This window comes from Mixophyes fleayi, chromosome 6, assembly GCF_038048845.1.
Source record: "Mixophyes fleayi isolate aMixFle1 chromosome 6, aMixFle1.hap1, whole genome shotgun sequence".
In the NCBI taxonomy this organism is placed as follows: domain Eukaryota; kingdom Metazoa; phylum Chordata; class Amphibia; order Anura; family Limnodynastidae; genus Mixophyes; species Mixophyes fleayi.
In genome coordinates, this window is record NC_134407.1 from 196,282,155 (window position 1) to 196,354,243 (window position 72,089).

At 41.1% G+C, this 72,089-nt stretch overlaps 1 protein-coding gene across 2 annotated transcripts; it reads left to right on the top strand.

Annotated features, from left to right (window-relative positions):
- The first annotated feature begins 10,776 nt into the window (after positions 1–10,776).
- On the top strand, positions 10,777–45,289 carry USH1G (USH1 protein network component sans). Of its 2 annotated transcripts, XM_075215404.1 has the most exons (4): positions 10,777–10,987; positions 38,932–39,315; positions 40,236–41,075; positions 44,179–45,289. In XM_075215404.1, the coding sequence occupies exons 1-4, from the start codon at positions 10,824–10,826 to the stop codon at positions 44,180–44,182; spliced, it is 1,392 nt and encodes a 463-aa protein (XP_075071505.1). In that variant the 5' UTR covers positions 10,777–10,823; the 3' UTR covers positions 44,183–45,289. The 2 variants fall into 2 exon arrangements, with proteins under 2 accessions (XP_075071505.1, XP_075071506.1); XM_075215405.1 differs by lacking the exon at positions 44,179–45,289 and having other exon boundaries at positions 40,236–41,079.
- The last annotated feature ends 26,800 nt before the right edge of the window (positions 45,290–72,089 follow it).

The following is a 72,089-nucleotide window of genomic DNA, read 5'->3' on the forward strand; positions in this document are numbered from 1 at the left end:
GGAGGCAGCCAGTTCCAGAACAGATGGTGAATCTGGAGAATCTAAAATAATGTAAAAAGAACAGAGCGCCACATAGTGTATTACCAAACACAATATTCAGTTAAGGAGTAAGGAGTACCAAAGTAGATTCCCTATAGTGATAATGGTGAATTCCAAAGTGCAAATAGTATAGGGAAGCCACAATATTGAGTGCACCAAGTTAATTCCCAAGTGAGATCACCCTTAATAAGCTATTCTGCGTACCAGATAGAGAATTTAGCAAGCTCAAACTTGAAGCAGATGATGTTCCAGGATCAGCTATGACATAGAAGGACTACTCCTCAGTGGGACAATCATCAATTACAGATGGATCCTTTCATGGAATCTGTTTTCACAGCAAAGTCATCTGGAGTGAGAATGAAGTTTAGCCTCCAAGTAAATCCACGTTCTTGCTTTGCCATTCAGCGCTCATCATAAAACATGCTTTTAGCAGCAAATGGCATGGAGTGCAGAGGAATGACTGTTTTGAATGATTTTATGAAGGTCAGCTTTAACTGTGGAACAGCAACAACTCTCTTGAAAGACTTGGCAGTAGATTGCGCTGGTGATGGTCCAGTCTTATCTGTCACCTGTAGTTCCACGTCTGACACGGGTTATCTTTACTCTGCTGTTACCTATATATATATATATATATATATATATATATATATATATATATATATATATATATATAATTTAGAAAATGTACAGCCTTTTAAAAAGTTCCTTTTAGTTTTTTTTGGCATAGGCTGTAGAAAAACAAGTAAAAATGAAAAAAATAAAAATAAAAAATAAAATCATAATTCTGTCCTTTACACAAACTGAACAAGTTCATCTGCTCAACTAATGTGTGTGATAATCGCAGATTGGAACGCCCATCCCTTGCACAAGTGAAGCCGTTAACACAAACCACGGCATACCAGTAAATTTGGCCTGCCTTATTAACTTAAGCTTTCCTGTTCTGTCTCTTGACCCAGGGGCGCACGCAGAGGGGGTTTCTGGATCTCCAGAAACCCCTCCCCTCCGCGAACGAAGGGGCGCTAAACATTGCCCCTACATAGCAGCACTGTACTGTACAGCAGCTGCGGCGCTGTCAAAGAAGCGGTGCTGTATTGTACTGCAATACAGCCACGGACGCTTCTTTGACAGCACCGAGGCTGCTGTACAATTCAGCATCGCCGAAATGGAGCAGCTCTATATATATTTTAATTTCCTTTTCGTAAACACCTTTCTTCATGTGGTCATATTTATAACCTATTTACCGATTCTTTGCAAGTAAGCTGGAACGTTAAATATGTCTTGAAACATTCACATTAAGGTCCTGTAGGAAATCTAATAAACCTATGGTGCACTGTAATGAGCCTTAAAAACCATACCACCTATATGTGTGTACAAAAACAGAGTGAGCAATAATGACCACACAATGTATTAGAACATCAATAAAAAAACATAGGTAAAAAAAACAATCTTATTGAAATCACAGCTTGTAAATCAATATTAACTAGACCAGTATGCAAAAAAACTAAATGGAATGTGTCAATAATAGGCAAATGGATCTGATGTCAATAATAACATTCGTAAAACTCTAGAACCATACCAAAGTTCTGATACAATCCTGTTTGGAAATATTGTGTAGAACTTGATTGAATGTCAAATTTAATTGCACTGAATGAAAGTAATTTCAATTTGAAATTTTCTCATAACTATCCCACTTCCACTATGGATTTTTTGGATCTCACTCTAAGTATATAAGAATCATCAATTACCACCAAAACCTATAAAAAGACAGTAAATGTTACAAATTATCTACATTATAAGAGTTCACACTTTAACCATGGAAAAATAATATACCTAAGGGTCAATCATTACGGTTAAAACGTAATTGTTCAAACGACTTTCTATTCCAAACACAGTCCAAAGATCTCATACAGACCTGTTTGAGTAGAAGCTGTACAAAAGAATTGTTAAAAAAAAAGCCTTGGATGATGTGAATCTGGGGCCTGAATCATCAAGGTACGCAAACTCATACGCATCTGCTAAACGGGACTTGAGCTACGTAAAACACCACATACGCAGCGCAAACAGAGCAGATACGGCACTCAAAGTCAACTCAATCTCAAACTCCAACGCAAATATAAGGGTTTGCGTCACTCAAAGTATGAAACATGAGTTTGCGTACCGTAATGAATCAGGCCCCTGGTGTCTAGAGATGTATCGCTCAAACCAAAAATGAAAACAAAAGATTATGTAACCAAGTCAGATTTGCTGACTGACGAGCTATCTAATATAGGCTACATCTGAATATATAGAGGAAGGTTTGAGTCAGCTTAATAATATCACTCATTATATAGAACTCACGTGATTCTATGTTTACTTTAAAAACAAAAAACAACTGATAAGTATATATCAAGTGCACTGAAGAAAATTTGAATTACTACCAAAACTATAGCAAACCATAGCAAACCAAGGTATCTATGTACCTACTGCCTACAGGATTTCAATCATCCCCCTGGGAGTCTTATTGACTGTGGAGTTTTTCTCCTCCAGCCTTTAGGTCAATTTATTGAATGTTTTTTACAGTCAATTGTTAAAAATATTACACAGCTGTTTTGTTTATGTCAGTTTGGTTGCTTTAGACATGTTTCTCGTTTTGGAATGTACTGCCTACTCATGCTGCATTGTTTGACTTATACGGGCATTGTAAAAACAAAAAAAATTATTATACAGCAACTTAAAGACACAATTCAATATTAAATTTACAACTGTTTAGCTAATATATATTATAATATTATTGTTAAGGAATAGAACTATAGATGGTGGTTGAACAATAAATCACATATCTGTCAAACGGATGACAAGTTTCTATACCTTGTCTTTGTCAGCTTATTACATCCATCATGAATCATCTCACCTTATGTAAAGCATAATTGTTTCAACATGTTTCTAATTTCACAAGGGTGAAGTGATGTATAATTGCCATTTTCAAATGTCATAGCATGGTGAAATGGTGAATTGGGAGTGTACCGTGAAATTTTGCAAGGGGAGGGGGCGGCATAAATATTAAATTGTGCCCAAGACCAGTGTTTCCACTTACCGTTTTTTCAGGAAACGTGATCCTAATCGTGAAATTTCAGGGAAATCATTAAGTATCGGTATTTCTAATATTTTAACAATTTTCAACTTAAACTTCCAAGGCTTTTGGCAGTAGTGGTGCATGCGAGAATGAGTGGGGGCATGATCACTATACGTGCTTCCAGCTGTGTATTCCCTGTATGAAGCTTCCTGCTTCATTCCAATGATGGTGTTGTCCATGTGCATCGCTGTTTCCCATCTGCAGGTAACAGAGATGCTGGGGTCACTGTGATGCAATATATTTTGCTTTTGGTTAATATATAATTAGTTTGATAAGATTGTTATCTAGTGGTGCCAGTTGGAATATGTAAAAAAAAAAAAAAAGTATGCTCATCGTTATGTATCAAGATAGCTAATACCCAGACTGTGTCTGTCATTTAACGCAGGGGCGCACAGAGGATTTGTCAGGGGGGGGGTTTTCTCCGCCCCTGGAAAAAATAAATAAATCTAGAGACCGTTTCGGCTGCACTGTAGTATACAGCAGCCGCGACGCTGTCAAAGAAGCGTCCGCGGCGGTGCTGTATACAATACAGCACCGCCGCGGACGCTTCTTAGACAGCGCCGCGGCTGCTGTATACTACAGTAGGGCACTTGTAGGGCACTTTTTAGTGGAGGGGGGGGTTCTGGAGACCCAGAAACCCCCCCTGCGTGCGCCACTGTAATGGGTAATAATTATACAGTAGGCACTGGTGTGTCTCTCAGGACAAAGTATGCTACCCAGTTCAGCTTGCATTATATGTACGTTAGTTACCTATCTTGCCAGTAAGTCACTTTGCAGAAAAGCTGGGACCTAAAGTCTGCCCTATGGGTCTGATTCAGAGTTGAAAATTAAGGTTTCGTCTCTGCATAGGGGCAGAGATACGCCACAGTTCCGTTCATTGTAAACGCAGCGTATGTGGGAGCAAATGCCCCACTTTTACATGTTTATTTAGATAACCAAAACGCACATAAAAATAAAAATGCTTACTATGGGAAATTCTTCTGTGCCTTTTATAATTGTCCTGAATACATTACCAGTTTTCTAACATTTAAAAAAAATCAAGGTTTGCATTGTGTTAATAAAAATTATATGTGAAAAGAACATGGCTGCAGAGCATACACAATGTTATAAGCCAAGCAAAACATAGATTCATAATAATTAGCAAATAATCATCATCATCACCATTTATTTATGTAGCGCCATTAATTCCGCAGCGCTGTACAGAGAGCTCATTCACATCAGTCCCTGCCCCATTGGGGCTTACAGCCTAAATTCCCTAACACACACACACACACAGACAGACTAAGGTCAATTTGTTAGCAGTCAATTAACCTACCAGTACAGTGTAGGACTGGGGCATGAAGGGCCCACCGGGGATTGCAACACTAGGGGCCCACCAGAGGGGGTGTGGTCAGCCATCATAGAGGCGGGACCAGACACTAGAGGGGGAATCGTCAGTCCACGAAGGACAGCTAGCACCTTAGTGTAGTATATAAAGAATGCAGTGTGTGTATAAAGAATACACAGTCTTGACCTGCCCCTTAGATTGGGCAGAACAGTCACCAAAAATCAGGCTTGGCTAACCTGTGGCACTCCAGGTGTTGTGAATCTACAAGCACCAGCATACTTTGCCAATATATAGCAGCTTATTGCTGGAAGGGTATGCTGGGACTTGTAGTTTCACAACACCTGGAGTACCACAGGTTAGCCAAGTCTGCGCTAGACACAGAATATTTGACAGACTGTCCTACCTGTTGTTGTCGTCACTTTTATCACCTGTGGCTGCTGGTTTCTTTAGTTGCGGCTGGTCTGGATACTGGAATGTTGAGGGCCCTATTTGAAAAAAATAATGTGTACATTTAGAAACGCCATCCTTCCCTGCCATTAAATCAACAGCACCCACATTTAATAATTAGGCCTCTCTCCAGCCTCAACATTAAAGTAATAGTGCTCACATTTGATAAATAGATCTATTTCCCTCCAACCGACCCCAACATCAAATTAATAGTATTCCCATTTAATAAATAAACCTATTACCCTCCCTCCAAACAGCCCCAGCAATAAATTAATAGCATTTACGTTTAATACATCCATTTCCCACAACCATTCCCAGCATTAAATAATTACTTTTCACATTTAATAGATAGCCCTCCTCCCCACACTCAGCCCCACATTCAATTATAGACCCAAACCACCTCAGCATTAAAGGTCCCATCACCCCCTCCCTATAGTGTTCTCTGTGCAGCCCCCCTCACTATAGTTTAGTATAGTTAGCCCTCCCTATAGTTTATTATAGATAGGCAGCCCCCCTATGCCACATAGTAGTGCCCCCAAAACAATATTATGCCACCCAGTAGTGCCCCAAATGTTATGCCACATAGTGCCCCCAATGTTATGCCACCCAGTAGTGCCCCAAATGTTATGCCACATAGTGCCCCCAAAGTTATGCCCCCAAGTAGTGCCCCAAATGTTATGCTACATAGTGCCCCCAATGTTATGCCACCCAGTAGTGCCCCAAATGTTATTCCACATAGTGCCCCCAAAATTTATGCCACCCAGTAGTGCCCCAAATGTTATGCCACATAGTGCCCCCAAAGTTATGCCACCCAGTAGTGCCCCCAATACACACACACACACACACACACACACACACACACACACACACTTAATATACTTACCGAGATGTTGATTGCTGCAGGCTCTCTGCTCCTTCTCCCTTCGTCAGCGGCGGCAGGAGGCGGGAACATCAGCTGAAAGGGGGAAGGGGTGGGTCACATGATCGCAGCCGCGATCGCAATTGAGCAGCGGGGACTCCGGAGAAGAGAGGACAACTCGTGAGGACGGGCCTCCAGGTAAGTTCCGCCCACGGGTTAAAGGGGGTGTGGCCGTAAGGTAGCCGACTCGGCTATCCTTGGTTCTGCTTCTGGATCTCCCTTTGGCCTGATTGCTCCCGCTGTATTTGACCTTTGGCTTGCTGACTCCAAATTGCCTTGCCCCTTGATACCACTTTTGCCAGTACGGTTTGACCTCTGCCTGCACGACCACGTTTGTTCACCATCCACTCCACTGATCGCTAACTTGGAGGGCCGCGACCTGCACGTCGCTTACAACAAACTCCAAACTCCCTTGTGAGGGTCCATGGCGAAGACCGGGGGCGCTTTTAGACCCTGCGCCTCCTAGTTTAGCAGCGCAAAAATATCAGCAAGTGGGCTTCAGTTCCTGTGACTCGTGACAGGCACCCTGCCACTTCGGCCAGCGTCTTCTTGCTTAATCACGCTGGACATCCCACAACGTCCTCTTCTTTCTGCTACGCCGGCAAACTTGTCCGAAAATGGTGGCGCTGACTCACTCTGCGCCGCCGTGAGCGCATATTAGCTCACCGCGACGCCAATAATTCAAACGGTCGGAGGTGAGCCCTGGTTGGCTCACCTATCCGGCAGCCAATTGGCCAGCAGGAGGATGTGATCACTGATTGGCTCACTCGCCCTCCGCTGCCGGGACCTGTGGAAAAAGAAGAGAAGTACTCACCGGCGCTGGAACGCAGGAATGGTGAGTTATCTTCCATCTCTTTTGTCTTCGCCCTCTTAACGGGCACTTCCTCAGGACACAGCTCCACAAATACGCCCTTCCTGTACATGGGCTATGTCTGCCCCTTCAGTCCCCCGTTCCACCTCTCAATTCGAAGGGTGTTGTATGTGTCATATGCGCTGGAATATGAATTCCGCACAATTGGGAACGATCGTTTTGTGAGCATGTGCAGTGCGATTTCATGTAAATCTAGCGTTCGTCCAACTCTGAATCAGGCACTCTGTGTGCAGTGTTTCCATCTTAAGTGCCTGTTACCGGGAATAGAGTTGTGTTCTCCAAATTTTTTAATGTATAGGAGGGAATCTTACAGTGGAGCAGCAACAACTCTCCATCCACAATATTGCAGTTATTCACATCTCTTACTGTGTATCGCTACTTCTGTGTGCCAGCACTTTTACTCAATCTCTATATACCTCTCTCGCTACAGAATTCCTTTTCAGTAAGCACACTGTGGATAATATAAATCAGTCTGAACAGTATGTTTGGAATAAGTTATGACTAAGGGTCTATTTATGATGCTGTGATGAGCCAAAAATCTCCAGGTCCCATCATTATGACCACACTTGACCATAGCCGCACAGGGGATCAGTTCCTGCTTTCACCAGCAGCGTTAGGCTGCAGATGAAGGAGTTTTTTTGCTTGTTCAGGAGGGGGGACTCACCAATGACCCTTGGCATGGTAAATAGCAGCGATAGTATATTTTGTATCATTGCAATAGGTAGCGATACAAAATAATAGTTACTGCCGCCCACTAGCCACCAAAGGTAAATAGACCCCTAAATGTGACATGAAAAGTTTCAATTGCTGACAATCATAAAGTTTAAAGTTTTAAATTATATGGACATTGTGGACGCCAATGATAATTAAATCAGCCTTCCATGCGGTTCTTGATGCTGTTGTAATTTATGACTCTAAACTTCAAGATTCTCAGTAGCTTATCAGAAGTGAAGATCATTTTAGATAAATTTTTTACCATGGAGGAAGATTTTGTTCCTATGCACAACAGGTCTATATGTCTGTAGAAGGGTCACTCTAAAATTAAAAACGCAGACAACAGACAACTTTATACTCACCTGCGTTGCAGATGTAAATATAGAACTTTTACGCCTATATTTGTGAATGTTTTTAGCTCTTGTATTTAAAACTTGCTGGATTTTGTATTTAGGGGGGGAATTCAATTCCCCCCGAAGTACCTCCGCGCTAACAGTAATAGTGCGCGTAATTACCGTTATTATGGTAATGCTAACACCGGCTTTTTCCCTCCTTCCCTACCCTAGGGGAGGTATTCAATTGTTAGTGCGTTTTTTTTTTCCCCCGCCGTGTAAAAAAAATAAAAATCTCCCGCGGGTTTTTGACGGCAATAGCGACCATTTTAAGTTAGCAACAAACTCGTGCAATTCAATTGAAAGAGAGGGAACGCTGCCCCTACGCATTAGGAATTGTGCTTGCGAGATTATAGGGGAGTGAAGGGGAGTTTTAACGCGGTCATGTATAACACCAAAAAAAAAGTTTTGCATACATTTCCATACATTAGATTGCATTCCACATTGATAATATCTACATTACAGTACTTTCTTTAGCATATTTTTTAATTAAACTATTTTTTACCATACAATCATCTATACCATGTTAAAACACATTACTACATTCATATTTGTACCAAAAACATACATAAATATAATTAATTAATGTTTTTTTTGTTTTTTTTATTTCATTATTTTTTGACAAGAAAATCAACTTACACAAGTTAGGCATTACTGTTTAACTTTTTTTCCACATTTTTATATGATTTCAAATACTTTTCAGAGGTTTTTTTATTTTTAACACACCCCAAGGAGATGCGAGATAAAACAGCATATTTTCCTGTTTTACCCGCCGCGTTAAAAAACAATTGAATAGCTTTTAACTCGGCTACCCCTCGCACACCCTATACTTTCAATAGACCTTCTACTGGAGCGCTAGAGGACCGTTTGATGACAAAAAAACGTACCGTTAAAAATGGAATTGAATTGCGGGTAAAGTTAGCTCGAAAATTATAAAAACAGCGTTAAAATGACTTAACACGGTCAAAAAAAAAACAACTGGCTGACAACTGAATACCCCTCTAGGAGTCTTTTAAAGAACATACTAGGCAAATATGGAGTTATCAGCAAACTGGGCCTATATCGACGCAAAAATGGGCCCTGAGGAATAAAGATTCCTGATAATTATCCAATTGAAATGGACTGGATTATTTTGGGGAATACCTGAAAATCCGAACAGAAGATGGCCAAGTGTGGATGTCTGTCAACTGCACCAACAGGCCTCAGTGTGATCCAGTCATTCAGCCCAAGCACCAGTGTGGTTTGAGTGATTTGATGCAAGTGTCATCTACTATGATGGATCACTATAAAGCGTTCTTTACGTTCCAACGTCAGGAGATCATACAATGTGGGGACTATTCTTACCTTTCTGCATTTGTTGTGATTTTTCATGGTAGCTGATTTGTCATTAGGCAACATAAGCTTTTGTGCAACAGTGGTGGAGAGTTGTCATCTATGTCTAAAACAACATTGTTAAGATGTCTACATTCTTGTACTAGAAAGGTTGGGATCCTCATAGGGACAAAACTTTTTTTAAAATTGGTGTTTGCTTAGGGGGCTAGAAGCCACTTTGCCTCGATATTCTCAAATTTGCTCTATTCAGACGACCTCCGTTTGTCTAAAGGAAGAGGGGGGCAGGGGCAGGTACAAAGTACTGGGGCCCAGCCCTGCCTGTCTGTGTAGTGGGGGTACCCACCCAGGGCCATCTTAACAACATTATGGGCCCCCGGGCAAAGCAGTGCACCGGGGCCCCTAGATATAGATATAGATATATAGATGTATACAGATATAGATATAGATATAAAGAGATAGAGATAGATAGATGAACTTGCTCAGTGACTCTTGAAGGTTTTTTTTGCAGGTTTTTTTCTTTTGCAGGATTATTTATTCTCATTAAGAACCATGCCTATGGGGCCCCCTTGCCCGTGGGGCCCCCGGGCAGTTGCCCATCGTGCCCAATGGAAAAGATGGCCCTGTACCCACCAACTCGGTCACGCTCCCTTTGGTGGCCATGGAAGAAGCCCCAAGAAGATGCTCTACGGGACCCCAAATTCATCTTGGCGTCCCTGATTGTTACCTCACTGTGATGCTGCGGTAATAGATGTTAAACCAGAAAATATTTTACTCCTGAGATGAATCTACTCATTTTCTATACAAACACCCTTTTGTGTTAAGGTGCAACTTACCGCACAAATCTGAAAACAACTCAGGTGCTTTTGGACACCTTTCACAGAAACATGACAGTGTGCAGTGAACAACTCCTGAATGGTGTGTAATTGCTGACTGAAAGAACAAATTAAATAATACATGAAATACATGAGTATACATATACTATGAATATGCATAATACATATACATTATGAATATACATAACACATGAGTTTTGCTAGCTTTCATGTCCAATGCATATACCATTTATGTATGTATCCCATCAATTTAAGTACATCATTTAATAGGGATTGTTACCAGGAAAATTTAGTTTTTTGACCAAAAAATTTCAGCTTAAATCCAGGAAGCTGGAATTTAAAAGTAGAAACATTGCCCAAGACACCAAATGTCCTAGTTACACCTCACACAACGTAAAATTGCCTATATCCTTAAAACAACCCTGAAATGTATGTGCAGTATCTCTGTCTAACTCCACTGCAGCAGGTGTGCAGCATCTACACAGACACCTGAGCACAATGCATTGCAAAAAATACCACTGACAAACTAATATACATAGTAACAAGGCTGACATGTCTGCATTATATGTGACACTGACTAGATATACAATGTACATCCTAGTACACTATATTGTTATATTGTTAGAGTGGTGGGGTCAGGGGGGAGTTACACGAGCTGTACTATGCTGGTACAGGCGGTAACAATAGATTGAGTGACAAGGTGAGAGGAGGAGCAGCTACTGTTACACAGAGGAGGGAGGTGGGGGAGAGCCCGGGGTAACAGAGGAGGAGGAGGGGGGGTAGTGACACCGGGAGGCCAGGACAGGACGGTGGCACCAGGTCCCCGGGACATGCAGGATGGACGGGCGCTATCACTGCGCAGCCCGGGACGGGTTCCTGGACGTTCTGAAGGAAGCCACCCGGAGAGACCTCAACTCGCCCGACGAGGATGGAATGACCCCGACTCTATGGGCGGCTTATCATGGACATCTGGGGGCGCTGAGAGTCATTGTGAGCCGAGGGTGAGCCACTCATACACTGACTATTATATATCTCTACTGACTACATAACACTTGTACTTTACTTGTGCCTCCCTCCCCATCCTCCAGGAGATGCCTGGTTGCAGGGTGCATTGGTGTAATAGACTCCCATCTTGTCATTAATGATCGCAGACTTTTAGCAGTAATGCACAGAACTATCCAACCACGTGTCAATTGCATTTCTTAGTGTAAGATACTTTCCCCAACAATATATATATATATATATATTTTTATCAAGAAAGAATGGTCCAAGCTACAGTAGTATTGCAGAGGATCACATATGTCCTGTAGATTATACATTGTACCATGTGAACTGACTCATCAGGGTGACATGACAGACTACATGCATTGGACATGATTACAGATGCTAATACATATAGCCTGTTCAACAAAGTGACAGGACACAATAAAGAACAGAGAAGGTTAATTTAATGCATATTGTAATTTTTTCATCCACAATTACTGTTACTATGGAGTCTATTTATGATTGGGGGCGGTAACTGCCATTACAGGGACTATTTATTAAGCCCTAAACCATGTGAACACTGCATTTGGTTTAGGCAATTTTAAGTAAAATTGTCATTTAAGAAAAGCCTAACGCAGGAGATATCTCCTGCATTAGGTAAATTACCGCATTAACCGCAGCAGCAACATAATAGTCAATGCGGACTGCAGTCGGGATAATTTTATCAAGTTCCGAAAAGCTTGGCTTTTCGGAACTTGTCCCGCATGGCTAACGCCATCTTCATTCAAGCTATGGGGAGAGCATTGCATTAGAGGGATCTTTGAATCCCTCACTGCAGCTTCCCTGCTCTCTCCTCCAGGTTACTATCACAAAATGTCTCAACGCATGTGCCACCTGAGGTCACGAGTCAAATCCACTTTGCGATAGTGAACGAAGAGGAGAGACAGACAACGGGAGTTTTAAGGTAAGTGAAGTCATCATCGGCACAGCCTCCTATTGGGTGCGCTGTTCCAGGATGATTTTTTTAATAAATGCATACGAAAAATCATCTGTCAACGCAACGATGACTGATGATAATTAATGGGGCAAGACCCCATTAATTATAAACCATGCCTTGACTGCTCTGGGAGCCCCGACGAAGTCCCCCCTCATCCACAAAGACTTCACCTAATGTTGCCAGTTAAAATGAAGTGCTGTTTGCGCGCAGCACTTTGACCTGTGAGGGATCCAGCGAAGCCGGAGAGGAAAAAATAAGGAAATATAACCGTGAGTTTACTGCGAAACCCAGCATTTAATTGAACAGAGCCCTTAGACTCCTGTAAGATGAATGCATTGGGTAGACTGAGCTATAGAGCTAAGATCGAGTACAACCAGGGCCGGATTAGCCGCAGGGCTTTATGGGCTATAGCCCAGGGGCCTCAGGCAGCTGGGCGGCCCCTAAGAAAGATCTGCCGGCAGCGTTATAAATAAATTTATACTGCCGGCGATCGCTGTCAGTGCAGATTGTTTTTTTGAATTTACTGCACCCCCATAATATTTGTGTATACATTTCATAATTTAGTAATAAAATATGTTGAATTGATTATATCTGAGGAGAATGCGTACCGTAGATTGGCTTAGATCATGTGGTCATAGCTTCACCTTTCAGCATCCCAGAAATGAAATGATGGAAAACATTGCTGCTGTACACGGATTCCTGAACCCATAACTGAGTACATGTAATATTCAGCATACTTGCCAACTTTTCCTCTTTGACTTCAGGGAGATCCTAGGGGATGAATCACATCAATTTGGCTTCGCCCCATAAACGATTGGCACCATTTGGCCAATTACAGCAGGGGGCGAGGCTACATGACGCAATATTTGCGTCATTATCTATTGCGGGAGAGAGAACCGGGAAGTCGCCCGGACATTCTGGGAGAGTAGGCAACTATGCGTTAAAGAAAAGCAGCTAATGAATCTCTAGAGACTGAAGTGTCTTTTACATTTCTGTCTCCATTACTGAAGTCATGTTGTCTTTCCTGTCAGTCTTTGATTAAATCTTGGTCTCCATGAAAATGGCCACCTCCATAGGCATCAATACATGAACATAGGACACAATTTCTGAACTGTGTCATCATGCCACAGATGGCGAAGCCAACCATGTCTTGTACTGGCTCAGCATCAGGGAGAATGCCAGACTCTTCAGGGAGTGAGGGAGATCACCCCTATTTCAGGGAGTCTCCCTGACATTCAGGGAGAGTTGGCAAGTATGATATTCAGGTATCTGTGTGCTTTGCATGTGTATTTTAAAGAGATGCTGTTTTTTTTGTCACACAGATTTGCAGTGTAATATTTTCTAAGATCCTGGCTCCCATCTAATGTTAATTAGTGAGTTTTTGTTTGTGTCCTGCACAATGCAGGCTCTCATAGGACTTGGCAGGTTGTGTGAGTGTGAGAGGAGGGGGACATGAGATCTGGGACATTTGTTGAAATTAGTCAAAATAGTTGTTGTAGAATAGAGGAACTTAAGGCCAAAAAAGCTTGTTCTACTGTCTGATAGGAATGAACTCTTTTTGTGGCATTTTGACGATCTGATAACTTTAATATGTGCATGGAATTTGAGTTATATAGACAATTTGACTAATATTTTCTATAACATTCAATAAATAATAATAAATAAATCCATTTAAATGTTTGAGTTAAATGAAAGTTCCAGTTCTTTTCTTTATTTTAAGGTCAGCCATATGATTAATAGCTGAGCAGTTTAACAATTACTCAATTTGGACCTCAGCCTTAAGTTATATTTTTTAATTGAAAAAACACCTTTAACATCAGATAATTTATTTAGTAATCCAGACTTATGTTTTGAAGAACAAATCATCTCTCATATATCAGACAGGAGGTAGATTTTTGGAACATGAAGATTTTCGTGGTCCCATTCTTTGTATTTTTCAAAAGCTTTCTGCAATTATTCATAAGGTGTTATTGCCTTTTTTTTATTACTGTAGTTTGTGGTAAAGAATGCTGCCTGAGTTTACAATTGAAGCTTCTCCCCCTAATCCTTACATCAGTGGTGTTCAACTTTTTTTTTTAGCTGGGACCTGACTTTCAGGGTTACATTGTTTTTGAGTGACTTGGACAAGGGCCAAATTGTGATGGCTAGACCAATGAGTCAAAGAATCTCTAAAACAACAGGTCTTGTGGGGTGTTCCTGGTATGCAGTGGTTAGTACAAAAAGTGGTTCAAGGAAGGACAACCAGTGAACCGGCGACAGTGTCATGGGCACCCAAGACTCATTGATGTGTGTGGGGAGTGAAGGCTAGCCCGTCGGGTACTTTCCCGTAGCACAAATTGATCAAAATGTTAATGCTGGCTATGATAGAAAGGTGTTAGAACACACAGAGCATCGCAGCTTTCTGCATATGGGGCTGTGTAGCCACAGACCGGTCAGAGTGCCCATGCTGACCCCTGCCCACCACCGTGTGCACCAGAACTGGACCATGGAACAATGGAAGAAGGTGGCCTGGTCTGATGGTTCACATTTTCTTTTACATCATATGGACAGCTGGGTGCATGTACATTGTTTACCTGGGGTAGAGATGGCACCAGGATACACTATGGGAAGAAGGAAGGCCGGCGGAGGCTGTGTGATGCTCTGGGCAATGTTCTGTTGGGAAACCTTGGGTCCTGGCATTCATTTGGATGTTATTTTGACACGTACCACCTACCTTAACATTGTCACAAAGTACACCCCTTCATGGCAACGGTATTCCCTGATGTCATGGGCCTCTTCCAGTAGTATAATGCGTCCTGCCACACTGCAAGAATTGTTCAGTAATGGTTTGAGGAACATGACAAAGAGTTCAAGGTGTTGACTTGGCCTCCAAATTCCCCAGATCTGAATCTGATCGAGCATCTGTGGGACGTGCTGGAAGCCATGGAGGCCCCACCTCACAACTTACAGGACTTAAAGGATCTGGTTCTAACGTCTTGGTGCCAGATACCACAGGGCACCTTCACAGGTCTTGTGGAGTCCATGTGTCTATGGGTCAGAGCTGGTTTGGTGGCACGAGGGGGACCTACACAATATTATGCAGGTGGTTTTAATATAGTGGCTGATTGGTGTATAAATAAACAATAATTATTGCTGGAAACATCATGTGAACCCCTGATTGTGTATAGTAATCCGGATAGTAGGAGCTGCAGCATCAGAACATTGGAGGAAGACTGACGGAAAAATGTTTATATGGTGTTCAGGAAGTTAATATAAAACGCCATGTTCACATTGTGTGCACCAAGCATGCCGGGGTCTCCAATGCCTACAGCAGCCCCACTCCGCTTTGTACTCCAACCGCTCGCCCATGTCACACAGGGTGTTGATATCTGCCCCGTGACCCTCTCATTCCCGTAGGTCAGGCCAAGAGCTTAGAGTACAGTGCAAAGTCGTGAAGACCATGTACGAAAATGGCAAATGCTGCACTAAGTAAGTGGGACTGATTTTATTTTAATTCTTTGAACTCCGCCCAATATTTTATTTTTAGTTTGGTTGGTGTTATTGGGTTGGTTGGTTGGTATTATTCGGGCTTACAGGGGTGATTTTGAAACATGAGTGCAAGAATGATGCGAGTCCTTTTGTCAGTCACAGGGCAGGGTGACACATGTATAAGAAGCAGTTAGTTACAATATAAAAAGACTAACCTCAAACAATGGTGACATGTTGGCGATATAACACCAACATCGCCTGAATAACCTAGACCAGGCCTGTCCAACCTGCGGCCCTCCAGGTGTTGTGAAACTACAAGCCCCAGCATGCTTTGCCAGTAGACAACCAGCTGACAGCTGGAAGGGCATGCTGGGACTTGTAGTTTCACAACATCTGGAGGGCCGCAGGTTGGACAGGCCTGACCTAGACCTTAGGTCTCACTGCTATCAGAGATAAATGGAACAATATTTAAATACATGTTTAATATATTCAAGAAATAAATGATTAGCTATTGAACAGATGGTATTATATCATACGTGGGATTTCCCTATTTGTTTGGAAAACTTTGAACAAAGTGGCTATAAAATATTTTCAACCCTTTTGGCATATTTTCACATTTTATTTTATATATCATTGTTTCAAAATGGATTTCTTTGGAGATTTTTGTCACTGATCATAGACAAAATACAACGCAAGTGAAATAAAAAGTCGACTATAAAGTTGTTTTAATTAATTCCAAGTTAAAAAAAAGGACAATAATTGATTACATAAGTATTTATCTAAGATACACCTAAATAAAACCTGGTGCCATCAGCTGCCTTCGATGTTTGTTTGCCGTGTGTGCTTCATCGTGAAGATCAAAGAGCATTCAAAGGGAATCAAAGAAAAGTCTTTGAAAAGCACCAATCATTTGAATGATTTGAGAACATTTTAAACTTATAATATCCCTCAGAGCACTGTCAAGTCATAAAGAAACATAATATGGCACAATTGTGAATTTGTCTAGGCCATTCTCCAAAACGGAGCACTGGTGTGAGCGAAGGAGGCCCCGTAGCAACTCTGATAGAGTCTTCCATGGCAGAGATTGGAGGAACTCTCCATGGGACACAATAACTCAGGCACTTCACTGATCTGCACTTTATGGAGAAGTAGAAAATGTGTCAAAATAAGGGGCAAAATGGATGGAGCAAAATATAGACAAATCTTGGAGGAAAACCTGGTGCAGTCTGCAAGTGACCTAGGACTTGGAAAAAACTCCAGCAGGGCAATGATCCAGAGCATACAGGATAAGTCACATTGGAGAGGCTCGGTCAAAGTCCAGGGGGTATAATTACTAAAACTTCTAAAAAGGAAAAGCGGAGATGTTGCCCATATCAAGTAATCTGATTGTAGCTACCATTTTCTAGAATGTACTATGTCAGTGATTGACTACAGGTGATACTTGGGCCCCATGTGGTCCTCTGAGCCTTCACCTGCGGCCTCCAACTCATTCCTGTCTTATTGTCAGGTTTGATAGTTCTAGATTATAACACTTGTTATTATTAGGACACCTCATGAGGTCTGTAACTGTTACTCAGATGCTGCTGTTATGTAACTGTCACTAAGATGCTCCTGCTCTGTAACTGTCACTCAGATGCTTCTGCTCTGTAACTGTCACTCAGATGCTTCTGCTCTGTAACTGTCACTCAGATGCTTCTGCTCTGTAACTGTCACTCAGATGCTGCTGTTATGTAACTGTCACTCAGATGCTCCTGCTCTGTAACTGTCACTCAGATGCTTCTGCTCTGTAACTGTCACTCAGATGCTGCTGTTATGTAACTGTCACTCAGATGCTCCTGCTCTGTAACTGTCACTCAGATGCTTCTGCTCTGTAACTGTCACTCAGATGCTCCTACGCTGTAACTGTCACTAAGATGCTCCTGCTCTGTAACTGTCACTAAGATGCTCCTGCTCTGTAACTATCACTCAGATGCTCCTACGCTGTAACTGTCACTCAGATGCTCCTACGCTGTAACTGTCACTCAGATGCTCCTACGCTGTAACTGTCACTCAGATGCTCCTACGCTGTAACTGTCACTAAGATGCTTCTGCTCTGTAACTGTCACTGAGATGCTCCTGCTCTGTAACTATCACTCAGATGCTTCTGCTCTGTAACTGTCACTCAGATGCTGCTGTTATGTAACTGTCACTCAGATGCTCCTGCTCTGTAACTGTCACTCAGATGCTTCTGCTCTGTAACTGTCACTCAGATGCTCCTACGCTGTAACTGTCACTAAGATGCTCCTGCTCTGTAACTGTCACAAAGATGCTCCTGCTCTGTAACTATCACTCAGATGCTCCTACGCTGTAACTGTCACTCAGATGCTCCTACGCTGTAACTGTCACTCAGATGCTCCTACGCTGTAACTGTCACTCAGATGCTCCTACGCTGTAACTGTCACTAAGATGCTTCTGCTCTGTAACTGTCACTGAGATGCTCCTGCTCTGTAACTATCACTCAGATGCTTCTGCTCTGTAACTGTCACTAAGATACTTCTGCTCTGTAACTGTCACTCAGATGCTCCTACGCTGTAACTGTCACTAAGATACTTCTGCTCTGTAACTGTCACTAAGATGCTCCTGCTCTGTAACTGTCACTCAGATGCTCCTACGCTGTAACTGTCACTAAGGTGCTCCTGCTCTGTAACTGTCACTCAGATGCTCCTGCTCTGTAACTATCACTCAGATGCTCCTGCTCTGTAACTGTCACTCAGATGCTCCTGCTCTGTAACTATATATATATATATATATATATATATATATATATATATATATATTACTGGTACTTATACCCCAGTACTTCTACATGTACTGCTAACAACTACTAACTCGGTTGCCAGTCTTATCATTAAGCACAGTAGGCCTTTCAGACAATAACTTGCCAATGCAACATCACTACTTCATGTATATTTATCATCTGTATTCCAATACATCATATACACAGTCCCACGATCATACAGCCTTGCAGGGTTTAACAAATCATGGTATGATGTCAGCCATCTTTAACAAAGCACATGACCGAATGGCGGCCATCTTGTCCATTGTCTGCGTACAAACTTTTTTATCAAGACAAACCCACAGATTATGCAATATTTAGCACAGTATTTATACCACTCAATTCCAATTGCCTGTTTTATCTCAGTATGATTCCCATCAGACCACTCAAGGTATGTAAACTCAGTACACAGTATTTTAAACACAGTACAAATGCAGTAATTATCTACAAAACAAGTACTGTTGTACAAGCATAATGCACAATAGTCAGTATTAAACTATGCAACCAGTATTAATGCAATAATAATATTAAAACTCCAACAGTAGCAGCATTGCATGGGTTAAACAACAAGCCAAATAAACGATATATTTCTATAACAGGCTTACTTAACAAGCACCATATCTAACTCCTAAAATCAGCAATATTACAGTACAGTACCCACAAGTCCACGGTATCCCATAGCATCCCTTTGTACTATGTGCTTTAATTCTTATTTATGCAACATAATCCAGACACATTATCACATTATTTCACAATAACCTTCATATCAAACACAAGTTATATAATAGAGCACAGTCAGACTCCTAATTCCAAAGCACAGTGTAACAATATCACTTAAACTATCTTCCTCAAGACACCACACAAACTATTTATAACTCTTATTACTAACTTCCATTATAATTACCTATGATTAACAATATCACTTAAACTATATTTCCCAAGTCACCATTTCCACACAAACTATTTAGAACTCCTATTACAATTACCTATGACTAACAATATCACTTAAACATATAAAACACTTTACCATTAAACACTATTCATGTTAAACATATTTAACCATTACATACCTACTTGCCAACTCCTGAAATTCGGGTTGGTGTCACGGACTCCCGGGAGAGCTGTCAAATCTCCCGTATCCCGCAATTGTGGGGCTAAAATGACATGATTCGCGGTGAATTGCATCATTTTGGCCCCGGCCCCCGCAACAAACCGGCATATCTGACGTGGGGGCGGGGCAAAAATTACGCAATTCACCGTGCCCCGACCCCTCCCGCCCTCTAGACACGCCCCTCTCCCAGATACAGCTTACCAAAGGTAGGCAAGTATGTATATCCCCCTCATGATCAAATATTACCACAGCCCAGAATGGCTTATGAAAGAGTCCTGTGTCTTGCCCATTGTGGACAGACAGAGAATGTGTGTATATATGTGAACATAGAGTTTCTCAAGGGAAAGACCAAAAAAAGGATATTCTAATTTATGTTCAGATATGTTAATTATAAAGGCCTCTGTAGGCCTATTCAAATGTACCCCAAAAAGTTTTTTAGTCTAAAACTCCTTATAGTTTAGACCAGGGGTCGGCAACCCCCGGCAAGTGAGCCAGACGTGGCACGCCAACTACTTCTGTGTGGCACGCTGGAGCTTGCCGGAACTCTGCAGCTGTCTCACTAAAGTAGCCGATGATGGTCGAAACGGAGCCTCTGCGAATGCGCATGAACGTTTATTTGTCGGTCCCATTACTATTAATATTATGATATTAGCATCATAAAGTAAGATATATATATATATATATATATATATATATATATATATTTATATATGTGGGTGTGTATATATATATATATATATATATGTGTGTGTATATATATATATATATATATATATGTATGTATAAATACACACATGCACCAATATGTGTGTATATATATATATATATATATGTATTTATATATGTGTGTGTGTGTGTATGTGTATATATATATATATACACACACACACAATCATACACACAATAAACCTCTGGTTTAGGCAAGACTGGTGTCATGTCATATAAGGTGGAGCAGGTGGTTAATGTCCAGGGACTTGTGTGCAGGGCCGGATTAACCCTAGGGCTAACTGGGCTACAGCACAATTGAAAGTGCTCAGCAGCAGTATTGATCGGTCGGGGGCGGGGGCTCCACCGGCGCGATCAGTGCTGCTGAGCAGTTTCACTGCGGTCCTTCCCCGGCGCCCTGTAGTCTCCTTACTGAGGAGATCTCATGAGTCTCACTATCACGAGATCTCCTCAGTAAAGAGCCTACAGCGCGCCGGGGAAGGACTGCAATGCCAGGAGAAGGAGGTAAGTGCCTTTGGGGCGGCTCGGCTCACCGGGGGGCGGCTCGGATCACGGGAGGGGGGGGGGCTCACGGGGGAATGGAGGCCTCCTTAGCCCAGGGGCCTCCAATCCCTTAATCCGGCCCTGCTTGTGTGAATATCTAGAATAGAATATTAAATATCATACTCTTTATCAGCCCCCCTGTTTGTCAGTGACTGGTATTACAGTTAAACTGACAAATATCCATTTATTTTCCATCTTAATGTACCAGTGTTACAGAGTGTGTGAGCGTGTGTCTGTAAACAGCTAGTAAAGCGTTCAGTTCGGAATTATTATGGCAATGTAATTTTTAGTACACAATATCAAGTAACAATAAGGAGAGGAGGTAACAGTCCTCTACTGCGTCGGCCTGGGGGATGGAAAAAAACTGTTGTCTTAAAAATATTCCTTTTGTTGTCATTACTGTTATTTTCTTTACTGACGCCAGGTTAAATTTACACATGTCCAGGCAAGCCCCTTTTAAATTATAAGTCAACAATGAAGTGTAAAATCCAAGGGGTATATTTATTAAACTGCGGGTTTGAAAAGTGGAGATGTTGCCTATAGCAACCAATCAGATTCTAGCTGTTATTTTGTAGAATGTACTAAATAAATGATAACTAGAATCTGATTGGTTGCTAAAGGCAACATCTCGGCTTTTCAAACTTAGGTATCTGATTCAAATCTCATCTATGTCCCGTCGCAGTCTTAGGATCCATTCTATCATCTGCTGCAGCTGGACGCCATCTTGAGAACCGCACCTAGTAGGAAAGCAAAAGAAATACTTTTGAATGTTTTCTTTGCTCCTACCCATCTGTTGCCTTCTCTCCTTCTGGTCCGCTTGTAAAATTCTTCCGATATTCTGCAGTTGTCCATTTCTTGATTCCTAATACGGGAAGAAAAACAAGAAACTTCTGGGATTCCGAACGTGATTAATTATCCCTTCCCCACTCTGATGGATAAGGAATTTAATCTAGAATTTTAAGAACATTATTTTAAGGACTTGGTGTCATTCTGGAACTCCAGACTGCCTTATTGTTTTATATTAAAAAAAAAATCTGCCAAAATCTACCTGTATCTGGATAATTTCAAATTAAATAATCATTTTTTAATTCTAATAATCCCCAATTCTCTATTCCAGTAATCTTGGTATCAATTGTGGAAGAGAAGTTTTTTTGTTTCACCTTTATTCTTAATGGTCATTGCCCTCCCCCTGTTCCTCATGAATAAATCACATTATCCAATATCAGGGTTACCTTAAAATTGTACCTAGCGTTTAGTAATGGAAAAAATAATTCATTGTATAGACATGATTTTAATTACTTAACTTTGATACTTCAAACAGGGATGTTATCTAAATTTTATTGAATTTAAAGTCTCAACGGTACCATTTAAATACATTTTAGGGGATTTATTATGTAGAGTTACGGCAGTACTAGTGGCATTTATCAGGTCCTGTGACACATTTACATACTTTTGGGAATGTTTCAAATGTAATTACTGCCTAATCTATAGGCTTAACCCCCCCCCCCTATTATCCTTGGGTTTTGATACTTACACAGATGGAATTGTGGATTATTATTTTTTTATGTACCTTTGACATTGTTCTGATTTAAACTGATAAATCATTTTCTTGTATAATTCATCACTATTTATTATGTTATAATGTAAACATTACATACAGTGCACATTATTTTATGAAAAGAAGAATTCTGTCTTAAACATAACATCTGCAGCTTCTACCACAGCGCCTTCTCCTGCGCCAACATTAAATACAGAGTCAATTACTGTGCTACTACAGTACCATTTTCCGTGCTAACATGACTACTACAGCACCTTCTTCCGTGCTAACATTACTACTACAGCACCTTTTTTCGTGCTAATATTACTACTACAGCACCTTTTTCCGTTCTAACATTACTACTACAGCACCTTTTTCCGTGCTAACATTACTAATACAGCACCTTTTTCCGTGCTAACATTACTACTACAGCACCTTTTTTCGTGCTAATATTACTACTACAGCACCTTTTTCCGTTCTAACATTACTACTACTACAGCACCTTTTTCCGTGCTAACAATACTACTACAGCACCTTTTTCCATTCTAACATTACTACTACAAAACCTTTTTCCGTGCTAGCATTACTTACTACAGCACCATTTCCACACAAAATATTTACAACACCTATTGCTAACTTCTATTACAATTACCTACGATTAATAATATCACTTAAACTAGCTTTCCCAAGTCACCATTTCCACACAAACTATTAACAACTCCTATTACTAACTTCCATTAAAATTACCTATGACTAACAATATCACTTAAACATATAAAACACTTTACCACTTAACACTGAACATATAATTCACTTTACCACTAATAAAACACTTTACCATTAAACAATGAGCGTATAAAACACTTTACCACTAAACACTGTTCATGTTCAAACGTTGTAGGCGTACAGGATGTAAGCCATGCCTATTCAAATGTATTTCAGAAGGTCTTTAGTTTAAAACTCGTTCCACAGCTTACAGTTTGGACAAATATAAGTATCATGCCATATAGGGGCTGGGAGGAGGGGATTAATTTCCAGGGGCTTGTGTGAATATCTGCATGGAAAATTAAATATTATACTCTTTTTCACAGATGTACAGTCGTGGCCAGAAATATTGGCACCCTTGCACTTTTTTCAAATAACTCACAATTTCCTTAAAGTATAAGGTGAAATTGACAAGATTAGTTAGTGTCCACAATTCTTTCTTTGTTAATATACAGAACCTTTATTTTAAATACTGTAAATTTAATAGTGTATATTCTTGTAAAAATCAGAAAATTAAAATAAATGGCATTAACTAAATTATTGACATCCTATGCTCAATATTTGGAAGCACAGCCTTTGGTCAAAATAACTGCAATCAACCGCTATAGCCCTGGGTGAGCTTCCTGCACCTCTCTACTGGCAGTTTGGTCCATTCTTCTTGTGCAAACTGCTCCAGATTGGAAGGTTCCTTCTCCCAATTGCTGTTTTCAGATCTATCCACAGGTGTTCTATGGGACTTAGATCAGGGGGTATATTTACTAAACTGCGGTTTTGAAAAAGTGGAGATGTTGCCTATAGCAACCAATCAGATTCTAGTTAGCATTTATTTAGTACATTCTACAAAATTAAAGCTAGAATCTGATTGGTTGCTATAAGCAACATCTCCACTTTTCAACTGCACCGCTTGATAAAAAAAAAATTAAAACCCGCAGTTTAGTAAATATAAAACATGGGCTTATTATTGTCCAGCATCTCGAGTAATCTCCAGACGTTTAAGGAACCCAGTTCCAGGTGCAGCACAGCTACCCCAAAATATCACTGAACCTCCTCCATGTCTGACTGTAGGGGAGGTGTTCTTTTCTTTGAAAAGCTTCATTTTACTTTCTATAAACATAGGGACAGTGTGGTTTACCAAAACAAGCTCTAATTTGGTCTCACCTGTCCACAGAATGTTCTTCCAGAAGGAATTTAAGTTGTTTAGATGTGTTTTTGTGATTTCTTATGCTTCTCTCTCAGCAGATTAAGTTGGAGATGTATAGTACAAGTTGAAAACTTGTGTCAACTTGAATCTGTTTGGCAGTTGATTGCGGTGCCATGGACGGTGGAAACTTCATGGTCCCTAGATTGATTTGCAGCCTTCAGATTGTCCATGCTTGGTTACAATTTTCTGACTATAAATAAATGATGATGATGACTGTCTTCTTTAGACAATTCTGTTTCACAGGTAGAGTCAGAGATGGAGTGGTAGGAGAGATAAGGGGACAGCCATGAGAATGTCGCAAGGCCAATGGAATGTAGGATTTGTAGGAGGAGAGGATGGTGTCACAGTGTCAGAAGCAGTGTACAGGTCCAGAGGAAAAAAATTGGCAGTGAATATGTCATTAGTGACATTGGTGAGGGCAGTTTCCGTGGAGTGGAGGGGACGCAAACCAGTTTACAGTGGGTCAAGGAAAAAGTGGAAGGAAAGGAAGGTGGTGAAGTTTTTGTAGACAATCTTCTCAAGGAACTTGGAGGCAAAGGGAAAGAGAGCGATAGCGCAATAGTTGAAGAGAGAGTCAGGGTCTAGGGTGGATTTTTTGAGGATGGGAGAGACAAGTGCATGCTTGAATGAAGAGGGGACGGTGCCTGATGAGAGGGACAGGTTGAAGAATTGGGCAAGCTGGGAGCACACGTTAGTAGAGATGGAGCGGAGGAGGCAGGAGGTGATATGGGCAAGGGTGGAGGTGGGGAGACAAGCGAAGGGCCCTGACTTCATCCCCAGAGACTGGGGAGAAGAGAGGCAAGGTTTCAGACTGGAGGGGGAGGGATGGAGGAGGGTGGATGTGGAGGGGTGGGGGTAAGAAGAGCCTGATGAGAACCAATGTCCTGAAGGATGTTTTTCAGTTTTGGGTGTGAAGTGGTGAGCTGAGAGAGAGGAGGGGAGGGGAAATTGTTAAAGATTGTGTGGTCATACACGATGAATACAAATATGTCATTACATAGATGTGGTTATGTTTGTCAGACTAATCAGGAAGGATATCAGGTGGTCATATACTATTGGGTAAATTGGGTGGTCATACACTATGAATAGGAATGGATCATTATAGATATGGTTATGTTGTCAGGAGGTACTTTCAGCCATTATTAGGTAAACAGTGCTAAGGAGATTGTACTTCTAATTTAAGGCCAATTGCTTTATGTTATTTCTTGGTTAGTCTGTCTGTATTGGAACAGCATCATGGGGACCTAAGGTTGAGTACTATGGTCATGTACCTATATAGATTGATGATGGATGCTATATGGAGGTATGACGGGGGATGGACCGGCACCTCTAAGTCACCCTCACCTCCTCCGTAACCACACCCACTACAGCAGGAGTGGTTCCACCACGGATTATGAGGCTTTATGGGATTATATAGTGGTGTTATTCTATATGGTGGCATTATGGGACCATATGTGGGAGTATTATGAGGCTTTTTGGTGAGGCTGTGTGTCAGCCTTATGGTGCGATATCCTGTTTATTTCCTTCGAGGACTCCATGGCAGCCGTAACTTATGGGTTAACACCTTACTCATCTGAGTAGGGACAAGCTGTCCTAAAAAAAACATAAACAGACAACAAGGGGGTTAATATCCGCCTGCCATGGAGTCTTTCAAGGAAATAAAATTAACAGTAATGATTATTTAATTTCCTTTTCCAAGACATCATGGGAGCTGTAACGTATGGGATGTACCCAAGCAATATATGACAGGTGTGGGTTACCATAATAAACCATACTTGCCAACTTTTGCTCGTTGGCTTCAGGGAGATCCCTGGGGTGGTGGGGGCGTGCGGAGGCGGGGTTTGACGAATCGCATAATTTTGGCCCCAACCCCTAAACAATTGTCACAAATCTGGCCAATTACAACAGGGGGTGGGGTTAAAATGATGTGATATTTGAGTCATTAAGCCCTGCCCCTGTCACTTATCTATTGCGGGGGCGAAAACCAGGAGGTTGCTCTGCTCTCCCGGGAGGTCTCCCAGAAACGTGGGAGTCTCCCGGACATTCCGGGAAAGTAACTATGCATTAAAGAAAAGCAGCTAATGAATCTCTAGAGACTGAAGTGTCTTTTACATTTCTGTCTCCATTACTAAAGTCATGTTGTCTTACCTGTCAGTCTTTCATTACATCTCCCTGAAAGTGGCCACCTCCATAGGCATCAATACATGGACATAGGACACAATTTCTGAACTGTGTCATCATGCCACAGATGGTGAAGCCAACCACATCTTGTACTGGCTCAGCATCAGGGAGAATGCCAGACTCTTCAGGGAGTCAGGGAGATCACCCCTATTTCAGGGAGTCTCCCTGACATTCAGGGAGAGTTGGCAAGTATGTAATAAACAGAGCCAGTATTGCAGCAACAAAAAAGTTTTTTTATTAAATCACTGTATGAACAATTTTCTTTCCAAATTGACCTTCAGTGAGAGATGTCACATCCAGAAGATAATGTCTAGTAGAGGTATGAAGAGGTAACCATCCTGTTGCCTTGCATACATCGACAAGCTGAGGCACGAGGTTCACATGCCCAGGAGGTAGCTACCGACCTTGTAGAATGGGCTCTTACTATTTATGGCTCCTCACGTCTGTTACTCTTGTGAGTCTGCACAATGAGCTCCTTGATCCGTGGGGCAAGAGTTTGTTTACATGGAGCATATCCTTGATGGTACGCGAATCACGTCATTTTAGCCCCACAATTGTGGGATGCGGGAGACTTGCCAGCTCTCCCGGGAGTCCATGAGACCGACCCAAATTTCGGGAGTCTCCTGGACATTCCGGGAGAGTTGGCAAGTATGATATATAATATATATAATATATAATATATATATATATATATATATATATATATTTATATACACACATATATATGGCTAGATTTACTAAGCAGCGGGTTTGAAAAAGTGGAGATGTTGCCTATAGCAACCAATCAGATTCTAGCTGTCATTTATTTAGTACCTACTACAAAATGAAAGCTAGAATCTGATTGGTTGCTATAGGCAATATCCCCACTTTTTCAAACCCGCAGCTTAGTAAATCTAGCCCATAGGTTCCTTACGCCATGCAGCTTGTAGTCTTTACACTTAAATGTAAAACAAAGATGGTACTACAAACAGTTTGATACAAAGGCTAATTCTTTTTACTGCTTTAAAAATAAGTTTATCAGATTGAGTCTAGTAAAACGCTAATTGCAGACACCTGAACTGTCAGAGTAGTGAGACCAGTCCGCTGGTCATATCCTTCCTGGAAAAAAATCTAGAATTTTTGGAATTGCAGCAGAAACCGGATGAAATGATTATATTTTGCACCACAGAATTGACGTCTTCTAATCCTATAGTAAATAGAGGAGGAACTTTGTTTTATGGCTTTCACAAGTATCTTAATCACTTTATCTGAGACTCCCTTGCATTTCAGCAATGCTTCCTCAATCTCATTGCCATCAAAGACAAAGGGCCTGAGTCATTAAGGAAAGTAAGGCAAATAAAAAGAGTAACTTTGCACCTTGGCAAAACCATATGGTATTGGAGGGGGGAGGTAAATTTAAATTGTGGGTACAGATTTATAGTTGGGGGTAGAGCATGTCCTAGATCAATTTTAACTTTCAGTTTAAAAATAAAGCTATCAAGTATTTGTGTATCAAGTATTTGTGTAATACATGAAAAAACAGCCAGTGTTTTCCTTCAGTGCAAAATAATAAACTAATTTGCACCCTTTGCATTGTAACTCTCTCTGGAGACTGAAGCCATAGCGACTTTGGCGGTTAGTATTGTACCTGAGGAAACATGGAGTTTCTTAAAGCAAGGTTCCAAAGAGGCCAAAACTGGGGTATTCCTATAGTTTTGCTAATGTGTTTAAGTAGAACATTCACCACCCTAGGGTTATATTACCCAAGTTGTTCCACAGTCTCTTCTGACTCATTGCTAGATGACCAATCAAACACATTTATTATTAATATTACCATTTATTTATATAGCGCCACTAATTCCGCAGCACTGTACAGAGAACTCACTCACATCAGTCTCTGCCCAATTAGGGCTTACAGTCTAAATTCCATAACATACAGACACACACACAGACAGAGACGGACACACACACACAGACAGACAGATAGAATAGGGTCAATTTGTTAGTAGCCAATTAACCTAACCGTATGTTTTTTGGAGTGTGGGAGGAAACCGGAGCACCCGTAGGAAACCCACGCAAACACGGGGAGTACATACAAACTCCACACAGATAAGGCCATGGTCGGCAATTGCACTCATGACCCCAGCGCTGTAAGGCAGAAGTGCTAACCACTGAGCCACCGTGCTCAGCCGTGAAATTAACTCTTTCATTTGTTTAGGAGGCGGATCCATGGTTTCCTTGTGTTGAGGTATATAATGCACACATAAAGTGCCATCATTATCCTCATTTAAAGGTTTTCCACACGCTGCACACATAAGATGATGGAAACAAGGAAACAGTTACTAAGTAATCTAAACTATATAAACATTTTGTAGAAATGCTCCCCTAATATGGGCTTACATGGAGCTGGTGCTTTTCAGCTTTTTAGGGGGGTGGGTTCAGGTAGTTTTTTGTTTTTTTAAGAAATGTACTTTCTAATGGATAATTATCTTCTCAGCATTTAACACGGCTTTACTGCCGATCAGCACACAGCGTGAACCGGGAATTACGTCATATATGTGCTGTGGAGATAGGGAACAGACACCAAAGAGAAGGAGAAATCACCTTTTATGTACCTTCTACGGGTGTCTCTTTTTCCTGTCTCTACTTAGCTAACTAAGGAGTTAACCCATATGCCATGAAGTCTTGAAGAAGAATGTGATTTGATCTTGTAGTCTACAATCTCTACCACAGACACACAGTAGGGTTCATATTTTGTCAGAAGCCAATTTACCTACTAGTATGTATTTTGGACTGTGGGAGAACCTACAGCACCCAGAGGAAAGCCATGCAAACAGAGGGAGACCATGCAAACTAGATACAATTAGCACCCTGGTCAAAATCAAACCAATGACCATAACGCTGTGAGGAAGCCATGCTCACCACTGTGCCACCATGCTGCCCATGATAAAGGCAGCCATGGATTGCAGTCCTCAGCGATTCCTAGTGCAGGATACGTACAATACATATTGGAATATAAAGTCTCAAAAGAAAGCACAGATAAAAATAAATATAAAAACTATTACTGTCTCCTGTTAATAGTATAGGGCCTGATTCATTAAGGATCTTAACTTAAGAAACTTCTTATTTCAGTCTCCTGGACAAAACCACGTTACAATGCAAGGGGTGCAAATTAGCATTCTGTTTGGCACATAAGTTAAATACTGACTGTTTTTTCATGTAGCACACAAATACTTGATAGCTTATTTGTACACTGAAATTTAAAGTTGATATTTGTGTGCTACATGAAAAAACAGTCAGCGCAGCTGGACAGGATTATCTGCCTGTCTGTCAGCCGCTGGGAACATCAGTATAGCGAACTGCCACTGCTGCTAGGGGGGGGTGATTGGACCGTTCGCCCGTCCCCCCCCAGCCCCTGGATCCACCACTGACCCGTACTGTACATTGACTCGTTGCTACGTTCTCTGGTGTATGGTCACGGTCTGGGTATGCGCAGAGCGAGTTTGCTCTACACAAAATATGGCACATATCGGCATTTGCGTTTATTTAATGAATCAGTCCCTCACTGACCAGGTAACACTGGGAATTCACACTTGGCATTGCAGAGCCTCAGGGGGGAGTGTATGGAAGGTCAAGACCTAGGGCTAGATTTACTAAACTGCGGGTTTGAAAAAGTGGAGATGTTTCCTATAGCAACCAATCAGATTCTAGCTGTCATTTTGTAGAATGTACTAAATAAATGATAGCTAGAATCTGATTGGTTGCTATAAGCAACATCTCCACTTTTTTTTATAGTAAATATACCCCCTAATCTCTTCTTCCCTTGATAATATTGATTGCAGTGTAAAAAGCTATTTACAAAATTTACTAAAAGTTTTTCCCGATGAAGCTAATGAAACTGACAGATTGAAAATTGATAGACTGAATCGGGTCATGAACAGACACAATCATTGTTTATATGAAGGTGTTTGCTGCTCTAATCTTGGTGGTTGGTTTTGATCCGTACTCAGGATCTTGGGACTTGCAGCATGTGAATCTTTTCCTCAGACCCAGGTCCTTAGCAGATTGGAACTTGTCTTATTATCCTTTTCATCAGCACAGTATATCACCAAAACAAATGTGGAACATACACTGGAGTATGACGTGTGAGAGCTTGTTGTGACCAGCTGAGAGATAGGGAACAAACACCAAAGAGAATGAGGAATCACCTTATGTACCTTCTACGGGTGTCTCTTTTTCCTGTCTCTACTTAGCTGACTAAGGAGTTAACCCATATTCCATGGAGTCTTGAAGAAGAATGTTATGTAATCATGTGATTTGATCTTGTAGTCTACAATCCCTACCACAGACACACAGTAGGGTCCATTTTTTGTCAAAAGCCAATTTACCTACTAGTTGGTATTTTGGACTGTGGGAGAACCTACAGCACCCAGAGGAAAGCCATGCAAACAGAGGGAGAACATGCAAACTACACACAGCACCCTGGTCGGAATCAAACCAATGACCATAATGCTGTGAGGAAGCCATACTAACCACTGTGCCACCATGCTGCCCAAAATAAAGGCAGCCATGGATTGCAGTCCTCAGCGGCTCCTAGTGCAGTCTTCACAGAGCTCAATTTTTCACATTGTGTACAGAATACACTAAACACTCACAATCAGGGCGTGATTAATTAAGGCACGCGCAAAATGACCTTATTGTGCTTTTTTTGCTTTAAAAAAAAAATGCACGTAAAACAGGCACACGCACGTCCGTATTCAAAAAGGATATGCACCAAGTTGGCCTTTACAAGCGCTCAAAATATAGGAAAAGCACTAAACCTACAGTACAAGGTGGTTTATATAAAAGATCTACAAATAACATTTACAAATATAAATGTAAAAGTGTCAGGAACTCATTAGAAGTAAAGATATTTCAGATAAAGGGGCACATATCTAAAAAGGGGGAAAAAAAATCCCTTTTTGCCCATGAAAATCGGTGTCGCCAGAGATAGACGTCTTTATTGCTTGCCCAATACGTCAAGGAGTTTTACTGCTGTGAAGCATACTTGCCAACTTTCTAAAGTTGGCTTTCGGGAGCCTGCCGGGGAAGGTGGGCGTGATGGGGGGTGGGGCTCCAAAATTTGAGTCATTTTGGACCCGCCCCCGTGACATAATGACGCAAACGCGTCATTTTACAGCAGGGGGCGGGGTAAAACGCAGCGATTCCCGGTAAATCGCGACAGTTCCGGGAGATTGCCACACTCTTCCGGGAGCCCGTGAGACTCTCACAAAACGCGGGAGTCTCCCGGACATTCCGGGAGAGCTGGCAAGTATGCTGTTAAATCCACTCTAAAGTTTGAAAATTTGCAATGAATTCCCTAAAACAACAAACCATGAGCAATGTAAGCAGGTTTGAACACCTCTGAGCTTAAATGGCTACATTGTATATCAGTTTAATGGCTTTTTTTTAAATGCAGAATAGAATTTAAGCTTCATACAGCAAAATTTTTATTTAATGTTTTTTTTGGTGTGAACTGCGAGATGCAAACTCGAACTTTGACCATGTCATTTAAATCCACATTAAACCAGCCCAAAAATAATGATTGTGCCGCAAACAAGTTTGAGGCCCTTGAACAATTCTCACCCTCACTGTTGATAAACTAAACCCCTGTACATGGGAACAAGGTGTTCAATGTCCCACAACAACATGTGCAGACAGTTTATCAGTCTTCATAAATGACCCTAAGTGTGTATCTTATCACACAGTCCCCTCAACAAATCCTTATTCAAATACATCAGTGGCTTTGATGGCGTGTACAGGTCCTAGATTTAGATATTTCTGGCATTTTTGTGAGCTAGCTAAATTACATACATTGTTCTCTCCAATCTGCACCTGTTCTAACTAGACTAAAGCCTCGTCTGATATACTATCACCAAACACAATCAATAACACACTAAAGGCTGTGTGACTGGATGTTATGTAACAAATGTTACTAATAATTCTGTGATATTGCTGTGTAATATAAGTTCTGTAGTATCATTTCTGGAAGAAAGAAGAAGATTAAAGTGTGGATTATTATAATTATGTATATAGTGCCACCATATTCCGTAGCCCTGTACAGAGATAATTTGCCATTAGAGCTTACAGTCTAAATTCCCTAACAGACAAGCACACACACAGACTTTAGGGTCCATTTTTGTCAGAAGATAATTAACCTACTAGTATGTTTTTGGACTGTGGGAGGAAACCGGAGCACCCGGAGGAAACCCACGCAAACACGAGGAGAACATACAAACTCCTCACATATAGGGCCCTGTTTGGGAATCAAACTCATGACCCCAGTGCTGTGAGGTAACAATGCTAACCACTGTGGATGCCTACCTGTCAAGACATGATGAACTCACCAAGGGTACCTACACTAACAGTTTCATTCTATAACTTGTGACTTACCTCAGTCTCTGTGGCTATTGCCTACAGACTACATATAATACCGTTAGGGACCGGCCAATATGCTGAATAAATTAAAATCATCTACGGATTGCTGGTTGGGGTGCTGGGACAAAATGGAGCCAGTCACAACCTTTTAAAAAAAATTAAAAAGACAGGGGAATTTTGTCAGCACACCCTAATGTATGTGCATAAGAACCTTGGGCCTGATTCATTAAGGATCTTAACTTAAGAAACTTCTTATTTCAGTCTCCTGGACAAAACCATGTTACAATGCAAGGGGTGCAAATTAGTATTCTGTTATGCACATAAGTTAAATACTGGCAGTTCTTTCATGTAGCACACAAATATCAACTTTAAATTTCAGTGTACAAATAAGCTATCAAGTATTTGTGTGCTACATGAAAAAACAGTCAGTATTGAACTTATGTGCAAAACAGAATACTAATTTGCACCCCTTGCATTGTAACATGGTTTTGTCCAGGAGACTGAAATAAGAAGTTTCTTAAGTTAAGATCCTTAATGAATCAGGCCCTATGTCTTTATTCCGGAAGTTATACAACAGAATTTATGTTGCATATCAATATTGTAGAGTTTACTATACATACGTTTTCCATTGTTTATTTTTTATTTTTTGTGCGCTTATAGTGTGCACCTGCACTTAGGTTTGTATGTTAGATTGTCAGTCACAGCATTGTATCACCTTTTCATACATTTGATAAATTAGGGTGTGTGGACCAAATCCCCGCTGTCTTTGTGTTTGTATAGCTGCCATCGCACAGGGGAGGCTGACTCGTGTGTGTGATTGTGAACACAAAGAGCTGCCAGTTTGAAGGGGATGATTACAATAAAAACAAATTAATGGAATGTATATGACAAAATATTCCTGAGGCTGATGGATAGATACAGCAAGCATAGGGAGTGCAGATGCGTGTGTATGTGTATGACTCACAGAGCTGTCTCTCATGAGCTCAGTTACATCGCTCCATCTCACTAACCCAGCACCATTAATTATGCAACAGTGTGAAACTGTTATACTGCAGGATACATATGCAGGTGTAGAGATACAAACACTGGAGGATTGGTTGGCAGAGCTTGCCATACACTCTACAAACATTAGGAATATGCTGCAGGGTATTCACTACAATACTAAGAAGAAAACATAAAAGCTTGTAAAATAATAATAATTTCACACCTTAAGAAGATTTACAAAGTTGAGATAAATTTTAATGAATAACAACGTATTCGCAGTTACTAGAATTTTAATGTCCAGGGACAGTTTGCTGCTGTGCATGTAAGTGTACCTTGATGACCTGTTCTCTGCAAAGGGTTATTATGTCATTTTGTTGTATCTTAAAGCAGCATTACCACCTAACTGCCAGGACATTTTGCATACTTGCCTACTCTCCCGGAATTTCCGGGAGGTTGCGGAATTTCCCTGAGGTTCCGGAATGTCGGGGACTCTTGGAAAAGTAGGCATCCTCCTGGGTGGTGGTGGAGGCGGGGCTTAACGACCTCCTCATGCACTTGTCACATGACCTCATCAGTATGACATTAAGTGCACCACTTAAAAATGACTGCGCGGGAGGTAAAAAGGAGGACACATCAGAATCCTCAATCTCAGTGATTGCAACTTTTGATTGGTCCTCCTGCTCACACCCCGTCACCATTCTAATGCAGCGCCAGTTTGGAGCAGCCCCCAAGGAATGGCATATTAGTAAAACAATACATGGCAATGCAGCTTTAAATAGTGTTCCTTAATCGCTATCAACTGATAAAGCCTGTAAAAAGGAGAATACACAGGGAAAATGGCATCTTATCCACAATATAAGATAAATTGTACTGTACAATTGGGCACTAGTTTTTAGGTTATGACCCATGAATTAAAAATGCCTACTCTAATACCCCATTCATACTGCACCAAAAACCCGGGTTTTTGCAGAGGCACGCTGAAAAACCCGGGTCTTGGTGCAGTATGAATAGTCCAACCACAAAATCCCGGGTCTAAAATCCCGGGACTTAGACCCGGGATTTTGCGAGGGGTAATTCCTGGGTTGGACCACGCTCGCCTGCAGTATGAATGGTGCAACCCGTGTAATTCCCGGGTCTCACCATTCATACTGTAAAAAAAAAATAATGGGGAAGTAAAAAAAAAAGATTTTAATTGATAAAAAAATACATAACAAATGTTAACTTATTTTCAGCCAGCGGTGTCTCCGGTGCGTTGCCGGCTGTCAGGGGGACCTCTGGGTACTAAAATGACATCATTTCTAATGGACTAGAAATTACGTCATTTTAGTACCCAGAGGTCCCCCTGACAGCCGGCAACGCACCGGAGACACCGCTGGCTGAAAATAAGTTAAGTAAACATTTGTTTTGTATTTTTTTTTAATTAAAACATTTTTTTCCACTTTTTTTTTTCTAAAACCCGGGTCGGGCAGGTGCAGTATGAACCCGCCCGACCCGGGAATCTTCTTATCTATACTGCCCTGTGCCCCGGCAATATCCCGGGTTAAGAACCCAGGATATTGCCGGGGCGGCAGTATGAAAGTGGTATAAATGTTCTCTCCTGACAATTTCACACTGAGTCAATACATATAAACACAGGGCCTGATTCATTACCAAATGAAAATGTGCGTTTTTTAAAATTTCACAAGGAGCGGATGTGAAGAGACATCTGTTGATGAATACGGGTCTAGGTCCACTCTGCTCAAATACACAGGATACTGCAGGATATGTGGAATATCAAGTCACAAAAGAACGCAAAGAAAAAAAGTAAAACTATTCAATTAATGTCACCTGTTAATAATATAGGGCCTGATTCATTAAGGAAAGTTAAGTAAAAAAATTGAGCAAATATTCTGGACAAAACCATGTTACAATGCAAAGGGTGCAAATTAGTTTATTATTTTGCACATAAGGAAAATACTGTCTGTTTTTTCATGTAGCACACAAATATCAACTTTAAATTTCAGTGTATAAATAAGCTATCAAGTATTTGTGTGCTACATGAAAAAACAGTCAGTATTTAACTTATGTGCAAAATAATAAACTAATTTGCACCCCTTGCATTGTAACATGGTTTGTCCAGGAAACTTAAGTAGGAAAACCTACTCAATTTCTTGCCTAATTTCCTTAATGTATCAGGCCCATAGTGTCACACTTTTTACCTTTGTCACTACACCGTCCAAAACCTGCCCGACACCCCCTCCTTACTTTGAACCTTTCATTAGCTTAAATGCCAATCATATCCCTCTCAGATTCAAATCATCTCATTCTAATTATATGACAATTATTTAAAAATTAAGATGAAAATGGGGATGCACATGAGGAATATGACTCTGGCCCAAAGAGCTTACAATTTATGTAAAGGATAACAAACAAAAATAAATTAGTTATGTTACAATAGTTGTAAAGATAAGTGTCACTGTTCAGAAATGGATCCTTCGGTTTTCCTAGATTAGCACTACTCTAGTAAAGCGCGGAGTCTAACGGGGAGATGGTTTCCACCAGGAACCGCTGCAAGGCGGTTTGGTCTTCACTGCGTCTATCCCGCAGTTTGCGGTCCCTACTAAGAGTACCGGTCGAAACCCAACGGGGAATATACAGAGATGGTCAACAATGGCAGATAACACAAGGAGGAGAGCAATAGAGGTCAGCAGGTTATCACTGGAAGGATGGAAAAGCACACGGGAAAATGTCTGATCTGTGAACAACAGGTTACCACTGGAATGGTTGCAAGTACATGATAAAGTGTCAGCTTTGCAGTCAGCAGGTTACCACTGTAATGGCGGTGAAATCCACAGTAGAGAGTGAGCTCTGCGGACAACAGGTTACCACTGTAATGGCGGCAAGTACACTGTGAAGTGTCAGCTCTGCAGTCAGCAGGTTACCACTGGAATGGAGGTGAAATCCATTGTAGAATGTCAGCTCTGTGGTCAACAGGGTACCACTGGAATGGTGGCGAAATGCTGTGAAGAGTGTCAGCTCTGCGGACAACAGGTTGTAATAGGATGCAATCCACCAGAAGAAAGAACTCACAGCAGGAGAAATGGAGCCACATCTAGCACCTAAGAGGTAACTAAAAGAACAGGCACCAAAGATCAGGAGGAGGTGCCTTTTGAATTTTGGAGACAGTATGTAACAGCCAATAGGAAAGGAGCAGAGGGAATGAATAGATTGGGTCTGGACATGCGCAGAACTGAAACGAAGATGATGGCGGCCGGGACGGAGTGAGCTGTCGGCGGGACCAGGTACGTGCCCCGGGGATCGGGTGTGCAACCCTATTGCTCGTCATGTGAAAATAAGTAAAATATTTTAGTGTGAAGAAGCTACAGTACAGGTGTTGTGGCTTCAGTAAGTACCTGCTGTCTGACAAGTATATTGGAAGGACGCTGTCTGGTATATATGGAGGTGTAGAGAGCCAAGAGATAATGGACAGTATACGATGAGTATTGATTGAGTAGAGCCCTTAAGACTTGGCAATGCAAAGGTCATTAGTAACTTTAGAAGGAACTTTTTCACTTCAATGAGTATTGCAGAAACCTAATTGGAAAGTGTCTATTGCTTGTCACATATGCTGATATTGCCACATGACTGAATCTGTGGCCAAACATGTGGATGGTCAAATTGCACAGATCCAGTCATCCAGTGGGCCGACCCAAAGGATTGCAAGAGACACAGTGTTATCCCGATGGTTGATAACTGCACAATTAATTTAGATCTTGATGGTACTGTCCTGTTATATTAAGCTGGGTACCGTTTGATATGTTTTTATAAAAGGACTAAATATCTCTATAAACGATGGAATAATGTCGGGCACATTCTGCAGTGTGTACGCACGCACGACCAGCAGTGTAGACAGATCTCCATAGAGTTTACAGAGTCACCATCTTTCAGCCAATGGTTATAACAATCTTGCCAACCTTTAAAAAGTTAATTCCGGGAGATCCCGGGCAGGGGACGTGGTTGGAGGGCGGGAGGGGCATTTTGGCCCCACCACCCGCGGAAAATGCTGTTTTTCCAGCGGGGGGGTGGGGCCAAAATGATGCAATTCACCGCGAATCGCGTCATTTTGACGAGAAGGTTGCCGTGTGCTGGATACTGCCTGCTCTTCCGGGAGTCCGGGAGACCTACTTGAATTTCGGGAGTCTCCCGGACATGCCGGGGGAGTTGGCAAATATGGGTTATATGTCAGATGAAGAGCACAGATCTGCAGGTAAATTGTGTAAAATGTGTATAGTTTGTACTCATGAATCAGCATGCTTTCAGTCGTTGGTAAAATCGTTAACGATATCGCATTGGGAAAATTGTTCTGTAGCGTGTACCCAGGCTAAGGGTCATTTATGATGCTGCAGTACTGTGTATATGCTGTTCTGTGACGATGTTGCCTATTTATGTAAGCACATATATCAGCATGTCAAGATGGTGTCATCGGTGGGATGCAAATTTTGCTTTGTTACTCGCTGATTGTGGTCGGGTGGCAGAAATGAGCCTTGTATTGTACCCATAGGCATTATTGAGACATCTTGCGGCAGGATAAGTTATTTACATGAGCTTCTGGGGGTGGAGACAGCACGTCGTTCTGGTGGCCATTCCTGCACAAGTACATGATTTGCTGATCATAAATGACCTTTAGCTCTCTATTAGCCATGATGTCGGATCTATTATATACAATTCCTGTTAAACCCTGTATTCCCAGCACTATCCTACAAGCTTTTTCTAACGTGACTGTAATCTCTATGCAGGTTCATTAAATTGGTTTTAACGCCTCTATAGTGCCATCGCCGTGCTCTCCTTATTACATTTATATATTGTACCCGTCACAGCCATGTTTCCAGGCCGTAAATCGCAGTTTTTATTAACCGCTGAGTTTTTTCTATCCCTTTTCTCTGCAAGTCTCTTCCTCTCTCTACACACCATACTCTCCGTTCTTACATTGGTGACCGTGGCTCACTATATAAATATTATGGAACATCTACAATAAATTGAATTTTTTTTCTGCAGTTGACAAATGTGAACATACGTATATATCAAATGGTACTAAACTTTTTTTAATTGGATTCACTTGTTCTGGATATAGGAAGCTCTCATTATGCTGACTCTAAATGATATCAACTACACTGCAAGAAGCTTATTATTGGTGTAAAGGTGATATATTCTTACTTATGTGATCTTGTCTTTCTTTGTACTTTTAATATATTCTGTAGGGGGGACCCTGATAAGTGTGACATTTGGGGGAACACACCTCTGCACCTGTCTGCTGCCAATGGTCACCTCAATTGCCTATCCTTTCTGGTGTCCTTCGGGGCCAATATCTGGTGCCTGGATAATGACTATCACACCCCGCTGGATATGGCGGCCACCAAGGGCCACATGGAGTGTGTGCGGTACCTAGACTCCATCGCAGCCAAGCAGAACAGTTTGAATCCAAAGATGGTGTCTAAGCTGAAGGATCGAGCTTTCCACGAGGCAGAGAAACGTATCCGCGACTGCGCGAAGCTGCAGCGCAAGCACCACGAGCGGATGGAGCGGCGGTACCGCAAGGAGATGTCCGACCATTCCGACACCATGAGCTTCTCCAGCTTCTCCAGGTACTGAGCACTTTCCAGCGCACTGTACAGTTACTCATGCGCAATGTATAAATTACTCTGCAAAGTACAATTAAAGTCTGCCCATCCTCAGGGGCTGTAACGAGTGCACTAATTAAGTAAGTTGTACTTGGCCACTTAAATGCACAGCAGTAGCGGTGATCCTCAGTAAGATGCCTAATAGGGTCAGTAATGCCAGTAAGTTACTTAATAGTTGTAATATCCATTGAGTAGAAGAATCCTCTATGCTTCCATCACCTCTTCATCAGAGGTCTTCTGAATCTTTGACTTGTAGTACTGCCCCGGCGTACTGTCTCATAATGTAAGGTTTTAGTCACTTTATCATCATCATCACCATTTATTTATATAGCGCCACTGATTCCACAGCGCTGTACAGAGAACTCACTCACATCAGTCCCTGCCCCATTGGAGCTTACAGTCTAAATTCCCTAGAACGCACACACACACACACACACACACACACTAGGGTCAATTTTGATAGCAGCCAATTAACCTACTAGTATGTTTTTGGAGTGTGGGGAGAAACCGGAGCACCCGGAGGAAATCCAAACACAGGGAGAACAGATATACAGGGAGAACAGATATACAAACTCCTCACAGATAAGGCCATGGTCGGGAATTGAACTCATGTCCCCAGCGCTGTGAGGCAGAAGTGCTAACCACTGAGCCACCATGCTGCCCCAAGCCATTTAAAGTAATATTTTTTTTAAAGAATTTTGAAGGCCCCCAACAAATGCCCAGTTACCCTCTACCAGACCCTACTAGAAGTGAGGTGGAAAAGTGAATTCACAGCGTGAAGTGACTGAAGCACAGGTAGACTAGCCACACTAGGAACGTTCCATACAGTCTTTAGAATGTGGAATTTTAGTAAAGTATTGTCTTTGTCTTCCTCTTTTCACCAGCTCAGTGAGCCAACGCATCCCGAGTGCCACATTACTTGCCACCATGCCATATTCTCATGCCGCAGGCACCACAAAGGGCAAAACCAAGATGCAGAAGAAGCTGGAGAAGAGGAAACAGAACGATGGGACATTTAAGATATACGAGGATGGTAGGAAAAGTGTGCGCTCACTCTCTGGGCTTCAGCTAGGTAACGATGTTATGTTCGTGAAACAGGGCACCTACGCCAGTCCCCGAGACAGAGGGCGACATCACCTTCGTGAAATGTTCCTGCATGAGGAAGAGTCACTCTCCAGGGCTGTCAGTGACCCTGGACTGCACGTCGATCCCGCCCACTCTGAGGTCAGCACAGACTCTGGTCATGATTCTCTGTTCACCAGGCCGGGCCTCGGCACAATGGTGTTCAGGAGAAACTATCTGAGTAGTGGGCTGTTTGGCGTGGGCAGACAAGAGGACAACGGACTCAACATGGAAGGCGAGGAGGTGAAGCTGCGCAGCCGACTTAAGCGATCTCCGAGTCTAGACGACAGCATCGGCAGCGCCGGCAGTCTAGAGGGTAGAAATGAGCAGACGCTGCCGTGGGAAGAGGAGGAGTTAGGATTGGATGATGAAGAGGAGCCTGACACCTCCCCCCTGGAGACATTCTTGGCCTCACTACAGATGTCTGAGCTTGTCACCCTGCTGCAGGAGGAGAAGATCGACCTGGCAGCCCTTACTCTCTGCTCCGACCATGACCTCAAAAGTATTCGCATCCCACTGGGGACGCGCAAGAAAATACTAGACGGTATCCAGAGGAGAAAGCAGGCACTGGAGAGACCGACGGCCATGGGGGATACTGAGCTGTAAGTGATTGGCCGAAGGAAATATATTGTTACTGTATATATATATATATATATATATATATATATATTAATGATATGGCAAAAGTTAAAGGACCCACAAAACAACCACATTACTCAGATAATTGAATTATTAGTAAGCCCTCATTTTCCAATATCAGTTGTAATGCATTAAGACCTCTTTAATGGGTCCCACCTATCAATAGTCCTTTGGTTGTTCTGCATTCTTCTGGGATTGTCCTTAATTTGCACTAATTTTGTTTTTTGTTTTTTTCCCCCATTACACTGCCACAGCACATGATTATAAAGGCAGTTATGAGCAGTTGATATATGGCATTTACCAGTCATCATTATCTATTTTATCATTGCCTTTATGCTATGTCTCTAATTGATTTTACAGTCCTATACTGTGATGTGAAAACTACTCTTTGATGGTATTGTGTGCCACAATTTGCAGAAGGTTACCTAGACTCCTGCCAAAGCGCATGGGCTTGTGAAGCGAAGGAGTAGAATTTTGACCAGCAGAGTACGGCGTTAGGCGTACTTGTGAGCCTAATTTTGCGGAGCAGTGAAAAAAATTAGATTTAATTTTGCTGCGCTAGATTTTTTAAATGAGATAAAGGGTGGAGAGCGTGTATTTTTAAGTCTGTCCCTTATTGTGCAAAGGGGTAAACAGCTGTTTCCACTCTGCAAAAAGGTCTTGACCTTTGCAGCCGCTCTGAACAGGCGGAGGTTGTGTCTTATTGATACTGTTATTAGAACACATATTCCAGTCGCGCTCCGGTAGGTAAGCTCATTTGTAGTCATATTTTTGCCAATGCAAAACAAATATTCAAACACTCAAAAGTGTAGCATATAGTATAGGCAGTCACGGGGGCCTCTCATTTAAGCCATAAACTAGGCTAAACTGAGCTGCATTTTAGGAGCAAAATAGAAGCGTTTTATTTAAGGGGCAGTTTTAAAGTGTTAGAAGGCAGACCATCCACCTGTGCATAACCAAGGAGTTGTCTGCTTCACATCCATGCACTAAATAAATGAGGTCCGTTATTTCTTACCTTATATAACATAGCCTTGAATAGCATATTCAAGTACTGCCTAATATGCGGAGCAATCATTATAAATGTTGTCCCTGGGAAAAACAAAATACCCCCTGTCACAAACGCCCAGCCTGTCCCAGATACAGCAATCTGAACAGCTGGTCGTGACTGGCGTCACCTTAGTCACTTAGCAATGAATACACCTTTTCACACACAAAAGGATTTATTATGGTGTCCTTACGTTCACCAAAACCACTTATTAATGTTTCACATTTAAATCACAAACACATGTAGCATGAGCCTTCCTGGGCTTTGTAAGTTCACAAAGAATAACAGAGAATACGCTAGATAAAATTTATTTATTCTGAAAAATGTTTCCAAAACTTAGTTACAAAAAATGAATAACAAGACATACAATATGTTGCACAGATAAGTTTCAGAAAATATAATAGGAAATAAATCCAGAGTCACTACTTACTTAGTTAAGACTTGGTGTGTGTGAGGGAACACAATTGAGAAAAATAAGACATTTCAGTCTTGATAGACCTCATCATGAAAATGCACACTGTAATGTCTAAAACAGAAGATTTTAAACCTTTCTCCACATAACTCTCACCGCCCACCTTTGGGGTTTAGCTGTCAATAAGGACAGATTGATCTCCCAAATGTCACAGGGCTTTTGAAGTGAGCTAGGGATATCCTGAGCTCTGGACCTGAGTTCTCACCTCTGCTCGTTTGGCTTGTCTGGTCAGGTCCACATCCTCTGCATACCACAAAATAAAGCTCCTCAGAGATCCTTATCTATCTTTGGATAATTGTAAAAAATTATTGACACTTTCATAGGTTCAAACTCATGTATATTTAGCAAAGCACATGTTGCGATTATATTATAAGGTTACATAAAATATTCACATTGTCATACATGAATTCAACAGAAAATAACAATCAGTCATTAGATATACTACATAATTGTAACACCCCCCCCCCCCCTCCAAATATGCTCTTATAAACAGAATAGGCTTTATGGCATCTTTGGAATACACAACCAGCATCCAGAATACTTTGATACCTAATTCCACTTGGAACCTGTGGTTTCAGTTCATCGGCACCCCAACTCCAGGACATATGTAACTCCTTGAGTTATCATTTATAGTAGGTGAGCCCTTTCCCTCTTCCCCGCTCTCTTCCCCACCCACCTGGTCTCTGTTTACCGCCCATTCCGGAAAACAAAATGTAAAAGCAGTATCATAAATGTGATTGTTTCTTAAGTCTGTTCCTTTTTTACCATGATTGTTACTATAAATGTCCCCGTTTCTAAAATACTATACATGCAATTGAAACCACAGATAGATTGAAAGTATTGCCTTATGTATTGCCTTATCATCTTTAAACACTAACTAAACCCAACATCTAAGGTGACCTGCAATATCGTACATTTCTTTGGATCTAAAAGCATCTCCCTTAAATTAGAGAATCATAAGTTGATCCCTGCCAGCTGCCATATGATTTACTAATTTCTACACCCCATTGACTAGGTTGCATAAATGAATAGATATTGTGTAGCTTTACAGGTTTTGTTTTTGTTTTTTATAACCCTGTGTATTACTAAACATTTGATTAAGGGTTTTTACCTCTTTATGGCCGAATTCCAAATGTTGGGATATGTAAGTTTAAGTGAACTTTATTTGTTAGTCTACCCAAGTGATTATTATTCGGTTTCTTTATGGGACAGACATGGGGCTAGATTTACTAAACTGCCGGTTTGAAGAAGTGGAGATGTTGCCTATAACAACCAATCAGATTCTAGCTGTCATTTCTTTAGTACATTCTGCAAAATAACAGCTAGAATCTGATTGGTTGCTATAGGCAACATCTCCACTTTTGCAAACTCGCCGTTTAGTAAATATACTCCTTGGTGTTATTTTGGTGCAAATTGGAATAAATATTTTTTATTTTATTTTTTTGTTTTATAAGCATTACCTAAGCAGGCAAATATAGGAAACAACAATCTTTTTCAAGATTGCTCCCATAGTGACTTTAATGTGTGTGGGGTTTTTTCTTTATTGCAGATAGTGGCATCAACTGAGTGAGCCGGACCCAACTACAGTGCCAGACATCTCAGCGGCCACTTATTAGGCTAGTGACTGCCCCTCGCCAAATACGTGCCACACAAGGAGACCCAGAACTCCCCAAAACCTCATGGGTCATTCAGGTGCCAAGAACATTTACCTCTATACCTGGACATCCAGAATCCATGGTGTGATGTATTTTAAAAGCTGCAAAAAAAAAAAATACTGCACTTTTCTATATGTTGTATTGTTTTCCTGTGGGAACAACCTGTCATGTATGTTACTGTGTACTTCTTGTTCTTCCTGTTAACCTCATTAAGCATAGACTGCGTAGTCATGGACGATAACAAGGGGACAGGAGAGCTAAGAGTACAACGATCTTGGTAAACTGCGTACACCTCTCATCTGTGATCGGTGATTAGTATTCATGGATAACAGTGATAAGCCTGGAAAATGTCCTTTCTCTAGAAAATCAACATACACCACCAAAATTACCCTTCCTGGTTGGATATTAAAGGGGGGATCCAATTGGGAGCTGCCCACGATGTGTCTCCGGAACAGTCTGCACAGACACATCGTAGCAGAGATTTTACTAAGATATCTGCTAAATTTCCCCCATGTCCCATAGACATGCAAGGGTTAATGAGTGGAGATTTTAGTGCTGTATTCGCCGCCAGCAAGGCGTGCAACCAGACATCAGGTTGGGTCGGGTGGTACCTCACGGCTAAGTAAATCTGCCTTTAAGACATACCTCCCAACTGTCCTGATTTCAGTGGGACAGTCCCAGATTTAGGACTCTGTTCTGCCCCGGGGACATGTTTGTCCCGTGGGTGATAATGTTGGGGGGAAGTCAGGTAACTAATGGACAGCTTAGCGCTCTACAGCGATAGGAGCCCTCTGGCCACGCCCCCTGTCCCGTTGTCGTGGACTTGTATGTTTTAGAGGTATGCCCTAAGATTGTATTGTAGAGCAAAGCCATTTTGTGGACTGAACCACTATTCATGAGGATGGAGTGTACCAATCCACTAAGAATATTTCCCAATATTCACGAGGCAATGCTTCCTAGGGAATTGATAGGCTGCATTCTCATTGTTGCATTTACATACGTAACGTAGCCCATAACATGTCTGACTAAGAGGTGTATTTAATACCCTGGTGCAAATACCACTAATGTGCTGTCACCTATAGCTGCAGATAAAATATTTATTTTGATCAGTATAGTGTGTTATACAGATGCTTTATACAACCCCGTATCCGGTGCTGGGTGGTACATTCCACCACATTGTGACAGCAACTACACAATATCTGAATATAGAGATTATTAGCCCCTCAGAGACCACAGAGAACATTCACAGTGACTCTATAGAGATGTCCAGATATAGCATGCATGCAAATAGAATAGTGCAAGGAAATGTCTGGTTGGTTGCTGTAAGTCACGGCTTATTTATGCTATGTGCAGTTAGTGCTGCAGTTTCCCAAATCCTTTCCACAATCCCTCCTAACAGTCCAGGTTTTAAGTATATCTGTACTTGAGTACAGGTGAATGAATTAGCCTTCTGTCATTTTGATCCAACCAACTGTGATCAAGCATGGATATCCTTAAAACCTGTACTGCTGGGGAAACTCTAGGACTGGAGTTGGGAACCACTGATGTAAAGAATTGCATGTTTGTCGTTCCAGAACTTCTCACATATCTAAAAAATATAATCGTATCACCTCTTGTGATCAGTTTGATAATTGATAACCCCAAAAATTCAAAAAGGCCAAAAAGAAGTACTTAGCGGGATTATAAACAACCGTACTATTGCTTGTATTTAGATACATACATGTACTTTGATGCCTTTCGAACACAGATGAATGCTACTGACTGAAAACACACAGTGGGGAAAATTTATCAAGCTGCGAGTTTGAAAAGTGGAGATGTTGCCTATAGCAACCAATCAGATTCTAGCTGTCATTTTGCAGAATGTACTAAATAATTGATAACTAGAATCTGATTGGTTGCTATAGGCAACATCTCCACTCTTCAAACCTGCCGAAAACTCGCAGCTTGATACATTTACCCCAATGAATGAGTTCTGCTATTTGGATTTAGGAATAAGAACATCTTGATAACTAATTGACGTTATCCAGCCCCTACACCTTTGCATTCACAGCATTTGCTACTAGCAAATTGGATTGCCATTTTTAGTTGATTAGAATTCAGATTCCTGTTGCACATATAACAGAGAGTAGGAATCTTTTCCTATAACAGTTTAAATTGCTTTCACAGGAAGTCTTCTATGACCCAAACTTAATGTAACATGGACGTACAGGTCAGTGTTTAAAAACTAGTATCCCTGCCCTTGCTGCAAAAGAGTTTTATTTCACATGAAACCAACACCGATGGACTTTTCATGAAGTATAATCAGCTACAGTTGTTGGCTGGATGACTTATAAATCTATATAATAATATATTACGCTATAGGATGTTGCTTTGTGGTAATTTTAATTACCAATTAGTATTTGGTAAAATTCTAAGTTCCCCATAAACATTGATATAATATACACAGGTTCAGTGTATTTTAGTGGGTTCTTTCAGATGGAAATTCATTGACAAAATGTCATATTTGCCAATAATTGAATATATTTTTGGGGTATTTTCTATATTGTGTGTTTTAATGTTTGTACTAGTTTCTTCTTAAAAATTCCATTTGGCTCATAGATTAGTCTTACATATCGTACTATTACCGCAGCAGAACCCTTGCGGAACCACAGTCATACGTTTACTAAGAGAGGGCGACCGTTTTTCTAAAAATAAATAGTCCTCCGTTTTGGAGGAACCATTGTGCGGTTTTATAACTTCAGTGGAGAGACGCCATAGGCCTGGTGTTTATACTCCCTTACAGTACTGCTTATAGCACATCTCCATATTACTTTGTAAGGTTTCACTTGCTGCGGTTTACAAATTGTCATTGCATTATTTCCTCATCGCTCCCTAGTAACTGGACACTTGCGTTGTTGGCTCAAGATTTGTAATGAGCGTCGTTAAGCTATAGCAGTTCTTGTTGCCTTCTTCTCAGATGACAACTTGTTATTACACAATGTAGCCGGTTGGCATCCTCGTAATACAGTGGTACTGTATTTTAATCATTCCCTTTAATACATTGTAAACAAATCACCTCATTGTCCCGGTAGGAAAATTTAGCGACTTTAGGTAACTACACCACTAAACAATCCATTCCCCGATCGGGTACAATCGTATCCCCAAATAACTAGCCATGTTGCCCTGAAAATTCGAACTGTCCCATGAAATACAAGGTAGTCGAGGGGGTGTATCTTAAAGGAAAATTATTATCATGTGCCTTGTTTAAGAAGCAGTCACTGATTGAAAAGATTTAGGGGCAAATATGGGATGAGCTGAAATTCAGCGTGAAAAGTACCGTAATAACGGTATTTATGCGCACTATTACCGTAATGACGGTAATAGTGCGCGGGGCGCGTTACTTTAGGCTGTAACGCCAACAATTGAATATGCCCCTTAGGATGCTGCATGACAACACATAAGACAAGTCGTTTCTTGACGGATCATTCTACTTAGAATGTTGAGAATATTGATGTTCAGTCGTACAGTCCGCCAGGCACAGTTTCCCTCTGCCTTTGTGCTAACAGGTTCTGGAACCTGTGACACAGGGAGACAAATTTACTTGTCCCAAAGTCAGCGCCCTAACCACTGAGCTACTAAATAAATATCTATCTGGATAAAAACAAGTTTTCATATCAATGCCAACTTGCCTTAAAGTCCAAGAACTGGCCCATTGTTGGCACTTCTGGTGGCTTTTTTAATTACATTTACAAAAAAGCATAGTTCAGTTGTCCTATGCGGTGGATGGCAATTCCAATATCTGTTATTCTGTATAAATGATTGAACTGAATAGTCAAGGTGAAAAAAAGAATCTACTTTGTTCAAAAACATTTTAATGTTGCTTTATACAGAACATAACTATATTACTCCTCTATATGCCGTGAGCTCCATGAGTTGTATGTCTCCCCTTCGCCTGTTCTCTTTCAATTTTGCTTTGTCTGATCCTGGGTGTAGTTCCATATTGTCATAGCACATCCCCAGTGATGATCATTCTGTTTCTGTTGTAACCATGAGGATGTCACAGTGTGACGAGTAAGAAGAATCGGGTATAGAATGAAAACAAGGTTTTATTACATCCAATGTAGGAGTTATTGTTTTGGACACTTGTTTAATTCATTTTCCTTCTCATAGTTCAACAATAGCCACATGTTAGTTTCCGAGGTGTGTACACTGCAGAGAAGATTTAAGTATGTTGGTGATTGTATGTGCTGGAGCTTTTATTACGAATATGTTTTTACAATGTTGTGAAACTTACTAGTACCATAATAAAGTGACAGACGCTGTAAGGCGAGCACAAAACCATGTTCTGGCCATATGACGATGTATAATGCTATTATTAGTATGCTTGGTGCTATGTGTAGATGTTCACATGTCTCTCTACAATAGATGTATTTTATGTACATAATGTCTGTGTATATTTACATACCATATGGTGGCGTGTACAAATGTCATGATAAGATTTATTATTCTATGGGGGTAATACAGATAGTCGCGAGGTGCCACCAGACATCACTCTGCTAATACGGTACATTTCATTATCATCACCATTTATTTATATAGCGCCACTGATTCCGCAGCGCTGTACAGAGAACTCAGTCACATCAGTCCCTGCCCCATTGGAGCTTACAGTCTAAATTCCCTAACACACACAGACAGAGAGAGAGAGACTAGGGTCAGTTTTGATAGCAGCTAAGTAACCTACTAGTATGTTTTTAGAGTGTGGGGGGAAACCCACGCAAACACAGGGAGAACATACAAACTCCACACAGATAAGGCCATGGTTGGGAATTTAACTCATGACCACAGCGCTGTGAGGCAGAAGTGCTAACCACTTAGCCACCAAGCTGTCCCATAGAGATGCGAGGTCAAATGAGTGGAGATTTCTGTACCGTATCAGGGTCTAACTGAATTTTCCCCCTATGTGTGTATAATAGTATCACATGAGCACTTTAATCTGCAGTGATCCATTGAAATGCATTCCACAGGACAGAAATGATACCTTTAAGGTCATTCCCAGAGTAGGGCGATAGCCTGGTCGGAAGGCTGACATAACCAGGTTAAGTCCAGGAGTGGTTTCTGTTCCGGCTTGGCTTAGGAAGGATGTAAGGGATTTTAGAAATGACCACAGTGTGGCGTTATAATATTAATAATGGTGATGCTTGTTTAGCAGGAACAGATTGCATTGTGGGAAGAATAAACTGAAAGACAGAAGATGGCTGCTATTGTTAATAGCTGTATGAAAACTAAGGCCTTCAATATATAGAATTCATCACAAAGTTTAGTTTCAGGGAGAAATAATATAGTCACATGGAAGATAGTGAGGCGGAGGCATCACCCCCATCCAACCCCCCCTAACCTGCCCTGCCATTTTTTATTGAATTTGTTTTGTTTTGACACGGGTCCCTGAGGTTGTCAAGGTTGTCACTACCTCAAGGGTTGGGCCTTGTATGGTTAGCGGTAGTCTTGGTCCTTACAGACAGTGGACAGCAACTTGCAGAGTTTGGTTCCTATGACTAAGCATGATGTAGCCAGTGATAATTTTGGCGGAGGGAATACAAGAATGGCTGCCAGCAAGTATTTGTTTTACACAGTAAATTTGTGGTTGACACCTTCTCGGGCCCTTAGTTTTGCCATTATTTGCACTATTACGTTATCTTTAATAAAACTGCTTTGGTGCTCCAACGTCACAGAGCGTGTGTGTCACCATTTATGTGATGAGAGCAGCTTATTTCACTTTGTCCCAGTCAGGTATTCACACAAGTGTTTGCATCAATGCAGAACTCTTCATGGAGCAGGTTTAATGTGTCATCACTGTGGATTTTGCAGATATTTGTCAGTAATCTGCTTATTGCATAGTCCAACTTTATCTGATGGTCCCCCCACAGGAGAAATCAGGCATGGTCTTCAAGTATGAACCATTAGGCTCCAGTCTCAGTTTATCTATGCTACTGTTTCCATGAATATGTAACATCCTTACTGTACATGTAAATCAATATTCACAAAAGGTATTCGGATCGTTCTATATTTTATATACAGTAATATGATTATGTACCCTAACATTCTCTAGCAATCTTGTTTATTTGTCCTCATTCCAAATGTCATGTTGAAATAAACTTATTTTGTAATTATCGCTGTCTTTGACTCATTGTAAACCTAGTACTCCTTCTGGTGTTCACTCCCTGCTCTACTCGTCTTTCTGGTGAGAGATCGAGACAGGGAGGGATGACAGAAACTTGGGCAGTGCTGAGAATTTCGGGACCTGCGGAGGAATTAAAGTCTAAACACAAGTAGAGGTCAGACCATTGTTTTATTCCTCACTTCTGTATGACTGTTTAATTGTCTGCAGGGTACAGACCTCTCTAGGTAACACACCTGAAATGACCTTTCCTGAACCCTGAACCCTTTTGTCAACTACAAGTTTTGACAATACTTTTTTTTCTTTTTTTTTTAGTCTGTGCAATACTTCTACATTAGAGATTTGTAATGCATAGTTCTGACATGTATTCAGTTTTGGAATCAGTGTTATAATTCTCACCTGATTCTTTTTCAATTATTTCCTTTTTTACATTTTATTTCCAGTAGTCATTATTTGTACACTTTGTTTGTATCACTAATTGCATAAGTCATACCCCCTAATAGTAAATATTTTTGAGTGTCTGTTTCGAATCGTGGACTCTGAAACGGGTGTGGCTTCACAGTGGGTGTGGTTTGGGCAGATCTGGGGGTAGTTTGGGTAGATCATCGGGTCCCGAATTTTTTTTAAAGAAAAAAAGAAATATATATATATATATATGCATAGTTACTGTTATTAACACTTCAGACAAGTGGTAGCTGTTGGCCGACTTTCTGGGTGTTTTGTTTTTTTCGTCCCCTCATCTTAAAAAAAAAAAATATGGAAGATAACTTTGCATCGGGAAAGGCACTGAGATGGGCCAGTAGGCTTTGGAAGTTAAAGAACTAGGGGCCTGATTCGGTAAGGATCTTAACTTGAGAAACTTCTTATTTCAGTCTCCTGGGCAAAACCATGTTACAATGCAAGGGGTGCAAAGTAGGATTTTGTTTTGCACATAAGTTAAATACTGACTGTTTTTTCATGTAGCACACAAATATCAACTTTAAATTTCAGTGTACAAATAAGCTATCAAGTATTTGTGTACTACATGAAAAAGCAGTCAGTATTTAACTTATGTGCAAAACAAAATCTAATTTGCACCCCTTGCATTGTAACATGGTTTTGTCCAGGAGACTGAAATAAGAAGTTTCTTCAGTTAAGATCTTTAATGAATCAGGCCTTAGATTCTCTCCTCACTGGAATGGTCACTTATTCAGAGGACAATGGGAAACAAACAATAGTCATCTGACTGACACTGAGACAGAGACTGTTGGGGGTCATTATCTATAATCAACCACTGAAAGGAAGATGTTGGAGCTCTTGGACGGTGCAGGTGGTGTGGACAAGCAGCTGGGGGGAGAGACATGGAGAACAGTGGAGCACTATCGGGTTAGCATACTGCATAAAAAGTAACATCCACAATTGTTGAAATAAAGAGGAATAGACAGGTCAGCTGGGATTAAGCAACTGTTGTTTAATATTGATAAAAACAAAGTGTGCAGACAATGAATCAGACAATGAATCGATAGGTGAATTAAAGCAAAATAATAAAAATTCTTTAGATACATTATGCAAAAAAAATGATTTTATATAAAAGACATATGTCCATTTTCTTATATATATCAGTCACTGCTTTTACATCGTTTTACAAATCTACAACTATTATTCCAGCAGGTCCACTCCAAACAATACATGTTGAATATATTGCCCTTTAGATAAGCCATTAACCTTACCTTTCACCAATTTCCCTCAAATTTTGGAAGTTTTTGTCCCATTAGACTTTATTATATATTTATAGGTGGAGGCTTAAGCCTATATATCATATTAAAGCAGCAATCCCATGAAAGAATTAGGCATGTTTTTATTTTAAACATCGCTGTGCAGACTATAAGAAGAAGCTTATTTATTGCCATTTTTCATTGGTTTGTCAAGCTGCTATTACTGATTTATAGTTCTGCACAGTGTTATGTGACTACCTAGGCAACCACAGTCACATGGTACATGATGTAGTGAGCAGAGAGGCTTTGGAATGCCCCTCTGAGCTCTGTCTGTTATTAGGCATATTGATCTACTACTGTGTTCTGTGCAAGAACCTACTTTGCTGCCAGAGAACACATATTACAGCAAACCTTGTGTGCATTAATATGTAACCTTTTGTATATCACTAAATGTGTGTAGCACAGCACTATAATTGTAATATAATACAATATGCCCCAGCACTGAGCTGTCTTTTCTACATGTTTCTGGATTTGTGGAGTCACTTCCTATTGCTTATACTTTCCTTGTTGAGGCTTTGTTCAGTGCTTGGCTGTTTGTTCCTCCTTCCAGCTCTGAAAAATATTTTTAACGTAGATATCCAAGAAAAAGAAATATGATTAATATATCTTTATGAATCTGCTACAGTGTAAAATTTTACCAAATTGGAATCGACTAATTACATTTTAGCTGCTAGAAAGGGCAATTAGTTGTAACTCTTTCCAATTAATACCAGGATGTATTATATTATAAGCAGGTAAAGCAGGTATTATGATGGCTGTGACAGTATAAAATATGACAGTAGATATGTTCATGTTTTTATAAGATATTGTAAGATATCCAATCCTGGACATGTCTTGCCGGTGCTCTCCCTCTCTCTATTTTTAGACGGAGAACATATACAATTTATATGAGGAAAAAGGTTGAAACATAATCTCTTCGTCAGCATAGGTTCACCGTTGCAGAGCAGGATTGATGTGTACACTTCAGTTCTCTTGAAGATAGCTGTGCATCATTGAGTTACCATTAATTATTTACATGAGAATTCAATCAAAACTTAGATATTAAAATATACAAGTTCAATTAAACATGTGTTGTACTCTCAATAATGGGGTTGGATGGTCTAGACCAGTGTTTCCCAAACCCAGTCCTGAGGGCTCCCTAACAGTGCAGGTTTTCCATATCTCCTTGCTGGAGCACAGGTGTAATCATTACTGACTGACACATTGTAACAGATCCACAGGTGGTCTAATTATGTCACATGTGATCCAGAAAACTTGCACTGTTAGGGAGCCCTGAGGACTGGGTTTGGGAAACAATGGTTTAGACCAAATGAGGTGTGTGATGAAACGAGGGATTAAACTTGATTGGGTACTTGGTAGTATATGTAAACGTATAAGGCTGTGGGGTAGTATAAGTACAACATGATACATAAAAGAAGTGGAACACAATAAATACCGTATTTCCCCATGTATAAGACGCACCTTTTTCCCCAAAATTTGGGGTCTAAAACATGGGTGCGTCTTATACAGGGGTAGCGGGGATGCAGGGAGGGGGGGCAGCATTATTGTGACAGCGGGGGGATTGAGGGGAAGCGGGGCAGCATTATAGTGACAGCGGGGGGATCGAGGGGGAGCGGGGCAGCATTATAGTGACAGCGGGGGGATCGAGGCAGCATTATAGTGACAGCGGGGTGATCGAGGGGGAGCGGGGCAGCATTATAGTGACAGCTGGGTGATCGAGGGGGAGCGGGGCAGCATTATGTAGTGACAGCAGGGTGATCCAGGGGGAGCAGGGCTGCATTAGAGTGACAGCAGGGGGATTGAGGGGAAGCATTAAAGTGACAGTGGGGGTTCGAGGGGAAGCATTAAAGTGACAGTGGGGGGATCGAGGGGAAGCGGGGCAGCATTAGAGTGACAGCAGGGGGATCCAGGAGGAGGCGGACAGAGGCACAGTGGCAGCGAGGGGGGGGGGGGGCGATTGCAGGGAGAGTGTGCTGCCCGGCTGCTCTGATCACAGCCGGCCATTACACTCTCCCTGCCATTTTTGACAGCTACCGTAATATTTATTTTTTTTAATTTTGGGGCCAAAATTAAAGTGCGTCTTATACATGGGAGCGCCATATACATGGGGAAATACGGTATGTAAGTAAACATCCCTAAAGAAAGTCATTGTCAGTCTGGGAATCCAGAGAATAGTGAGTGTGCCAACATGGAAGCATCTGCAGGCTGGAAAAAGTTTGCACTGACCCACGGGGGGCATTGGGCGATTCAGGGGTGTTTCTGGCCGGGATTAGGCATTTGAGTGCACATACTATTTGCACTCCGTTGCAAAAATGAGTTCTCGTCTTGTGGGTTGAGATTATTTAAATGCAATAAAGGAGTGTAGAAGGGCCATCGTCTACACACAGTGAAATGCATCGCTGAGATATACACTTCTCTTCACATTGGCCAGCTATTAGTATACATGAGCTATCAGGAACTCACGTCAGACACATAGGAGTGTATTTACTAAACTGCGGGTTTGAAGAAGTGGAGATGTTGCCTATAGCAACCAATCAGATTCTACCTGTCATTTTGTAGCATGTACTAAATAAATCATAACTAGAATCTGATTGCTTGCTATAGGCAACATCTCCACTTTTTCAGAAGAATCACCTGCTTGAAATTAATTAATTATTTCAAGTTACTTCTGAAAGGTGCCAATAATTTTGTCCACCCCATTTATGAATTTTTATGTGGAGTAAGGTAGGATTTTCTCTCTGCATTTTGTTTATTATTCCAATGCAAACATAAGAAATACATATGTGAATACCAGAATATGTTTTAATTTCAACAATTTTCTGGTAGACATACTGTATTATTGAAAATAACTGCAAGAGCTTTGGCCACGACTGTATAAGAATGTGTGACTGTAATCACCAGTATTTTCCATGTATCACTAACCGACCACACGTTAAGATAAAAGAAAAATCATTATTCAGAGAGAGAGAGTTATGTTACCGTATTATTATATTGGTCAACAAAAAAAGTTTGTATGTTTTTGGTTTCCTTGATGCACATTTGTTTTATCTTAATTGAGTTGCATTAAAAAATGGATTTTCTAAAGTACTAAACATACTCACTCTTATATTGAATAAATGAAGGCACGTGAAGCTAAAAAGGGGCAAGTAGAGAGTAACCAAACATGCTTTTAATAGTAATATTTTTATTCAAATCAAGTTCAATTGTGGGGAAATAATATATTATAACAATATTTGTTTTTATAAAAGACAAATACTATTTTGGTTAACATTTTTCACTTGACTCAAATTTTACGCTCCTACCTGGCCTTTCGTTTGTATTCCACATCTGGAGCATCTCTTGTGGCCGTCCAGCAATAGTCCAGCATTGTACAGTTCCAGTTGCCTTGATATCTCTTCTCCATCGCTGACGTGTCCTAATGGAATCTCTCGCTATTGAGAAGGCAATTAAAGGGTTACTGGTTTAATAATAGTATTTGTCGTGATAGGGGTAATGCAATCTACATAATAATGTGCAGAACTGGTGGAATCGGCGACTACCCCGCCAAGACTTACCCCGACGTCTTCACACCGAAGGGCTCCTTCCCAACGAGGCTCCAGGACGACTGATGTGCCAAGCGACTAGAAGCAATCGCAATGAATGAAGAAGCCGCCGCGACTTGATGACGTCACTGCCAACCGCGACGCTGTTATTGGTGCTGTTAAGGGGGTAATGTAAGTATGCGGCCATGGAGAATGCACTTCACAAAGCGTTGTACATTGTCCATGCCTGCACTGGGTAAGTCTTGTCGGAATAATCATTATTCCGTAGCCCATCCGGTGAAATCACCTTTTCTTGTATGTGCAACAAAAGATATCTGTTTTTAGCACTACCCCCCCCCCCCCCCCCCCAGGGGAGGGCTGGCAAATTTTAGCCTGGGGGGCCCCCAGCCCAGTCTGCAACTGCTCCCCCCCCTTCAAATATATTAAGTTTCACAGTGAATTGTTTGTTCCTTATATGGTCACTAGGGTAAAGATAAGCAGAGGGGTATAAATTCGTTGTACCTCTGTGTCTGTTCAGCTGTGCTATCTTTGCTGATTACAGGCTCTATTGCAATAAATGATCCAAACTTAATCAATATCTGGACATTCGATTTCTTTATCACCATGCTCATCACATACTGCACCACAGTAGTCCAGGGAAAAAGTCCAGGGGGTAAATGTATTAATGTCCGGATTCTTCAACTCCGGAGTGTTCAGCGTCTTCGGCAATTAAAATTAAAGCGGCGCTGCATTGTAAAGGGAAACTTCCCTTTACAATGCAGCGCTGCTTTATATTTAATCGCCGAAGACGCTGAACACGCTGGAGTTGAAGAATCCGGACATTAATACATTTACCCTCAGATAAGAGTGAAGGAAGTACATTTTTAAGGACATGTTGCAGCCTAATTTCTGATAAGGTAACAGTACTTTATTCACATGTTCTTTATAGTTCTTTGCTCTGTTGTTCTCCAAAAAGTTGGTTGGCTACATCTTATAATACCTTCCAAGCCGCTTCCTCATCATGTTGGATGATCTGGTTGAAGTGTTGGTCCTTGACAAGCTCTGGACCAATGAAAACCCTGTCCTTATTTTGGTCTGACTAAGTCCAGGAAATTTGTCCTCAATTTAAGCCGAAAGCTAATTTTCAAGCTTTCGCTACACGGAAAACAACACACGTGGCACTGACAGATGGCCGGCTGTCACGGACTGGTGCAAAAATCACACATCCAAAAAGGAAAAAGTCAAAACAGACTGATTTCATTGCCAAAGCATTTTGGCTGGGATATAAACACTCTGCTGCACTCTGCGTGTGATTCTCCACAGCGCTTACTACACTCTTCTGTAGATGTCACATATTACCCCCTCCTGCTCTGATTAGCTGAGTAATTATCAGATTGACAGACTAGTCTGGAGTAGAGATGCTCAGGCTCGGTTCCTTGGGAACCGAACACACCCGAACTTAGGGGATCCGACTCGGCTCGGTACTTTCACGATTTTTCGGATTTGAAAATGAGGCAAAACATCATTGTGACGTCCTCGGATCTCGCGAGTTTTGAATTCCTTTTTAAGATCCAGCATAGCGGGGGCGGGGGAAGGGAGGGCGGACCCCCATTTTTATTTTCTGCCACTGCTGTGTGTCAATGTGTCCTAGATGTGCTAGGAACTGCCGTGTGTTTGTGTCATTGCTCTGTCGCTTACCATCCAGCCAGGTCGCTGCTGTATTTGTCCGAAAGTGTATGAAATATAATATTGTGATCTGTGAGGTGGTCAAAATTTACTGCAAATGACTTGACATTTGTGTTATTGAGGTTAATAATAATGTAGGAACAAAAAAAGAGCAAAATTATGTGATTTTAGCATATTTTAGGATTTTTTCTAAAAAAAAAACAAAACCAAAACACACGAGAGCGGTTTTGCCGAAACCAAGTATGAAGCTTATCCAGATCCAAAACCAAAACCAGTTCACGGGGGTCAGTGAGCATCTCTAGCCTGGAGTTGCTCAGACCACTGACATCACTAAAAGCCGCCATCGCTGAGAGAGGTCTGACACACTGAAACCCGACAAATGTTCTGTATATCGCGACCGGTCCTGCAGGCTGCTGGGCCTATGCCTCAATTATGTCCGCATTTAATGGGGAAAACCTCAGGCTTACAGCCTTTTTCTATACTTTTTGTGCTTTGGACCTGCCTTTTTGTTAGCTGAACCTATATTCTTAAAACGTAAGCATTTCAATTACCTAGGAATTAGTAACTTGACTGAGACCTGAGGGGGGGGGGGGTGATAGGCTGCTCAACCCACAATACTGTAGGCAATAAATAGACTTTAACCGTGTATCACAAAATACTGAAACAAAAAGGCAGAATTAAAATGGCTTTCAATTCAGTAATATCATGAAATAGTACTGGCACTTGCCAGCAAGCTCATGCAATTTAAAACCAAAAAGGTCATATCACACACAAAACACTCAAAACTGCTTTAACAGGAACATTGATCTGTTTACTAAAGACATTTTCTGTCAGTTTATTGATCCATAGGGACTGGCCCTTTACTTCATTCTGTGAACTGTTTATCCACCATATGATTGTTGACCAATAAATCATCAATGTTATCTGTATCCCTATTACCGTATGCGTCAGGATAAAGTAAATCTGTGTCTAACATTCCGCAGGGAGTGATAGAATGTTCCGCTTTATGTCACAGGCAGTTCTCTTGGGAGCTTCCCAGCGTTAAACTGCTGTTTACTCATACAAAGAAGTCACAAGCCACGCCCCATCCCACTCTGATTGGCTAAGTGGCTCTATGACTGACAGACTTGTCTGATAACAATGCAAGACTTCTCTCTTGACCTCTGACATCACTGAATGCCGCTGTTGATTGAACAGATCTGACACACAAGAAACCTAGCGAGCTCTAGAGTAATCTGAGCCCACTGGCCTCTAAGACCCTTTTTCTTAAATAAAAATTAAATTAAAAAATGTCCATCAGACGATGGGCCTAACTACATCGGCATAAATTCCAACATTCAGAATCCCAGAGCGGGACAAAATAAGCCCCGCCCAAACACTGCCCAGTTATGCCCAAACTCCGCCCACAAATGGCCATATTTGTTCAAAAACTCATCCACTTTCTTATTAAGCCACACCCCACTGTGTGGACCGTGAATCGAGACGTCCCACTAAAATAGGGACAGATGGGAGGTATGTATCAGGTGATGTAGGTGGGCTCCCTACGTTGCCCAACAGGTAATCCTGCACAGATACACCTACTGCATACTTTGTAATAAATGCCCTCACTTGGCCCTGCTCCTCCGCTCTGCCTGCGCAAACTTCTACTCTGCAAATGCTGCCGTCTTTCTCTATAAGCCTTGGGAAATTCTAGGTGCACATCAAGAAGGACAGCGCTTATTAATGACATACACAGAGTCTATATAGCCTGTTTGGCCTCGAGTGGACTATTGTTGGATTTTTCTTTCACCAGCTTAACTAGCGACCCGGAGGTCGACCAACCCCTTGGGCTGTGTGCTCTAATCTCAGTGCTTTTCCACAAGTGGCTTTTTTTGTGGAGCCAGGGGCCATGTCTTAGGCTTCTGAAAAATATCATGTTGTCTACTACTGCTGCACTGTTCTATATATGATGGTACATATAGGTTCATTACAGCGTAGTAAGGATACAGGAGAGTCGCATAAAACAGACAGTTTTCATATAGGAGCAGAAACCTGAGTAGTCTGCAGATACATAGCTTGATCAGTAATAGAATTCCCAGCTATATATGTAGATATTAAAATGAATCTGTCTTTATGAAGGAAGGGTGTCGTATACTGTAGATAGCGCAATCATTTAATCAGGGAATCCATTTAATATACGATGATAATAGATATATATACATACGATAATAATATGATATTATAAATGAAGGAGCCAACCTCTCACAAATTGCGCCCCCTCTACCCTTTATGTCATGTCTGTACCTTCTCCTTTGCCCATATGTGTACTTAATCTGTTTTTATGTGTTATTTGGTTTTTGTATGATTTGTTATCATCATCATCACCATTTATTTATATAGCGCCACTGATTCTGCAGCGCTGTACAGAGAACTCACTCATCAGTCCCTGTCCCATTGGAGCTTAGAGTCTAAATCCCCTAATACACACACAGACAGACAGACAGAGAGACTAGGGTCAATTTGATAGCAGCCAATTAACCTACCAGTATGTTTTTGGAGTGTGGGAGGAAACCGGAGCACCTGGAGGAAACCCACGCAAACACGGAGAGAACATACACACTCCTCACAGATAAGGCCATGGTCGGGAACTGAACTCATGACCCCAGTGCTGTGAGGCAAAAGTGCTAACCACTGAGCCACCGTGCTGCCCCATGTTATACCGACTGTCAGGCGTTGGTGTTTTGTGTCACCTGACTAATAGACAACGAGGAATAAAGAGCTACACATCCGATCCAAACAGAAAGGAAATAAGGATATCTATTTATGTTGGGAGGTGCGGTGTTTGCTTAGTGTGTGCCACGTTTGACATGCCTGGCAGCAAAGTTTCTGCGGAAATAGATTTGATGCTTTGGCAGTTTGTGATTTTAATTATAACATGTTATTAAATGAGACTGATAAAGGTCAAGTACCATATGCCATATGCATCTTGCAGGCAGAAAACATATGCAAAACTATTCATGTAGATAAGTCCTGGGGCAAGTCATAGTACATAGAGAATACAAATGATGTCAAAAGATGTTACAAATCTAATGATTTTCTAGATTAGATTGCATGAGAATATGGTGAAATTATACAAGGTGAAAATATATGGGGATTTTTTATTATTATTATTGATATCACCAGCTAACCCTTCATAGTTGTTATCTACCTCTAATTTACATTCCCCTCTAAAACATTTGCACCTGAATGTCTTTTTTTCTGACAACGTTGCTGCTTAAAATACTGACAGATTGCATGAAAGCATTTCCCCTGTTGTGTATATTGAGTGCAGTTTGCAGTGTATTAATACAGTGCAATAAATTACCTGTTTAAGATTTCTTGTAGTTAAACTCCAATTATATTTATAGTTTGGTCATGTTCACTGGGATGCCATTAGGGGGTGTAGTGCTTTATCAATTGATAAGTTGCACGTGCTCAACGTCCTTTTATAGTTGGCAGACTGCCAGGGACTGGCTGGCATATATTAGGCTAGGGTAGCAAACATAAGCAAGAGGTCTGTAAAGGCATGATTTGTCTAATGTGGCTGTAGTTTATATAGCTAATGAAATGTCTGAAAATATTTTATTTCAAAGAACTATAATCAATACCACACCTACCAGTGCCGTCCGACCAAGCAGATACTAGTATAGTGACCTCTATACAATAAAGAGAGCATTACAGTGACCTCTGCCCAATGCACAGAGCATTCTAGAGACCAATCTACAATACAGGCAGCATTCTAGTGTCTGATCTACAATACAGGCAGCATTCTAGTGTCCGATCTACAATACAGGCAACATTCTAGTGTCCGATCTACAATACAGGTAGCACCCTAGTGACCGATATACAATACAGGCAGCGTTCTAGTGACTGATATACAATACAGGCAGCGTTCTAGTGACCGATATGCAATACAGCAGGATTCTAGTTTCCGATCTACAATACAGGTAGCACCCTAGTGACCGATATACAATACAGGTAGCACCCTAGTGTCTGATCTACAATACAGGTAGCATTCTAGTGTCTGATCTACAATACAGGCAGCATTCTAGTGACTGATCTACAACAAAGGCAGCATTCTAGTGTCCAATCTACAATACAGGTAGCGTCCTAGTGACGGATATGCAATACAGGCAGCATTCTAGTGTCTTATCTACAATACAGGTAGCATTCTAGTGACCGATATACAATACCGACAGCGTTCTAGTGTCTGATATACAATACAGGCAGCGTCCTAGTGACGGATATGCAATACAGGCAGCATTCTAGTGTCTTATCTACAATACAGGTAGCATTCTAGTGGCCGATATACAATACAGGCAGCGTTCTAGTGTCTGATCTACAATACAGGTAGCACCCTAGTGACCGATATACAATACAGGCAGCATTCTAGTAACTGATCTACAATACAGGCAGCATTCTTGTGTCTGATCTACAATACAGGTAGCATTCTAGTGACCGATATACAATACAGGCAGCGTTCTAGTGACCGATATGCAATACAGCAGGATTCTAGTGTCCGATCTACAATACAGGTAGCACCCTAGTGACCGATATACAATACAGGTAGCACCCTAGTGTCTGATCTACAATACAGGTAGCATTCTAGTGTCCGATCTACAATACAGGCAGCATTCTAGTGACTGATCTACAATAAAGGCAGCATTCTAGTGTCCAATCTACAATACAGGTAGCACTCTAGTGACCGATATACAATACCGACAGCGTTCTAGTGTCTGATATACAATACAGGCAGCGTCCTAGTGACGGATATGCAATACAGGCAGCATTCTAGTGTCTTATCTACAATACAGGTAGCATTCTAGTGGCCGATATACAATACAGGCAGCGTTCTAGTGTCTGATCTACAATACAGGTAGCACCCTAGTGACCGATATACAATACAGGCAGCATTCTAGTAACTGATCTACAATACAGGCAGCATTCTTGTGTCTGATCTACAATACAGGTAGCATTCTAGTGACCGATATACAATACAGGCAGCGTTCTAGTGACCGATATGCAATACAGCAGGATTCTAGTGTCCGATCTACAATACAGGTAGCACCCTAGTGACCGATATACAATACAGGTAGCACCCTAGTGTCTGATCTACAATACAGGTAGCATTCTAGTGTCCGATCTACAATACAGGCAGCATTCTAGTGACTGATCTACAATAAAGGCAGCATTCTAGTGTCCAATCTACAATACAGGTAGCACTCTAGTGACCGATATACAATACCGACAGCGTTCTAGTGTCTGATATACAATACAGGCAGCGTCCTAGTGACGGATATGCAATACAGGCAGCATTCTAGTGTCTTATCTACAATACAGGTAGCACTCTGGTGTTCAATCGACATTACAGGCAGCATTCTAGTGTTCGATCTGCAATACAGGTAGCACTCTACTGACCGATATACAATACAGGCAGCATTCTTAGTGACCGATATGCAATACAAGCAGCATTCTAGTGTCTGATGTACAATACAGGCAGCATTCTAGTGTCTGATGTACAACACAGGCAGCATTCTAGTGTCCAATCTACAATACAGGCAGCATTCTAGTGACTGATCTACAATACAGTCTGCATTCTAGTGTCCAATCTACAATGCAGGCAGCATTCTAGTGACTTATCTACAATACAGTCGGCATTCTAGTGTCCAATCTACAATGCAGGTAGTACTCCAGTGACCAATATACAATACCGACAGCGTTCTGGTGTCTGATATACAATACAGGCAGCGTCCTAGTGACGGATATGCAATACAGGCAGCATTCTAGTGTCTGATCTACAATACAGGTAGCATTCTAGTGACCAATCTACTATACAGGCAGCATTCTAGTGTCCGATCTACAATACAGGTAGCACTCTACTGACTGATATACAATACAGGCAGCATTTTTAGTGACCGATATGCAATACAAGCAGCATTCTAGTGTCTGATGTACAATACAGGCAGCATTCTAGTGTCTGATGTACAATACAGGCGGCATTCTAATGTCTGATGTACAATACAAGCATCATTCTAGTGTCTGATGTACAATACAGGCAACATTCTAGTTTTCGATCTACAATACAGTCAGCATTTTAGTGACCGATCTACATTACATGACGCATGCTATTAACCAATATACAATACAGGGAGCATTCAAGTGACTGATATACAATACATAGAACATTCTAGTAACCAATGCACAATACATAGAACAGAACATTCTAGTGACTGATTTACAATGCATAGAACATTCTGTTGACCGATATACAATACAGAGAGCATTCTATTGGCATAAAGTACAGGGAGCATTCTAGTGACTAATATACAATACAAGGAGCATGCTAGTGATTTATATACAATAGAGTCCATTCTAGTAACATATGTACAATGCAGAGAGAATTCTAGTGATCAGCATACAATACACAGAGCATTCTTATGCCAATTTACAATCCCGAGGGCATTCTGGGGGCCTCTAAGTTATAAAGAATTATAGTCACCTCTATACAATACAGAGAGCATTGAAGTAGCATCTAAAGCAGACAGAATTCTATTGACCAATTTACAATACACAGAGTATTATAGTATTGCTATTCTCATATAGGCCACTAGGGAGACATTTCTACACAAAAACACCAATGATTTAACTATATCCTAGGCAGTACTGAATGGACTGTCTCTTACCTTAATCCTACTAAAAGTTGCCTTGTGGAAGACATACTTTCTAATGCCGATACTGTTATGGGTTGATATTCGTCTTGATCATTAGATGCACAACGTTGTCTCGGTTCAGTCCGCATACACAGGATTATAGTTTATATTTATATACAAGTACTAATGTATAGATGACAACATTATTTTTATTGAATTCGCATGGATGACCTCAGAGAGAGCAAACATGAATTAGGGCAGCAAGCAGGCCAAAGAAACAATGACAGCTGTGTATTGTCAGCCAAATACTACTGCATTAATGTATTAAACAGTACATATCACACTCTATGTGCTTTTACTAAGACAGGCTAACAAGAGCAGCAGTTGCTGCTACATACAATGTAGAGTAAATAATAAAGTTGACCAGGGACCTTATAACGAGATTTGCCTATTTAATATGAACTCCACCCATGTTGTTAGCAAATTAAATAGATTTATGTACAAGCCCAGTCACGTTAATAGTAGGTGTATCCTTTTTATTTATAACTTCACTAGCTGATAAAAATAATAACACTCGTGCACATGATTGCCAAGTGTACTTTGGTTAAATTGAGGTTCTTGATATGTTAGTAGGTGTGCACCAGTCACAAGATATGAAGATTAAAATATATCAAACATATGAGCTTAGGACATTTCTGAAGTTTCAACACTAGGTGGCGATAGAACAAAATTATTTTTTCCCTCCAACAAACTGGATGTCTAGCAAAAAAAATATTTTTAAAAATTATTATTGCAGTACCGTGTTAGCAGAAAACAAATACATTTTTAACATGGAGAGAGGTTGAACATGTGCGCATTTATATAAAATACCTACAATAAGCATTACAAGGGTCTGAGGGAGGTTGGGTGGCTCTTTATTCTCTTTCACGTAAATTTATGTAAAATAAAAACTTGTGGCATTACAGCAATGGAAATGACACAACAAATTAAAACAAAGTGCAGTTTGTATGGAAATCTGTTTAAGAGTGAGGCACTTGCATACCACTCAAATGTCCTGGTCAGCTCGTTCATCCTGACTCACAGGAAGTTGGGAGGTATGCTTCTGCCAATGTGAGAAAGTCACTGTTTGCAAAGGGTTATATGACTGAGACAATTATAGTGCAGTGCATACTATTGTAATATATCTTTATATTTCTTTCTATTATAATGCACCTGTGTGTGGGTGTTTAAAAAGCGGTCATGCTGGACATGCAGTCTCTCAGACCTGGGGAGGAGGTTAGATACCTCCTGAGAGACTCTGCAAATGGTGGGCAATTACCTCCAGGATTTGTATGTGTGTGGGACACAAGGTCCTGCACATGAGAGAGGGTCTTCCTGTGTGTGTTTAGTTAGTGCCAGACAGGCAAACTGTTTATTTTGAAGTTTTTCTGTTTAATAAAATTGGATGAGGCCAGTTGTACCGAAAACCTTGGACTTGTGTGCAAAACCCCATTTGTGTATTTATACTGTAAAATCAGTGGCCACTGGAAAAAGTAGCTGCTATTGTGTCCTTTTTTATATCCAGAACAAATATACTGGGACAGCCATAAAGCCAAATTTGTAGCCAAGTTGAATCCTTCCAAAACAAAAGAACATGGTAATTATGCTCTACGTTGTATCAGTTTTAATACCCAAGACAACTTTGGTTTGGGCTGTTTACAACAGTGTTTTATGTAGGACGTGTGTACAGTGAAATCAGTGGTCCACACTCATTTAATCCTTGGAAAAAAATATAGATACTTTTTTATTAAAATATGGAACTGGATGAATAGGAGCACAACTTCATTCCCAAAGAGGAATCTGGTGAAAAAGAATATTCAGCATGGTCTTATTTTTACTCACTCCGTTTCCATGATTCTGATGCTACATTATAGGTAGAACAAACAAAAATTAAATGGAGACATCCCAACTCTTGTGTGCTTGTGGGGTACTCTAGCATTTTAACCCTTGTTCCCACCTCCTGACCATCATTTGAAATCTATCAGTCAAGGCCAAGCAGAATGTGAGGTACCCACCCAGCAATACACTCCCCAGAGCCCTTCATTGCAGGACACAAAGCTGAATGCTATGAGCCTGTTCTATTATTGGCTGATAATGTTCATGTTCATGTGGAAGGCTTGGTGACGTGCTGTGGCTGATTGAATGGCAGTCTGTCGATGGCATCTTTCAATGATGAGGAATTCGAATCTGAAAGGATTCGCTTTGCACCAATCGTAGGCCATCACGATGGACCAATCCTGATGTACCTGGACAAGCCAACTTAGGACTAGCCCCCATCGAGCGGCTCTAGAAATAGCTGCTCTGGGCAGGTAGTTCAGTTCCCCAGTGGAGTTGACACAGCAAGAATCGCAGAGAATAAGGAAGAAGAAATTGAGGTCAAGAAAGAAAACGCCGGAATCAAGTAGCTCTCGAGGGAGGAAAAAGCTGCCAGAGCTGACAGAAGACATAGCAGAGAAGATGAAGTGGCAGAGAGAGGTGAGCCCAGTGGTGGGATCATCGGGAGGAAGATATCATCAGACCCCATAGTGGCCATAGAGCTGGAAAAGGCGACACCTACAAAAGAGCTGTCGTTGTGCCTCTCTCCTGGCTCCTGTTAAGTAGCTGCATCAGGTCTTCCGTCTTTGTCGGCCAGCCCCAAGCCCTTGTCCTGATGCAGGTCACAGTTCTGCCCCCTGTTCTGATCGAGGCCTCAGCACCTCCACAGGCCTCAGTTCAGCCCCAGGTCTGAGTCCAGCTTTAGAACCGGATCAGGCTTCAGTCCAGTACCATGCCTCAGTCAGGCATTGAGCTACATTCAGGAATTAAGCCTTGATTGTCACACTTGAAGGCACCCAAGCCCCTGTCATTGTTATGCCCAATTTTCTTGTGTCTCTACCATTCAGGGTCTTGTTACCACTGCTCGTCTGGCAAGAGTCCCTCTGACCCTGTCACATTCTTGCTAGTAGATTGTGTGGCAAAGAGGCCTATTTGCTGCACCTTTCTTGCATAGGGACAGGTGAGGTTCCGGGGAATCTTCAGAGAGAGGCTGCATTGAGGGTTATGTCCTTGCAGAGTCAGACTCCTGGCCTGCACACACCCAGGTAGTATAATGAGGTAATGAGACCAAAGGGAGGAGACTTTTGTATTTAATCCTGAATTGTGCACTTGTTAGAGGTGACTGATGCTGAACTAGTTGGCCAGTTATGAGAGAGCTGAACTATGTTTAATTAGCATTAGGGTCACCAGGAGGTGCAAGCAAAGGGGATTGCTTGCTGGTGTCATCCTGACAAGAAGTGTTACCGTTTATTGTGTTTCAAACAATAAATGTATGTTTGATTTACAACAAGAAGTTGTCGGAGTTGCTGATGTCTGCAGGGTGCTCCTGCAAAAAGTGGTGTCAGAAGGTGTCAAAAGTGCTACAAGAAGGGCACTTTTGGTATCGGAGCGCTGTGAGGCAGAAGTGCTAACCACTTAGCCACCGTGCTGCCAATCAGCTATTATAATCGGCTATTATGTTGTCTTTGCACATCATAGATGTCTCTGACATCATAGTCCTGCTCCTGCAATCTCCTTGGCAGTTTATAAATGGGACTATAGTTCAGTTGTCTTGAAAATATTCTGAGATTCTTGTGTTCCAAAAGAGGCTGAACTATCTGAGCTCCCAAGAACGTTGACTGCTGAGAGGGCACACAGCAATTCTTTGCCATATTGATGTTCCAGCCATGTCCTTGCAGGAATGACATTACCAAGGCTGTACCAGCTTATGTGTGGTGCTCCGACCTCCCTGACACTAGGATGTTGTCCAGATAAGGCCAGAGAGCGATTCCTTGCTTCCTTAACTCTCCTACAAGGGCAACTGTCCTTGGGGATGCAGCAAGGCCAAAAGGGAGGCAGGAAAACGGGAAATAATGACCAAGGAAAAAAATGATGGTGTTTACTGCGACTGGAACACGGACATATACATCCTGAAGATCTATGGAGGCAATGGATTCTGTTAATTGCCCTCATAAGTGAATTCACAGATTACATAAGAAAATGCCTTACATGAACAAATTGATTGAGCCAAATCCAGGATGGTTTGAAAACCCCCCGGTTGATTTTCTTACTAGGATTGCTTTGAGCAAAAGTTAGTACCCTTCTGGACTGAGAGAACAGGGTCTTCTGTAACATTTGCAAACTGAGCTTCCAAATCTACTGAAGGGGACGGGGTTCAAGGCTTCACAAAAATGTTCCTTCTGGGTGCCTATCTTGTATCAACTGTTGTCAAACTTCTGCATAATCTGCAATGTTGCCAACCACAGGAATCAGTGTGGCCTAACCCGGGAGATAGTCATTGAGAGGACTTCGGCCCTGGCCTCCCTTATTTAGCTCTGAAAGCCCACATGGGCTGTTTAGATGCTCTGGAACTACCTTGGCTTATGTTTCACATATAAGAAACATACCATACTCAGAAAACCATGATTTTCTGATGGTCATACATCCTTCTTTGCCTGTCCGCCCATCCCACACATTTCGCAAGATACATTACAATACTGTAGAGCGCCCAGGAATGGCCTCAGTCAGACATTACAGCCTGTAGTGCCAGCTCACAAGCAGATTAGTCCTCTGGATATACTGCTATTCTTAAACAAGCCCACTCAGTCATTCACATGGCAGGATGTGAGATGGGTAGGTCAACCTACTGCTATAGTCATAACCATTACTATTGGCCTCCAACAATGGGTACCGCACTTAATTGCATAAATTCAATAGTTCACTGTGTAACTTCACATAAATGTATTTGCTTAAGAATTTCCCTTTAAGGTGTCGAGGAACAAACTGAGAACATATTCTGGAATAACAATTAACAAGAATAATGGGCTCAAATATTAAGTACAACAGCTCATTGTTCTGAGCATGCAGTGTGTAATTAACAGGACTTTGAAATACTTCATGTAATCTATCAGGCTCAAGCATTAACAATCCAAGTATGCATTGTGGGCACACAATATCAGGTGATTCTTTTTCTATATGTTGCGGCATTCCAATGAAACATGCCTATTGTGTATAAAAATAAACCCTTCTTTTAATTAAACTACCAGATCTCAAGACCGCTACCTTCTTACACAGGGAGCTTGCTAACATGACTCAGCAGTCTGAAGCAATATTGATCAGTGGAATGGATTCAAAAACCAAGGGCACTCATTCAGAAAGATGTACACTATGCCCTTTAGAAAGAAACTATCCTCTCTTATATCCATCCAGAGTCATTTGTCATTCCGTCATTTTTTTTCCCTACATAATTAAGCTTAAACCAGCATGTAATTTGTTGTTGTGTCACCAAATAAGTCTTTGTTTACACACTAATTTTCTAATCTACCCTGGATGCATAAAATCAAGCTTTAGCTGTTAGGTGCAACAAAACATTTATATTCTGTGTTGGAAATGAAGTTTAGTCGTCTAATTAAGTTTATATTGTTGAAATTATTTTGTGCAACAAAATCTATTTTGTGCTACACAATTTGTTCTTTTTGTTTCTGCAACACATTGGGATATGACATGTATGTTTTATAATAATGCATTTATGCTAGAAAAATCAGTATTGAAACACAATACTTTTGTTATCCTCGTGTATTTTACTCGTTTCATAAATGGATGGTGATTGCTGGCGTATCTGCAATGCGGTAAGAGACGTTTTCCATATTCTCTGGGAGCTGCCCAGCAATCCTAACTCTTTGGACAGAAGTCTTTAACCTAGCCAGCAAGGTCACTAGCCAATCAATACCTCCCTCACCTGAATTAGAGATACTGCATTACTACCCTCCCCAAGACCTTTTCTGCAATAGACTTGTTATTGGACACATCTTAATTGCCATTAGGGCAGCGATATCTACATTTTGGAAGAAGCCAACATCTCTAACTCTTCAAAAAATAATTTCCAAGGGGAAATATAATTGTGAGATGGAAACATTAGGTATGCCCTACTCCACCACAGTATCTGCCACTTCAGTTAAGTGGCTCAGATGTTATGAATAGATCACGAATGGAGAAGGATCTCCACAAGCTCAACCAAATGATACACATAAATCTGTTATAATCGCCGCAACCCACACATGCTTAGACCCAGTGGTCGAAGTGGAAGTTTAGAAGTGGCGGTATGAAAAATGTAATGGGAATGTAAGTGAATGGAATGTGATAGTGTTACAATGAAGGCAGTAGGAGAAGTGATGGTATAACATACCGCCGTATACCAGCCCAATTCCACCACTGCTTAGACCTCTAAAAGTGTCCGAAAAACCATCTCTCAGTAATGTCGCCTGTACAGTTTGAAATGTGTATGCTGAAATAACTATGATATTGTGTTCATCCCCACTACGTAACACTTCCTTCCTTTTTTTGTATATCCTCGTCCCCCTCCTTTTTGTACCCCCCCCCCAAGTTCGATAACAATTCAATAAAAATTATTGATGTTAAAAAAAATTAAAAAAATGATGGTGATTTTGCTCATCTGGATAAATGAATGAGACTGACAACTTTGCACAATACACAACTATTATTATTTATATTTTATTATTATTTTTTTATTTATTATTTATTATATATTTATATATTATATATTAATTATATATATTATTATTATTTGTTTATTTTATTTTTTATTATTATTATTATTATTATATTATACAATTATTATGAAAGGCCCAGTACTAGCGTGGGATAATGGCAGAGGAAGTAGTCTGCCCCTTCTTTCATCATCTTATCACATTTTTATTCTTATGTATAAACAATGATCATTTAAGATTATTGGTAGAATGTACGTACATTTTTTATATAAGCATTCCTGCGACCTTTACTATGTAGGCATACAGCAAAACAGTGTACTTATAATGTAATTGCTATGTAGTCATGTATTATCTACACAAAACAACAACTTGTATTTGACTTTTTAAATCACATACATGAAATATGGTTGCCTTGCAGTTGCTTTGCAATTATTTCACACTGTGACTGAATCACTTATAAATAACTTATGGTATAAATTTATTTAAAGGAAATAGCACAGGGCGCTTATTTATATAATTGCCAACGCACTTATTTTTGATATTGTGTATATTTTGATATAGGAAATTTTTATTTATGAGACCAGGGGAGAAAATGTGTTTTTTTCTGTTTTAACCTTGCCAAAGGAAATGCCTTTTTTTTCTGATGTATATATCTGATACAATGAGACTTGGTTTGGAAAGTCTTTTGTGTATTGTGATGTGGGGAAATTACTTGTTTGGGGTTTGTACCTTTCTTTGGGAATGTGTATTCTGCAACCGTCTGAAGAAAGCATTCATGTCAATTAGACCTTTTGACTTGCTAGTAGATTTGCTCTGAAATAAAATGCAGGAAATCACAGCAAGGTTTTAAGATATCACGGATAAGTGTAAATATTGTTAGCTTTGAAATGCATGTAAATCTATGTTTTGCTAAATAGGTTACATCCTGATTTTAAAAATAGCCTATGTCCAAATCTGTATAAAAAGCACTGTCCTGTACACTGGAATGTACCGCTGATACCTTTAATCAGTGGAACTGTCCTTGTCAGGGCACCTGAGTGAAATAAAACATCACTCTGCTTCAAGACCCTGCTTGACAACTTCTTCAATATTGCTGTAATCCTGTGACCAGCAGATTATACCCTAAATCTAATTTGTTCTCTGGCTGTTTCTGAGGTTGGACCCAGCTCTCCAGTACCACCACTCTGCCGCTACCCAGCAGCTGGCCAGTGTGATAGGCCAGGGGGATCCATCCACAGCACCCTGATCCATAGTAAGCGGTCAGGGGTACCAGCCCAGGTGTACCATGGAGTACACTAGCAGCGACAGTTAACCAGAAGGAACATGGTTCTAGGTGCCATAAAGGAGCCCAGTGGAGGCAACAGGCTCCTCCTACTGTGGTAGGAGGGAAATTCGGAAAATCGAAAAGTGGACGGTGGCAAAGTAAGCCCAGCCGGTTCCCAGCAACAACAGACAGGGTGAC

Bases quoted from the DNA above. Each gene is read 5' to 3' on its own strand.
- USH1G (XM_075215404.1), top strand. From the start codon at position 10,824: ATGGACGGGCGCTATCACTGCGCAGCCCGGGACGGGTTCCTGGACGTT. The intron at 10,988-38,931 runs GTGAGCCACTCA...TATATTCTGTAG, and splicing joins AGAGTCATTGTGAGCCGAGG to GGGGGACCCTGATAAGTGTG. The intron at 39,316-40,235 runs GTACTGAGCACT...TCTTTTCACCAG, and splicing joins AGCTTCTCCAGCTTCTCCAG to CTCAGTGAGCCAACGCATCC.